Source organism: Humulus lupulus, chromosome 3, assembly GCF_963169125.1.
Source record: "Humulus lupulus chromosome 3, drHumLupu1.1, whole genome shotgun sequence".
Lineage (NCBI taxonomy): Eukaryota > Viridiplantae > Streptophyta > Magnoliopsida > Rosales > Cannabaceae > Humulus > Humulus lupulus.
The window spans coordinates 4,527,802-4,596,028 of record NC_084795.1 but is presented as its reverse complement, the minus strand read 5'-3'; the positions used below and the strand labels follow the sequence as shown (position 1 = coordinate 4,596,028).

Sequence of the window (68,227 nt, the reverse complement as noted above, 5' to 3'; positions counted from 1 at the left end):
TTTTGGATTCCAATGCTTTGACTCTAGGTGAATTAGTTCAATGAAATTTTCGAATTATATAGCTCTATGGTAGTATTTGGTTCTTGTGCTATATATGCATGTGAGATTTAATCCTTAATTTTATTAGCTTGGTGGGTTTGTGTGTGATTTCTTTCCGGGTAAGGGTACTTTTCTTCATCAATATAGCGAATAGCCATGTATAATCCGTTATATTGTATATATAACAGCATGTAGGTGCCTTTTTATAGACTTCTTTTATTTATTGTATGAAGTTTTTTGTAGTGTTTGGGATATATAATTAGAAGAGTTAACTGAGATACTAATTATATTTTCAGGTTGTCATAGTTTATTATAGTTGAAGTAAACATGGCCTTAATTTATAGATGTGTTGGACAGAATAGGAGGCTGTGAAACTTGTCCCAATGATTGTTTCTTGTTAGTGCGCCAGAATTTTATCTTTATGGTCTGGTTTTATATGAGGTGGTTTTAATCGAGGGTGAATTTTAAGGAGAGTTTTCTGGGATTTGTTATTTTTACTTGGAAAAGTATTTTTCGATCATATAAATGCACTTTTTCCAGGTGGAATTTAGTATAGAAGTGGGTTTACTTTATGTAGAAGAGTGTGATAGATGGCACGATGATCGGTATGCTAATATATGTAGAATTGTGGAATTTAGTGTTGAAGTGGTTGTGACTTTATAGAGAATGGTGTTTGATTTTAGCATGGCCCTCAGTACAACTTGTAGGGACTGTACCTACATGTCGGGCAAGCTGGATTTGATTTATGGCCTGACTAATCTCTCATGTTTTCATGGAATATATGTTTCAAACATGTAGGCCTTAGTGGTATTATATTGTAGGCATTAAATGTAACTGTCATAGCGTTCAAAGTAATGAACTGTTATCTACAAATGGGGCCTTGAAAATTGAACAAATTATTACAGCTTTCTCTATGTTTTTTGTTTTCAGATTTTTAGGGTCATCCACTGATTCCACTCTCATTTCATCCCTATCTTTTTCTTTATAGGATAATTCATTTTCAGTTAATGCAAACTTTACCTTTCTCATGCTGTATTTTTATGCTTAATTTGTAGGGAGCTGAACTTCTCTGACGGTCAGCCCATGGAGCCTAATGGTGATAGGAGATTACGGGCAAACCATCATAGTAGTCGAGAAAATGGTGATGTTAATCATTATAGTGCTACTGATGACCTTGATCCATGGACAGCATGGGCATACAAGCCTCGGACCATTTCAATGTTACTTATCGGGGCATGCTTTCTAATGTGAGAGTTCTGCCATTTAAGACGTCCCATGTTGACAGTGATTTTTTTTTATATACCTATTATGCATTTCTTTGCTAATTAAATAGTGCTGCAATACCTTTGTGGAAGATTACACTGATGGTAGATCGTGGCTTAAATGTTCTTCACCTTTACTACTATCTTTCAGGTTGATCACTATATTTTTACCTGAACAAAAGGTTGTGTTTTTAGGAGTTTTATGTCTTCTGCAATCGTTTCTAGTTGCTTCTATCTTTTTTATTACTGGATTTTACTGGTTTCTCTTAGGATGGGGATTTTACTGGGTGGTGGATAACTTATGGCTATCTAGAAGTTGGAAGATTGAACCTCTGAAGTTGCAAAATAATGATACAGTATTTTTGTTTCTTGATCATTCTCATCAAGTACTAAGAGATGCATTTTGCTTTTTTTTTTTCTTTTTTTTTTTTCTTGATGCATTTTCCAGTTGGGTAAGTGGGGTCTTGGATCCAGAAGGCAGTGCATCTGGAGATGTTGTTACATCAGTTAAAAGGTAGGCTCTTATTTGTTATTTTTGTTTACATATTTATGTAGTTTCTGCTTTAATAGTTGGTGTAATTTGTTTTAAAAATCTATGTCTACTCTTTCATATAGGGGCATATGGGCAATGATAGCAGTTTTTCTAGCTTATTGCTTGCTGCAAGCCCCATCATCGTAAGTCCTTTGATATATTTTGTTCTGAACAAACTTGTTGCTTTGTACAACTGCTTAATTGGTTCTGTTATTCTGTTCTTCTAGAATATCATTGCACTCAGCTACCTTGATTTCAAGATAGACTTTTGGTTTTTTGTGAGACTTAAGTTGATATCTTCCTTCAACGTTTATTTTGTTTCCCTTTGATAATTGCCCTTTGATAATTGCCATTTGTAATCTATTGATAAATGTTTGATTGGCATGCTTAATTATTTTAATCATGAAGAGAAGAGTGACTGGTAGCCGTAGTTTAAAAAAAGTCCTTTATTGGGAAGTCTTTAATTTAGTCACCTTTCCTTGTAACTAGTTAAGCTGAACAGAATAATGAAAATATTTTATGGATCTTTAATAATGATTGTTATATAAAATATGAGTTTCATAGTTCACTAGGATTTTGCTTATTTTCAGGGAAGGGCTTTGGGATAAAATGGTCTAGATGGAGTTGGATCTCTAGGATGATTGTACATGTAATGAGAATGAATAGAAGAGAGCTTGAGTGGTTTTTGCTTGGTTCTTTGCAAAAGAATTAGCATAAAACATGTGAACTATTTTATGTCTGGTTTATGCTAGAGTTTCAAGGGGTATTCAGTTGAATCCTGTATGTTGTTTTCTGACATAAATTCGTACAGGATTCTGATTAGACCGCATCCAGCAATTTGGCGCTTAGTTCATGGCATGGCTGTTGTTTACCTTGTTGCTCTCACATTTTTGCTTTTTCAGGTCAGCTCTTCTCTTTCCTATCTGTATAGTGATTCTTTTTTCCAAAAAATAAATTTTTTTGGAGAAGCATTCTTTTGATTCACTCTAGAGTCATCTACTTCAGATTCTTATCATATTTTTTCAGCCTTTTGAAGTTATTCATTTATCTATGATTTTGTTGTGTTATTTATATCCTATGGTAACAACTTTACATTTTCTCTATTTCCAGAAGCGAGATGATGCTCGGCAGTTTATGAAGTTTCTCCATCCGGATCTTGGTGTTGGTAATGCAGTTTAAGCTTGCAAATTTTAACTTTGCATATTATTTATGCAAATTCTATTATTTTTGCATCAGTTGAATGAGAAGCTTATGCTGATTGTTTATACTTTGGAATTCTGCCTTTGTAATTACGTGCAGAACTTCCTGAAAGATCTTATGGAGCTGACTGCCGCATATATCTTCCCGAAAATCCTACAAGCAGGTTTAAGAATGTTTATGTATGATTTCTTCTTCAATAATCTGTTTACTTATGATATTCTCTGATCATATCCTCTTGGTGTACTGTGTACGACTTCTATGTTGCAGTTAAGCAGACTTCTGACTGCTCTATGTTTATAATATTTTAATTTCTATAGGAAACACTTTTTGATGAATTCGTTTTAGCTCATATTATTGGATGGTGGGGTAAAGCTATATTGCTTCGTAATCAGCCTCTTCTTTGGGTGCTATCAATTGGATTTGAGATGATGGAGGTTAGTTCTTTGACAAATATAATATGTTTTATTGTGTGCCTTTCATAGTTTATTTAAATTGGTTCTTCTTTCTCCTTCTTTGAGCGGAGATCAAATCAAATGTCTTTTATGTTTCTGACAAGTGTGTTTTGAATGCTCTGGTGGTTATGGCTGTATATTAAAGCTTATCTTGGCATTTTCAGCTTACCTTCCGTCACATGCTACCAAATTTTAATGAATGCTGGTGGGACAGTATTGTTCTTGATATTTTGATCTGCAACTGGTTTGGTGAGAACTCAATTTATTAACAATTTCTGCTTATAAATAGCTCTATCCGTAGCCATAGTATTCAATTATTTCTTCTACAATACTAAGCAGATTGTGGCAATATTTTTTCATTGTCTGCTTTATGAGCTTTCTGTGCAAATTATGACAAGTTTCTTTTGGTGTGTATGCTGCAGGTATCTGGGCAGGAATGCATACCGTTAGGTACTTTGATGGAAAAACGTACAAGTGGGTTGGGATAAGCCGTCAACCTAATATTATTGGAAAAGTATGCTCTGAGTTTGGTGTTTTAGTTTTGAATATTTAATGGAGAGTTAATATTATTGGAAAAGTATGCTCTGATTGTGGTGTTTTAGTTTTGAATATTTAATGGAGAGTTAATAAGTTGTAGCAAGAAGTTGAAAATTGGATCATATTGTTTGGAGTAGAAATACATGTGTTTTGGAGTTTTCTTTCAAGTAAACAGAAAATCATGGCTTCCCTGTACTTTTAGCTGAAGAAGTTTGTTTGTCACGTCTCATTTTCTGTTTCTTGTGAACCTTTGTTATTGACACCGAGTTAGATGCATTTTTTACTGACTCAGGTAAAAAGAACACTAGAACAATTTACACCAGCTCAGTGGGACAAAGATGAGTGGCATCCCCTGCTTGGTCCATGGCGTTTCATTCAAGTTGTTAGTCTTTGTATCGTCTTCCTCACAGTAGAGCTCAACACCTTCTTTCTGAAGTTCTGTTTGTGGATTCCTCCTCGAAACCCCGTTATTGTGTATAGGTTGATATTGTGGTGGCTAATAGCAATTCCTACAATCCGCGAGTACAATTCATATCTTCAAGACAGGTACGCAACCCTCTTTCTCTATCTGACATAATCAATAGCAGCACAATCTTTTTCCTTTTCTTGAAATAAATTCATATACCCTCTTGGCCTTCCATTTCCAGGGTTTTAACCTTTTCAAAATCACTATGTCCAAATTGCAGAAAACCAGCGAAAAAAGTCGGCTCATTCTGTTGGCTTTCCTTGGCTATTTGCATAGTAGAGCTTCTCATTTGCATCAAGTTTGGACATGGTATGTTACTCTGCAACTATTATCCTAAAAACTAATCTTGCTACTTTGTCATGCTGCTTGTAACTGGCATACTTATCGTTCAACATCGATAACAACTCGTTCTCGCCTATTCTGCCAGGATTATATCCAAAATCTATGCCATTATGGCTGATAACCTTTTGGACATCTGCTGGAGCATTCTTTATACTATTCGTCGTTGCCTGGTCCTGGCAATCTCACAGAAGTTTAATGAGAAAGAGGCAATGATTTTGCAGTTGTTGGTTATTCTTTGATTCCCATCTTTTTTTTCTTTTTCTTGAGGTTGTCATATCACTTTTCATGTAAATACTGATCCTCTTTATAAAATTGTAAATGCTTATTATTCTCTCATTAGAGTAGTGGATCACAGTTTCTTGATCATCATCAACAGAGAATATAGATTCTTTCTTGTTAGGTAGTGAGAAATGCTTTTACTGGGAGGCTCATGAGTTACTGGTTGCCACTATTACTGGCAAAATTTTCTCTGGTCTAAGAATCCCATTTTCACTCTTCCAACATTATGTTCTAATTTTCCAGTTTTTTCTTGTGTGATCTATAAAAAGAATTAAGAAAAAGAAAAAGAAGTAAATTCAGTTCTTTTTGCATTATTTGATCCCCCTATGTTTTTTGCATTTCGGGTCAAAGCAATGTTACGTTACACACATCAGTTTTTTTTTTTTTTTTGAAAATAAAGGAAAGCTTTATTAACTTAACGAGTCCTCCAACAAGATGGACAACAAACTAGAAGGAACATCACTCCTTCTAAAAATACAGTCAGCTTGAGAACAAGACGCTCGAGCAAGATAACGAGCAACTTTGTTGGCAGACCGTTTTACAAAAAATAGATTAACATCACAAAGACTATTAAGCAAGTTTTTACAGTCATTAATTATTAACCCAAAAGCTGAAACCATTTTCACTGAACTATGAATAGCTTGGACTACATTCAAGCAATCCGTCTCCACCACCACTGAACGCCAAGACCGTCTCTTAATCCAACTAAGAGCTTCTTTCAAGCTCAAAGCCTCGGCTTCTAAAGGCTTTACTCTCCCAACCTACAAGGACATTTTATTCGAGACGAACAGAAAAACAACATTATCAATTCACATTATCATTTAGGCCTCTTTCTTTGATTTCTTTAGTGATTGTATTTTTAGGGGTCAGAGTAAAATGGAGTGTCGTTGTCTGAATTGGACAGTGACTGACAATTAGGACGAAGGGCAATCACAAGAAAGAAAAGTCTATAAAGAAAGGATAAAGGAGTGGGAAGACAAAGGCAAAGCAAAGCCAAAGATGTAGTCACTCACTATAATAAAAATATATAAAGCAAAGGGGTGTGTGCATGTGTTAGGTACATTTTTTTTCCTTACATATGGGCTTTTATTGTCTCATCAAAACCTTTAACTGTCGGCTATTTGTTCCATACAAGTCTCTCCACTATTGAATTTTCAGTCCCCTCCATAAAAATGGAGCCTACTTTAGATACATATCTATGGCCTATATACTTAGGACTATCAAGTTTTCCTTTTATTTTTTCAACCAGTTATAAATATCAGTAGGGTATATTCATTCTAATGAAATGTGTTAAAATTTAGAGCCATCGGTAAAAATAAATCATTTTATAATGTCATTTTGTAAAATGGTCTATAGCTCGAATTTTGATAAGTTGTTGAATTTTTTTCGATAAAGTGTATAGAATTTTCAATAGGGCGTCGGAAGTGTCTAGAAAGCTATTTTGAAAGAAAGAAAAAAAGAAATCATAAACCTAAATTTTCGATAACATTACTTTGTAAAATTATCTCTATCTCGAATTTCGATAGGTTGTTAAAAAATTTCGATAAAGTGTCTAAAATTTTCAAAAGGACGTCGAAAGTATCTGGAAATCTATTTTGAAAGAAAGAAAAAAAGAAATCATAAAACTAAATTTTCGATAACGTCACTTTGTAAAATTGTCTCTATCTCGAATTTTGATAGATTGTTGAAAATTATCGATAAAGTGTCTGAAGCCATTGTGCAAAATGAGTATAAAAATAAGCTATTTTGCCAAACACTCCTAAAATTTATACCAAAAAAATTAAGTTTAATGATTTATTTTTATTCAGAAATATTTTCCACACTTTTTTTTTTACTTTCGTTTTGCAACATATCTCCAGTGTTACTCGTATGTAAATTAAGGTGTATAGTATTTATTGCTTTCAACAATATATTATCTTATGACATCTTAAAATTTAATAAACCATGGTTTAAAAACAAACCCTTACACTAACGTAAAAACTAATTAAAACTTAAAAGAGATAATACGAGAGATTAGAGTTAATTAAGATGGGTTTTTTTAGTTATAAAAAGGGTTGTAACTTATTTCAATTTTTGTCCTCAAGAGTACATTTTCTTGTGAAACATTAGTCCAATTTTTCAAGTAACATTGATGATAGTTTCTTAGTCAAAACAACTTTTTACTCTTTATAGTTTCTAACTGTCTTTTAAGTGTGATATAAATGTTTAGTATTCTCTTTTTTCTTTCCTCCCATGTTGAGTTCAGTCAGTTTTCCTCCAGTCAATGAATGAGTCTCAGAAAAATTACTGTCTACTTACACCAAACAATTCTTAATATGACAATAAAGATTCAGATAGGCCATGTCAAGTCAACCTCTTCTTTTAAAGATACCCCATTTTGTTGGTAACCAACCCTAGAGGCTAGAGCTAAATATTTCTTCATCACAATCAACTCACCAACACATATCAGACACTAGTTATTATTCATTCCACTTGGAACAGAACCCAATTTCAGTTATCTGGTTCACACCCTTTTAAGAACTGTTCTTCATCATACCTTTGAAATATTTATTAGAACCTTCACCCAATTCTGTATTAATCAGAGTCAGAATATAGAACCTTCACATCAGGATTTTCTTTTGTTTTTTTCCTTAACTGATTATTTCAAGGCCACCCCAATGTAGGGTGAGTGTGTCATGACAGTGGATGAGCTTGGAAGACCTTCTGAAGTACTTCAATAGGCTTTGTCAGGTAGAAAATGGAAGCTTTTTCTTCCATTTGGTCCTCCCTCTAACAATCTCTTCACTTTTAGAATCACCTTTAGTTTGAAGGAGATGAGTATACCTTAATGGCCCTATCTCAAAAGACCCCATGAGTCCATTGTTTTTGATGAATTCAGTAGCTAAAGTATTGAGTAGATTGATATGATTAATATCTTGGTTCACTCCATTGTTAAGTAAACCTCCATCTTCATCAGGTTGACAAAGTGATTGAACTATATCTGTACTCCCACATTCCTTCCTGTATTCTAGGGTGATTTCAGATAGTTGGTGAGACTCCAAAATAGCATCTGGTATGGCCTGTGGGAAGGGATAAAGATACTAATTACAGCAATGGTAAAAATGAAAAGGCTATTTAGGATTTTTACCCCCGAACTATTACATGTGCATTATCGTGCCCCTGATTTTTTTAGGCCGTTAAAAAATTCCCCCGATCTATTCACAGTCATGTAAATTAAGACTTCCGTCCAATTCCGTTCATTTTTTGTAACAGGAGGATGATGTTCAAGATTGAAAACTTTCTTTGAGGCATGTGTAATGTTAACTAATCATGTAAACTTTGTTATAAGAGTGAAAATAAATAAATAAATAAATATATATATAAATTTATATGTAGAGAGGGATGGTTAATTAATTATTTAATTATTTTTGTACACTTTAGAGTCTCACGTGTCATCCCAAATTATATAAAAAACAGGCCACATCATCCTCCCGTTGCAAAAAATGAACGGAATTGGACGGAAGTCCTAATTTACATGACTGTGAATAGAACGGGGGGATTTTTTAATTGCCTGAAAAATTCAGAGGGCACGATATGCATATGTAATAGTTCGGAAGGTAAAATACCTAAATAGCCAAATGAAAAATGACTCGAAACGAATACTGGTGTAATGGTTTTGTAGTTTACCTCAAGCATCCATCTCACATACTTGACATTGTTTACATGGTGATTCATGTCCAAATCACTTCTCTTGGGCTACAAAAGAAAGACTGGTTGAGTCAGTACATGTCATTACTTAGCTGTTTGGAACAAGAATGTGGTTAAGATATGATGTTTTTATATCACCTTCAAGTTGGTGTTCATGTACTTTGCTTTATCATCCAACTTGACAATTTTCTCAATGACATCTTCTTTGATGGCTTTCTTCTCAATAAACCAAGGTGAAATCTCATCCCTCACCTCTTCTGGCATCTTCGAGAGGCGCCTTGTTTTTCGGTTCATCATCACCCATGTGCTGTTCCATAATTGTAGATTAGTACAACAATGAATGAGTGATAAAATAAAGCAATATTCTGATGGAAAATTGATAATGTTTCATCACAGAAGTTACCTGGTTCCGCGTGCTAAAATATGGCCAGTGGCTTGACTTCGAATCAACCAGTCTCGCTGCATTCCATTCTTCCCTGATGCTCCAACCCATGTGTCGATTTCTACTATCTCTCCCCTGAGGTATACATTAATGTGTTAAGTTCATAACAAATTCATATCATGCTTAAAAAGGTTTTGAAAGTTGGTAAAAAATGTGTGTTTTCTCTTGTTAATATTCAAGAGAAGTTAGAAACTTTTAAGTGAAGAATCAATATATACAAAGTTTATACTACTGACACTTGGATTGCAGATATATATAATAACAATAATTCTGCTTTTACTATGCTTGAAAGATATATATATATATATTGACTTTTTGGTTTATTACAACTACCCTTGTGATGCTACCAGACAAGGATAATCAGCATAGTTCTGCCATTCTTGTAGTTGTCAAATTTTGACATGTTTCATATCTCTACATTTATTTTCCATTCTAGTTTTCTAAGATCATGAAAACCAGGATCAGACTTACCAGATTGGATACTGATCAATCTGAACTTGCATTCTTGAAACAACCCATATGAGATTGTTTCTCATCATTCCATGTGTGGCACCAAAACCATCACTGAGGAGCCCTGATATCCATACATGATTTAATGCTGTTTCCTACACACCAAAAGAAATCTCTTCAGAAAATCTCATAAGAATGTATGTGATCTGTCTGTGCATATCAACAAGACAAGGTTTTTTTCAAGTTATTCAGTCACCTGAAGAAGATTAAGGATGCTCTCCAAGGTTGCAGTTTTATCAGGACCAACTTCATAAGATCTAACAACAACAGTCTGTCTGTACCCTACTCCTCCTTCGATCATGAGCCCTTGACGAAAAGGGTCTACTAATTGCTTCTTTGTTGGGATATTCTGTCGAGTTCTCTCAGCAATGACAGGCTCATTTTTGGTAACAAAAGTCAAAGAAGACGAGCTTGACAAAGCACCAACTTTTTGGTTAAGTATATCAGTCTGAGAGCCTGACCTTCCATTGATTTTGATGTTATTCAACTTTTGAACATTTGGGTCTTGATGATTATCCCTATTAGAAGAGCATCTTATGGTATAGGAAGCTGATAATGAGAAAGCCGCCATTTTTTTTTTTTTATATAATTTTTGATGTGTTGATTTGAGAAGGGTTGGAACAGAGTAATGGGTAGTGAAGTGTTTTTATAGTTAGGCAATGGACGGAGCTGACTAAGAAAATTTAACAAAGAAAAGGATATTAGAAGAGAAGATTATGAAGCTTTGTTATAGAACTGAACAATCAAAGATGGGTTTTTTTGTCTAAAGAAAAGTGGTAATTTTGTGCTACAAGTTTCATGCATGGTATCTTAGAAGTAATCGAAAAGCTAAGTGGTAAAAGACAAGTTTTTTCCTCTTGGGATTTTTTTGTCCGTAAAGAACAAAGAGTTGAGAATGTTTTAGGCTTTTGGCATTGCATTAGATATGGTTTGCTTTCCCATTGAATTTGGGCTCAGCGGTCTGAATAAGCCAATCTTAGGTGTTATAGTTAAGTAGGTAAAGTGGAAGAAACGAGTAACTTAAAACTCTTCTCTCTAAAGTGAGAACATTTAACTGAATATTCTAGGAAAATGAAAGTTTCCCATTTCTGTAACGACGAGATCCTTAGTTTTAAGAAGTAATATTCAGAGTAAGTAACGATATGTGCACCAAAAATATGTACTCAAATATTACACACAGTGACGTGCTACTGTTTTTAAAACAGTGGTCTCAGTTTTAATAAATGTAATTAACCAGACCAAACTGTCACATCACTGTGTGTAATGTTTGGGTACACATATCATTACTCTAATAATAAAACTTATTTAACAATAATCTCTTAAGCCTCTTTTGTCTTTATTTGTATATTCACATATATACATTTATATAAATATATATATATATATATTAGGGAAATTCTCCTAACAGGGGCTTCACTTTAAGCCCTATCGATGGAGCTCTCAGTATTCTCGACCTGTGAACAGTTTTTGGCGCGATTTTTTGTTATGACCGTGTATATTGTATCTATTTAGAGCATCCGCAAATTTTCAGAAAATTACGAATAATTTACAGTACAAAAAACTAAGTTCAAACATGTTGTTGCACGTTTGACTAATTTTTCTTATGCGCATGGAAAATAACATGTTTGAACCTATTTTTCGGTACTGTAAACTATTCGGAATTTTCTAAAAATTTGCATCTACAATATACACAGTCATAAAAAAAAATCACGCCGAAAACTGTTCACGGGTCGAGAAACACTCAGAGCCCCACCGGTAGGGCTGAAAGTGAAGCGCCATTAAAAAAATTGTCCTATATATACATCACATTGACAATGGCAATGCTGTGAACCATGAGAGGTGAAAACTATAATGGTTTTCACTGTAATGTCTCAATGAATCTTATAATTTTAATAATGAGAAATTCACTAGGATTCATCATGAGTTTAAGATAATTCAATGTCAGTGAGTGACTTTTTGTATATGATGAAGTCAAATAAATTGATTGTATATATCTATGCACAAGTGAAAACATGACCTTATTTTGTTCAATTGTGAAATGTAATGTTGACAGCATTGTCATTACATAAGATGATTAATATGAACAAGAGTAGTATATGAATTCTAAGGAGACTTGGTATTGAAAACAAAAAAAAAAACAAGCCAATATAGAGAGCTATGGAAGCCATGGGAAGAATTGATCTTGAAAACATAACAAGACATAAATTAGCATATTGTATTGAAACAGTAAAACCTAGGCAAGTGCTGATCTTAACTAGGTTGGTCTCTGGACAGAAATATTCTTCAATTTGCTTGGAAAGTCCAATATATACCATTAGGTTTATAATGAAGTCAATCAATAAAAATGAAAAATTTATGGATGGTTTCAAATGTCGGTTACCTAAGCTAATATAAAAATGAAACTGAATAGGCTAGGAAAATCAATCACGACAATCTAAGAAATCAAAACCAACAAGAAACACCACCTTTGCTCTTCACCACATGAATGATTTGTGCCTTTTGATTATGTGGAAATGATAATAAATTCATCTACTCATATGTAATGTTTGCAATGAAAAAAGTCACGATTGATACTAAAGAAAATTCATGGTCCACTTTTTTGGACACAAAAACTTAAGCGATGTTACTGAACAACGAGATTCTTATTCTGTATTTTCAATATCAAGATGCTTGTAGACAACTTTGGTCATTTCAATATTAGGATTACAAGAACTAGACTGCATTCTAGCAGAAAAAGGAAGCCCAATTGGGTCGTCAACAAGCCGATGCTCTTACCTGACTAGACGATAACATATTATGGCATCTAACCACTTAGTTGAGCTATGAGTGATACACAGTATGGAATGGCTAGATCAAACAAATGAAAGAATAAGCTCAATCAAACCAAATTATAGGATTGGTTGGCTTGTTGGCACCACTAAATTACTTCAGAGGCTTCATGCCCTGCAAAAATTACAGAAAAAAATCTCTGTTATTGCTTATAAATAGTAATTTTCAGATTCTTTTTTTCAAATGACATGAACATTAAATTAAAACATGTTTTAAGTAACTGAAGAGGGCATTGACTAATGGTAATGCACAGACTTGCAATCTTTTAGGTAGACGGCTTAGAGGAAAAGCAAGTTTCACTGTAGGATTCGTTGCAAATATTGTAGGTTCAACGGGAGGATCTATATTATGTATGTTTAAAGAAAAATCACACTGCAAAGAACAATCAGCTGATGGTGGTGGGAGGAAAGAGTAAATTAGATAGTATATAATTCGAAAGATTATTGATTAAGCGTTCTAACCTTGGATGTCCTTAATTCATTCACTGCCAGTCGAAGAGAATCGTCTGATAGTATCAACCGTGATAGTGCCCCTGTGCTTAAACTGCAATGACAGCACATAACACAGAGAAAATTCCATCAGCCACACCAAGTCTGAGTTTACTAATCAAGTAAGCCACCAAAACCAATTAATTTTTCTGTATCTTTTGGCTTTATTAATATCATTAGCTTCTAGTTGAAGATTTTTTTAACTGATAGATGGTTATAGGAAGGAGAAAAAAGTTTTGCAGTCTGTGATAGCATGCTATCATATCATAATGTTTCACTGTTAGCATAAGTCTTGGAACAAACTCACATCCAACCTAGGTATTTAATCATATTTTTGCAGATATTATATGTCAAACAGAACTTTTGTCCTGTATTTGATTGTTAGCATACGAAATGGACCTAAAGATTACAAGTATAGAATTGCATACCCCAAATACTTAGCTGCATCGGCTATCGAACCATTAACTGCAAAAATTAGATCCAACAGAGCTTGCATTCCCTGAATGCAAAAAGAAGAACATACAAGAAAGATTTTTACGAGTCCTTTATGAGACATTTTAGACATAAATGAAAAACAAAAAACAGAAAAGGGGTAGAATCACATACAAGAACAAATTTAGGATTTTTGGGTCCAATTTGGGAGCCACAATCTGACCCTCTAATGGTGGACTTTGCCGGAAGAATTTGAAGCAGCTCTCGAGGAGGTGAATAAGCTTCAAGATCCACAGTATTCCTCACTAGCTTAACAAAACAACAGTGTTGGTCAGCTATGAACAATTATATCTTTTCCAAAACGCAGAAACACAAACAAAACCTAACAACGAGGAATTGAATAAGAAAAACATAGCATGCCTTTGAGAGCCAAAAGGGTACGAAGGCGTGCCACAGCTGATGCTCGGTTCATGTGTTGTGATCGATCCTCAACAGCCTGGTCGGTATTGGTAGTGACAAAGATTAAAGTTTTCATCTTTTTGCTTAGAAAAGATTAAACAAAAGTGAAATCTAAAACCCTAAACCCTGGAAACTAATAGATGAAACAATGAAGAAAATACCTGAGCAATGATACCAGTGGGAAGGTGCTTGAGCCGGACAGCTGACTCTCGCTTGTTCCGGTGCTGGCCTCCAGGCCCTGACGACTTGAAAGTGCTCATCTCACACTGACCCATAAGTTCTTGATCGGTCAATTCAAGGAATCTCTTTCCAGCTCTACCATCATCAATGTCATTCAAATCAGTACTAGTACTAGTGGTTCCATAATTGGAGCACCGTAGAGTGAAGGAGGAGAAGAAAAAGTTGTCGTTTTCGTATCGCGGTTGTCGTTTTATGATAAACCCTTCACTGCTTAAAACTCTCCCTCTTCTCACTTTGACCAGTAATGGAGGAAAAGACAATGATGAAGATGATGATGAAAGCGACGAAGAAAAGGCTATCAACAACGCCACCCTCCTTGCGCCACCATTACAGCTCGTAAGCCCAAATAATCCAATCAATTTCCGCATGGACAGAAAGTTAGCTGCCGCCGGTGCCGCCATTGATCTTCGTTCGAGAAAAATTGAAATTGAGGGAGTTAGGTTTTGAGTAAATGAAGAACAAAGATCAAAATCAGCTCGATAATTAGGAAGCTGAGGACGATTCAACTGGGAAGGAAGTTGGAAACGATTCCAGATTGATATGAGTGCGCCATTGGAATTGGTTTTTGGCGGGAGAGAAGCTTCAGGTGCTGCTGTTCAAGGCCATGGAAACTACTTGTGATAAATGCTTAACAATAATTTTGTAAGGCTGGTGCTTAAAACGACACAAAATGAGAAACGACGTTAAACTAAAAAAGGACATGAAATGATAAAACGACATTAAGCTTGAAAACCGACAATAATGGAAAAAAAACGACACAATTTGTAAAAAGCGACAGTAAATTTAAAAAAACGACATTATGTTTATAAAACGACAGTAAAATTTTATGAACTATATAGTAACTTTAAAAAACGACACAAATTGAGAAAATCGACATTTTTTCCAAAAGCCATAGGAATTGCAATGATGAGGTGTTTGGTATGGGGTAAAGTGAATGTGAGAATGAGAATCTAAAACACTTCTTATGTTTGATTCAAATTTTTAGGCGATAAAGTTAAAAAAAATTAGTGGGCCCCACATGTATTTTAATGGTAAAGTGAACAATTTTATATACTTGGGTTTAATATTACCTCTATTCTAAGTTTCTCTACACTTTCCAAAGCCACTCAACTACTCAAAACAAACACCCCTAAGAATAAGAGTAATGCTAGACACACTTAAATTACACACATTTTTTTACACACAATTATATGTGTTTAAATTTTAACCATAGATAATTTTCAGTGGAGATCACGTTACTTTTAACTGTGACCATTAAAATGACATTGTGTATAAGTAGTGTGTGCAATTTGAGTATGAATTACTCTAAGAATAATGTAATTAAACTTATTTTACACATTCAGAATAAACACAATGATGTGACATACATCTTAAATCATTCAACTTTTTTTTTAAAGTCGGACTACTATATATTTATATGTAGTTTAAGTTTCATATCACATCAACATGTGCATTTTGAGCATATAAAATAAGTGTGTGCTTATATTAGTCATTGCGAATGAGAATTAAAGACAAAAAAACATAACAATGAAACGAGATAAATTAGAAAAAATAACATAATATAACCAAAACAGATTTGAGATTAGCATAAGGGGCCCCAACCCCAAGAAGAGCTTCAAAACGTTCTTGTGGTTACTCATCTCATCTGTGATGCAATTTCAATTAACTTTCTTTACAATTTCATTTTTTTTCTTATGCTGATTGTTCCACATTGGTTAGCTTCACGATTTGGTTATTTGGTTTCTCCAATTTCTTCTCCAACAACATGAGAAAAACATACACTTAATTTGACCATTCCTAAAAAAAAATTTGAACCAAATTTATTAAAAAGATTTTGAGGCAATTCATGAGCTTTATCTCATTTTGCTCAGAAATTGTGCTCTTCCCATGTAAAGAAATATCTTTCTACTCACTTTTTATGTTGATTAATGAGAAAAATGTATAGAACATATAACATAACAATAATGATAATGATAATACATATTATTATCAATGAACAAATTTTGTTCTTTACTTATTGGTACCACAAATTAAGAGACTGATAATAAACCAACCAAAATCTTACTTCATTTGGACTAATTTATCCATCATATTATATTGTTATTAATATTTATTACATTATTATTTTCATTTGTTTCTCTGGAAAATAATATAGAGAAAAAACAAAATTATGATATAATATATTAACATTTTCTTAATTATGACAAAGTTATTTCCATACATTGTATATTGATTAATTAATAGTACCCCTAGAACTAAGTCCTATTACTCTTCTTTGATGAAATATTACTCAATTTTTTTGGTTGATTATACAAAAGCAAATAATCGTAGAGCTGAACGTCGAAATCTTCTTTTTATTTTTATATTTTCAACAAATTATACATGTATATAATAAAATCCACAAATACTCTAAATAAAATAACTAAGTATACCTTCTCAAAACATAAATACCTAACCAAACTACCTTTTCTATATATATATATATATCTCACTCTGACCTTAACAACTACTTTTCAAAGTCTATTTCTCTCTCTCTCTCTCTCTGATTTCTTCTTCTTGTTCTTGATGATATCAGCAGCAAGCAATGGCAGACAAAAAGTTGGCATTAGAGGAATTAGGAGCAAAAGCATGTGAATTGGGTTCAAAACTAAGACCAAATTCTTTTGAAGACATGGACAACATGATCCCAGATGAAGAGGACTTGAAGCAGAAGCTGACCAATTTGGAGGAAATGAGTATACTTTAATGGCCCTATCTCAAAGGACCTCATGAGTCCATTGTTTTTGATAAATTCAGTAGCCAAAGTATTTAGTAGATTGATATGATCATTATCTTGGTTCATTCCATTGTTAAGTAACCCTCCATCTTCATCTGGTTGATTAAGTGAGTGAACTATATCTGAACTCCCACATTCCCTTCTGTATTCTAGGGTGATTTCAGATAGTTGGTGAGACTCCAAAATAGCATCTGGTATGGCCTGTGGATAGAGATGAAGATACTAATTATAACAAGGGTTCTTTGGCAAAATGGCTTAATTTTTAAAATTATTTTGTACTTTAGCCTAGTTTTGATACTTTTTTGTAAAATGACTTCTGACATTTTAGACAGATGTTATTTTGTAAAAAATTATCAAAAGTAAGTCAGAATACAAAATAAGAATGGTAAAAACAAAGATGACTGGAGACGGAAACTAGTATAATAGTTATGTATTTTACCTCAATCATCCATCTTACATACTTGAAATTGTTTACATGGTTATTCATGTCCAAATCACTTCTCTTGGGCTACAAAAGAATATGACTGATTGAGTAAGCATTTGTCATTACTATACCAGTTTGCAGTTTAGCTGTTAGGAACAAGAATGAGGTTAAGATGTGTTGTTTCTTATATCACCTTCAAGTTGGTATTCATGTACTTTGCTTTATCATCATTTTCGACAATTTTCTCAGTGGCATCTTCTTTGATAGCTTTCTTCTCAATAAACCAAGGTGAAATCTCATCCCTCACCTCTTCTGGCATCTTGGAGAGGCGCCTTGTTTCTCGGTTCATCATCACCCATGTGCTGTTCCATAATTTTAGATTTGTATAACTATGAATTGTTGAACACCATAACACGTGAAAACATAATTACTTTATTATTACAAAAGTAATTACACCAAGACTTGAATACAGTATTTTATCACAACACACTCTAAACACTTACACACTTTGTTTTGGAACACTCAATAATTTCTCTCACACTCTTTTTAGACACACTTATATAATATTTACTTAGACTCGCACTTTTGGGACACTCACTTTGCTACTTACTTGAACACACATTACATTTGTATTTATAGGCTACAAAGGAAACATCCAAATCTTTCTAGAATTTTCTAACTTTATAATTTATTTAACTACTTTCTACATTTTTCTAAATAATTCTAAAACTCTACATATTGTCTAATTAGTTCTAAGTTTCTTCAAGAACTTTCTAGAATGTTCTATGTTCTTTCTAGTATATTCTAGAACACTAGATACGATAATGACTTTTAACATGAATATGATAAAATAATGGAAAATTGATAATCTTTTCTTTAAAGAAATTACCTGGTTCCACGTGCTAAAATATGACCTGTGGCTTGACTTCGAATTAACCAGTCCCGCTGCATTCCATTCTTCCCTGATGCTCCAACCCATGTGTCGATTTCTACTATCTCTCCCCTGAGGAATACATAAATGTTATGTTTAGAATGAATTCATGCTTAAAAAATGTTTTGAAAGTTGCTAAAAAAATTTATACTTTTTTTTCTTTCATTTTCAATATTCAATAGTAGATAGAAACTTTCACGTGAAGAATCAATATAAACAAAGTTTTACTGGTACTTGGATTGCAGATATATAACAGCAATATTTCTGCTTTTAAAATGCTTGAAATATATTTATATTAACTTTTTGGTTTATTACAACTAGCCTTGTGATGCTACAAGATAAGGATAATCAGCATAGTTCTGCCATTCTTGTAGTTGTCAAATATTGAGATGTTTCATATATTTACAATTTTTTTCCTAACACTTTTTTAAGAGCATGAGAACTGGGATTAGATGTTAGACTTTTATTTGGGCTTACATTATTTATTTTAATGTTTTATAAAATATGAGTTAATAAATAGTTCGTTGCTGATCTAGCCCATTTAATTTTAGTAATCTCTTGTTTATGGGCTTAGTATCTATAGTAGTCTAGTTGAGGCAGAAGTGTGAGCTTTCTAGTTTGTTGAAACCTTTGATAAGGAGGCCCAGTCCAACTAGGTTAATATAAGTTAAGTCCCCTCCCTAACTCTATATATATGAATAGTCTCATCGCTATTCTGTAGTCTAATAATCTGGTTTAGAAATAGAGGTCCTAGAGAGGAAGGCTTAGTTGGTTAGTATTGCACTAACAATTCACGTTTTCTCCATAGCTGAATCAAGTATGTTTTCTGTATTCTTTAATTGTTTAGAACTAAATTGTATGCAAAATTATTGATAAGATGTTTTATAAATATCTAACATTAGACTTACCAGGTTGGATATTGATCAACTTGAACTTGCATTCTTGAAACAAACCACATGAGATTGTTCCTCATCATTCCATGTGTGGCACCAAAACCATCACTGAGGAGTCCTGACATCCATACGTGATTTAATGCTGTTTCCTATACACCAAAAAAAAAACTATAAAGAAATTTCGTATGAAAATACATATATTTATATTTATGATGAGAATGTGCGTGATTTTTCTGTGCATATGAACTTTAAAAGTAAATTGTTTCACCTGAAGAAGATTAAGGATGCTCTCCAAGGTTGCAGTTTGATCAGGACCAACTTCATAAGACCTAATTACAATAGTCTGTCTGTACCCTACTCCTCCTTCAATCATGAGCCCTTGACGAAAAGGGTCTACTAATTGCTTCTTTGTTGGGATATTCTGTCTAGTTCTCTCAGCAGTGAAAGACTCATTTTTAGTGACAAAAATCAAAGAAGAAGAGCTCGGCAAAGCATCAGCTTTTTGGCTAAGTATATCAGTCTGAGAGCCTGACCTTCCATTAATTTTGATGTTATTAAACTTTAGAACATCTGGGCCTTGATGATTATCCCAAATAGAAGAGCATCTTATGGCATAGGAAGCTGGATATGTGAACGCAGCCATTTTTTTCCTTCTTTCGTTTTGATGTGCAAATTTGAGAACTGCTAGAACAGAGTAATGGGTAGTGAAGTGCTTTTATATTTAGGTAATGGACGGAGCAATCTAAGGAAAAAGACAAATATATTAGGACAGAAAACTATGAAAGCTTTGTTATCGAGCTGAACAATCAAAGATGGATTTTTCTGTCTGTTGAAAAGTGGAAATTTTGTTGCTACAAGTTTCATACATGATATCTTAGAAATAATCGAAAAGCTAAGTGGGAAAAGACAAGCTTTTTCCTTTCGGATTTTTTTGTCTGTAAAGTACAAAGAGTTGCTATAATGTTTTTGGCTTTTTGGCATTGCATTAGATATTTGTTTATATATACATTTGCATACATCACAGTGACATTGGCAATGCTGTGAACCATGAGAGCTGAAAACTGTGATGGTTTTCACTGTAATGTCTATAGTTTTTCATTGAATCTAATAATTTTAATACTGAGAAATTCACTATGATTCATCATGAGTTTAAGATAATCAAAACTGTGGGTCTAATTCAATGTCAGTGACTTTTTGTATATGATGAAGTCAAATAAATTGATTGTAGATCTCTATGCACAAAATAAAACACGACCTCAAATTTTGTTCAATGGTGGAATGTAATGTTGACAGCATTGTCATTACATAAGATGATTAGAAAGCTATGGAAGCAATGGGAAGAATTGGTCTTGGAGACAAAATAAGAAATAAATTAGTTAGATGCTACTTTCAGTATATTTTATTAACAGACAGTAGAAACCTAGGCTAGGGATGATATTTACTAGGTTGGCCTCTGGACACAAATATTCTTCAATTTGCTTGGAAAGTCCAATATATACCATTAGGTTTATAATGAAGCCAATCAATAAAAAAGAAAATTTTATGGATGGCTTCAAATGTCGGTTACCTAAGCTAATATAAAAATAAAACTGAAGAGGCCAGGCCACACATATCAATCACAACAATCTAAGAAATCAAAACCAGTAAGAAATACCATGCTTGTTTCAACTCAAATGTTCACCAAGGCAATGAAAAAAGTCACAATGATGCTGAAGGAAATCATGGTCCACTTTCTTGGACACAAGTTCTAAGAAACTTTGGTTAAGGTAATACACATAAAAACTTAAGCGAATTTACTGAACAATAGAAATCTTATTCTATATATTTTCCTTATCAAGATGCTTGTAGGCAATTTTGGCCATTTCAATATTAGGATTACAAGAACAAGAATGCATCCCAGCAGACAAAGAAGCTCATTTTGGCTCATCAACAAGCTTATGCTCTTACCTGACTTGACAAAAACATATTAAGAATCTAACCGCTTAGTTGAGCTATGAGTGGCACACAGTATGGAATGGCTAGATCAAACAAACGGAATAATAAGCTCAATCAAACCATATTTAGCATTATAGGATTGGTTGGTTTGTTGGCACAGCTAAGTTACTTCAGAGGTTTCATACCTTGCAAAAAATTACAGAAAAGTTTCTCTGTTCCTGTTTAAATTTTAATTAGTAATTTTCATTTCTTGTCTATAACTTTATTTAAATGGCATGAACTTTAAATTAAAACATGTTCTAAGAAACTGAAGAGGGCACTGACTGGTGGTAATTGACACAATCAGAACTTTTAGATCGAGGGCTTAGAGGAATAACAAGTCTAATTACAATTATTGTAGTGGCAAAGATTAAAGTTTTCATTTTTTGTTCAAGAAAGATGAAAAGAGAAATTGTAAACCCTAAACCCTAAGATCAAATAGATGAATCAATGGAGAAAATACCTGAGGAGCAATGATAAGAGCGGGAAGGTGCTTGAGCCGGGCAGCTGACTCTCGCTTGAAAGTGCTCATCTGACATTGACCCAAAAGCTCTTGATCGGTCAATTCGAGGAATCTCTTTCCTGCTCTACCATCACCGGTGCCATTCGAATCAGTTCAGTAGTAGTGGTTCCATAATTGGAGCACCGTAGAGGAGAAAAAGTTGTCTTTTTCGTATCGCGGTGGTCGTTTTAAGATTATGCCCTGCACTGCTTAAGAGTCTCCCTCTTCTTACTTTTACCAGTAATGGAGGAAAATGAAACGATGAAGAAGATGAAGGCAACGAAGAAGAAGCTATCAACAACCCCACCCTCCCTGCGGAACCATTACTGCTCGTAAGTTCAAATAATCCAAACAACCGCATCGAATGAAAGACAGCTACGCCGGTGCCGCCATTTTTGATATACACGCTCTTGGTTCGAGCAAAGAGAAAGGGAGTTAGATTTTGAGTAAGTGAAGATCGAAATCAACTCGGAAATCAGGAAGCGATTTCGAGATTGGTAAGAGGAGGAGAGAGAGAGAAATGGAGTTCGCCATTGGATTTGGTTTTTGGCGGGAGAGAAGCTTCAGTGCTTTGCTTTGCATTGCCATGGAAACTATGAATCACTCGATGAAAGCCTGAAAACGACATGAAAGATTGAAAACGACAATAATTGTAGAAAACGACATGAAACTCGGAAAACATCAAACTCGAAGAAAACGACATTAAATTTTGAAAACGACACTTCATGGAAGAAAAAAAATGATGGAAATTACAATACACTACCGTATCCTAGAATAAAGAGTAAAAACTAAAATGAATTTGAGTAAATATGACTTGAGAGAAACGACTACAAATAAAAAACGACAACACAATAGTGATATAATTCATTTTTTTAAATCTTGTTAAGAGTAATTTCACCTAAATTTATTGGATTTTTCATTAGACTAACCAATGATATCATTAGACAAACTAATGATCTGCTCACTACAGATCCATTCTTAAAAAAGAAGCCTTTTTCCTGCTTCATAATATTTTTGTGTTTGGTACTATGGTTACTTGGTAATTTGCCCAAGAATCAATATACATTCAATAAGAATTTATGTATAGAGAGAAGCGAAATCGATGGCGAAAATATTGAAGTTATTGGGTTTAAGCACTCGAAAGCCTTAGGTTTTTTTTATGTTGAAAATACATTTTGTCACCATTTTTTTTACAGTACTTATATTATTGCCACTTAAACTGCCACATGTCGAGTTTTGATTGACTCTCAATCAAACAACATAATATATAAAATAGTATGGGTTTTTAAGATATTAAATTGGTACTATGACAAACAACATAATACTTGTAATGCCCCAAAATCTCTAATAAGGTTTAGGACTTTGATTAGGAGGTCGGGAGGGTCATAATTGATTTATTACGATATAAAATGATTATATGCATGTTTATGTGAATTATATTATAATATGATGATAAATGCATGCATATGGGTTTATTTTTAATTATAAGGGCATTTTGGTAATTTGGCCCGTTGAGGGCGTAATTGTGCATTTTCGTGCATGTAGGTGAGTTATGAATGGTACCATATTATATGTGGATTCGTTCGAGCTTTTCGGCATGAGACGATCATGGAATGCAAGTTTTCGGTCTGGTCATAACGGGATTAAATTCGGGGCTCGGGGTGGGTCTCGGGGTGATTTTAATGATTAGAACATTACCGGGAATCAAAGGGTAATGAGATATGATTTATTGGTATTTGAGAATATTGAGAATAACGGGAATTGGATGGTGTTAATTGTGATTAACGAAATAGGTAAAAAATGTCAATTTTGCCCTTGGGAGTCTTTAGAAAACCTTAAATGACCTAGGGGCATTAAGGTCATTTCACCTTATGATATATATATATATATCAGCCATTAAGGCTGTAGAAGCTTACCAAAAACAGAGTCTCACTTCTTCCCTTCTCTCCCGATGGTTTTCTCGTCCATTTCTCTTTGAATTTTCAAGCTCTTTTGAGGAATCAAGCCCAGAAACCAAGCTGTGATAAGCTAGGCTTATGCTTTACCATTGAAGAGGGTGTGTTGCCGAGATTGAGGTAAGTTCTTAGCCATTAAAACTCTTGTTCTTACTCTGTTTTCCTAGTTGAGTTTCAGCTGGTTTTTGAGTTGGAAAGTTGGGAAATGATGGGAGTTTTGGCTAGGGTTCTTGAGGTTGTGATCCCTAGGAAATGTGGGGTTGATATTTGGGTTCATTTGGGACTTAATTTGATGTTTGGAAGCTTTTGGTTTGGGTTAGAAATGATGGAATCAAAGGGAGAAGTTTATGGGCAACTTCAGGCTGGAAGTAGCGCTACAACGCCCACAAGGGGGCGCTACAGCGCTACCTGAAGTGGCTCTGGGGCGGTTTGGTTCTGTCTTGAGCGTTGGGGCACTAGGGGGGGTAGTGCTATAGCGCTACCCTGTTTCTTCAGAACCCCGTTTTGAGTATTTTTAAGGGTTTTTGGCAGGGGTTTCAATTCCTAAGGCCCGGGATCGAATCTACTCACCGTGTGGGTACATTTCAGGGTCCCGAGAGTGGGGTTTAGATTAAGATCCTATTTTTGTTTATCTTCATTGATGGAGGTTATATTTGGTTATGACTAGGTGACCGCTAAAGAATTAAAAGGTCGATCGTTCTCAAGGGTCGTTCTTGTTCTAATTCTCGCTCGAACCAAAGGTAAGAAAACTGCACCTTGTGTGTATGTGACATGCATGGTTATTCTTTATGCATGTTTGATGTTTAAATGTGATGCATGTGATGCACGAGAAACATATGATTAGGACATGCCTTGAATATTGAATATGAGATTGTTCAGAGCTTGAGCCTCTGTGTTTATGCATGATCCTAATTATGCTAGCAATTATTAAGTAAGCATGCTGAATGCCCTGTATTCAGATATTTGACATATGATATATGTTTGGTAGCATTGCTTACTTGTGTATGGTACTAACTAGTCAGGGTCGGCACTGGTTGCGTATTACTAACCTAAGAGCCGGAAACGGCATAAGCGTCATGAACGCAGGGTAGATAAAAGATTAGATCTAATCGACATCTGCATTAGATGACTCAACATGAGCATTAATGCCGGACCGATCTCAAGTTCGATGAAAACTAAACACGCTTGTCTAGTCCCATGACTAGTTATTCAAAGCTAGGGCTAGAAGGCCCAGGTGACCCCATCGTCACATGGCTAAAGGGTACAGAACCCACAGTAGTGACTCCATGGTCACTCCCTTGGTTTACATTGGTGACTCTCTCATCAGTCACATATCATGTTAAACCTAGTGACTCGATCACTCATTTGATAGGGTGTGGATCCCAAGTTAGTGACTTCTGCATCTGTCACTTATCAGATTAGGACTATAAGTCCTAGATGATTATTATGATCATCGGTTGATGTTTTATATTCATCATTACGTGAACTAATTTGCCTACTTGAATAGGGTTGTATTTGCTAGGCGTGTGCCTTATGATTTGATGACATGTTATTACTGTTCATGAGCATATTGAGTTTTCTTGCTGGGCTTCGACTCATGGGTGCTATGTGGTGCAGGTAAAGGAAAAAGAAAGTTGGACCATCCTTGAGTTGGAGAGCTTATGTGACGATGTGTACATATGCAGCTGCTCGACCGCCACGGCCAAGATTTGAAGAGGAACTATGGTTAAACCCTGTTTTGCCGCTTAGATCGGCTGGTTGTAAATATTTTCTTGTAATAGACCTCTAAATTATATTTTTGGGATCCCAATGTATACAGTAAACGTTCTAATGAAACGTTATCTTAACCAAAAAATTTAATCCCTAAACCGCTAATCATACTTAGTTACACGATTTTGGCTAAATGACTCGATTAGCAAGTTTAGTATTGTTTATAAGGCGTACCGTAACAGTCCCTGGAGTTTAGGGCGTTACAATACTAAAATAGTATATTCTCATAGTCTCTAGTATAATTTACATGTATTATGAATATATAATCTAACAATATCACTGTTTTTTTTAAATAATAATAATAAGTGGGTGTGGATCACAATTTTTAAAAAGTAAGAAATTAATTTAGAACTTTCTTTATTAATGTGTATGGAACTATCAATTAAAATGTACACTTACTTGTATAAAATTTAAGCGGACCAAATAGGATTTTTCTTTAAACCTATAGTATTGAAAAGAGGACAAAATGGGTTTAGTTTCGATATTCTGCAAAGAAAAAATATGTCTTGAATCACAAAAGAGTATTGGATAATTTTATGGTATGGTATTCAAAAAGAGTCCTATTGGTGAGGTTTTTTTGTATTTCCAACCCATGAATAATTTTCGGCATGATTTTTTTTATGATCGTACATATTGTTGTTGTTTAGAGCTTTCTGTAAGTTTTCAGAAAATTCTGAATAATTTATAGTGCCGAAAAATAGGTTCAAACATATTATTTTCCACTTGCATAAAAAAATTAGTCATACGTGCAACAATCTATTTTTAAATTGGTTTTTGGCACTATAAATTATTCGGAATTTTTTGAAAATTTGCAGGATGCTCTAAATAACTACAATATACACTATCATAACAAAAATCGCGCCGAAAACTATTCACGGGTTGAGAACACAAAAAAACCCCACTGATAGAGCTCTTTTTGAAATCCCTACCGTAAAAATTTCCAATGGTATTTACTCCTTTTATATATGTGTGTGAACTTATTTATAACAACATCAAGTTTTTTTTTAATATATATTAATTAGTAAGAAAAGATTTTGGGTTCACTATATTATAATTGATGGAAATATTTGAAAGTTCACTCATTAGAAAGGAATATGTTAGATTATCTTTCGCGAAGTTTAATGGTTCACACTACATTAATTTTCCTATAGGCTTTAAAAAAAAATAAACGTCGTACCAAATTAAACATAAGTATTAAAGATTACATTTCTTAGGCAAGAATCACCCCATACCATACTAAATAATCATGAATTAGTACTTAATAAGAACCTTAGCAATATAATTTATCACGGGTAACTAATATAATATATACATACATATATATATCTAGGAGAATTCTCATATATAGGCTTCACTTTAAGTCCTACCGGTGAGACTCTTCAATGTTTTCGACTTGTGAACAATTTTTGGCGTGATATTTTTTTATGACCGTGTATATTGTAGTTGTTTAGAACATCCTGTAAATTTTCAGAAAATTCTGAATAGTTTATAGTGCCGAAAATTAGGTTCAAACATGCTGTTTTCCACACGCATAAAAAAAACTAGTTACGCGTGCAGCAACATATTTGAACCTAATTTTCTGTACTATAAATTATTTAGAATTTTCTAAAAATCGCGCCGATGTCCTAAATAGCTACAATATACACGGTCATAAAAAAATCGCACCAAAATCTGTATAAAGGTCGAGAATACTGAAAATCCTACCAGTAAAACTTAAAGTGAAATCCTTATAGGAGAATTCTCCAATATATTTATATAATATAATATAGACACATATACACATGTATATTATTTTTTTTAAAGGGAACACGTGTATATTATTGATGTTGTATATTTTTAAATCATCCATAGGAATATAATGTAATTCTATGCCAAAAATATGATATGGAAAAGGAGAATTATTATGGATTTAGGTATAATCTAGTGTAACTACACCTTTAATCACACAAAAAAAAAAACGAAATTAAGGAGAACTATCATTAAATTCTATTTTGGACTTTTCAAAAACATACATTGAATACGAGCTACTTATATTGATGGGAACTTAGTCTACGTAGACTAGCATATACTTTTTGATTTCTTTCTTCAATTTACTACACACCAGAATTGCTGAAGGCATTCCTCATGTTCAACGCTTAAGGAAGTACCGTATTATTATTATTGATGTAATTAAATATTATTATTGATGTAATTAAATATTTTATTTTATATATTTAAATTTAATAAGTATTATAAAATGTCATATCATATAATGTTAGGTACCTTAAAATATCAAATAATATAAAATGAATATGTTTCATATTAATTAATAGGATAATCAATATTGCCATGATATCTCTATTTTTTTTTTTGATATCAAACATATTTATGTATGAATGGGAAGAAAAACTTCTAAGGGCAAAAGACAACGTTGTAGTTAGTCCCATTTGGGCAACTATATGAGCTTGTTGAATTATAATCTCGAGGATAAGTAATAACATCAGGGCAATGATCCTTAAAATACTTAGAATAACTTGTTGGCTCACACCTCCCATCCCCAGATCTACAACAAAACTGGTCATTACCAAACACAGTACAAGGATTGTTACACCCTGCGGGGTCTCTCAACTCCATCGGACACAACCCATTGATGTCTGCCGCGCACTTCACACGTCGGTCGCACTGATTAGTTGACCTGGGACTAATTTCCATGGGGATGTTGAAGCCCTCGATGAGTGAGATGTCCAAGTCGATGACTGAGATGTCCCTGAAATCAAGAGCCTTGACCTTGTTTAGCGAGTATTCGGCCAGGGTGTGAGGGGCCCGACCTTTGCTTTGGCATTCGAGGACACCGTCGCAGTCTCCACTGGCGCACCTGCCCTGCCCCGTCGAGTTAAAGACACAGCCTGTCCTGGCCCAGATGCGGCCTTCTGTGCCCGAGATCACATCAAGGCCCCATGTTTTCCCCGGGCTTAGATGCTTGCCGCCACCGGGCATGGCGGCTGCCCAGACATCGAAGGAGCAATTATTTGTGATGTTGAATCCGATTAAGTTTTCTGTGTGGGTTGAGGCAAATGATAAGTACAATACCATATTGTGTGAAAACTAACAAAAGAAAATGGTGGTCTCACTCACCTGATGGGCAGAAGACAACGTTATAGTTAATCCATCCATAGCAGGTAAAGGAGAGGGTGGCATCATCCTTGGGGTAACTATTAGCATCAGGACAACGTTCCTTGAAGAACCTCGAATAACCAGTTGGTCCACAACTACCGGAAGTACAACAATACTCGGCAGTTTTAAACACAGTGCAGGGGTTGTGGCAGCCTCCAGTGGCGGCCCTCAACTCAGCTGGGCATTCTTTGGTTATGTTCGCCACGCACTTGATCCCTGTTGTGCACATCGCCACGATACTGTAGTCCACATGGGCACCGAGCAACGTGGGACTAAACTCCATGGGGACATTGAACCCTTCTACCAGCGAGATGTCGAAGAACTCTAACTTGTTGTCCTGTGTCAGCACGTACTCGGCCAACGTGTTCGGCGGCTGTCCGTAGCTTTGGCAATCGAGAACGCCCCCGCAGTCGCCGGTGTCACATTTGCCTCGTCCATCCTCATCGAATCTACAACCCGTCCGAGCCCATATGCGAGCCCCTTTCGTGCTCTGATTCACGTCAAGGATCCATGTTTCGCCCGAGATCAGCTGCCTGCCGCCGCCGGGAATGGCGGCTGCCCAGACGGTGTGGGGGCAGTTGTTTATGATGTAGAATCTGATTGTGTGTGCTGAGTTAGAAAAGTAAAGCAGGGCTAAGAGAAATGAGAAAATGCTTTGAGACCTCATTTTAGAAAAAAAGACTTCTGAAGACTTTGAGACCTCCATGTTCACAAGTCTACTATTTCACTTGCTGCCTTGATAGCTATATATAACTTCTTTTATTTGATATAACCTATATACGAGTGATCATAGACCATTGACTTAGTAGTACTCATGAATGTGAAAGCAATCGGTGGTGGAAAAATAAGGCTCAAATATGTACAATTCACAAGTCAAGTCTTTCAGTAACATCGATTTTATTAGTTTTTTGGCAACTTAAGTTGTCTAACACCACATGAAGTGGCATTCATGATTGATTAACGATACATTATAATACTTATTAAGTTAAATAAATGGGACCCGATATTAAATTATACCAATAACAATATGTCATGTTAGCAATTCTCCATCGATTCTCAAACAAATTCTACACTTTACCATTATGCAAGCATGCTCCATATGTATCCATCTAATAAAGAAAAAACAACTTTAGACTGAAAAACATGTGAGAAACGACAACATGTAGTTTTTTTTCTAATATGTATTTTGTAAGTACCAATATTTTTAGAATGATAAATTAGGTCCAGTCGTGTCTGTAATAGTTTTATGTTGTGTCTGGAGTTTGTTTGTTTTAGTAAGTGTCCACGTTAGCTATGTACAGCAGGTTTGTTAGTGATGAACAGTTGTTGGTTGTTTCTAATTTATACCTAATTTTAGCTAAGTATATATGTTGGACTGGTTAATCAATTACAACTAATCACTCAGATCGCATAGTCGGATATTGTGTTTTTGCATTACTATTTTCTTCTTTGTTCTATTGATATTTTGCAGGTTCTTGCAAGAAAGGTTTCGGTGCAAGTTCTGAAGTCAAGCTATAACAGCTGAAGGGATTTCAGCTGAAACTTGGCGCCATAGATGTGAAGGTTTTCAGATCTGAAATATTGTTGAAGGGAATTCAACATTGAAGCAAGGGGATCTTGCATTTATAACCAAGAGAATTGGTTATTTAGGGTAAAAAACTACACTGTATGATGAGAAAGATTGTATAGTTTCCAGGTTTAATTTTGAATTGATTATTGTAAAGTTACATATTTGATATAGTGAGAGTTATTACCTTGATTCAAAGAACCCAAACACTAGTCGACTGAAATGTGTTTTCAATACAGACGAAGCTTGTAATTTTGTGTGTTGATTCTTATGATTTAGTTTTTAATGTTCAGGCATAAATCAAGATAAAATATGAATATTGGAAAGATAGAATTTATCATATTTTATTTTATTTTTAATAATGCACACTTTCTTTTGATGATCGTGTTGATTAATTAATATGAAAAATTACTCAGCTTTATTGTTTTTTCTAATCATACAGAGATTCGTTTACCGAAGATTAAAAAGGAAAAAAGGCATGCAAATTAAAGAAGAACAATGCTATATTATTATTAAGACTAAAAAACAAAGACATTCAAAGAAAGAAGACGAAGAACGATGCTATATTATTAAAAAAAGAAAAAAAAGAAACCTTAATTTGCCCAAGAAACCTTTTTCCTGCTTCATAATATTTTTGTGTTTGGTACTATGCTTACTTGGTAATTTGCCCAAGAATCAAAATACATTCAATAAGAATTTACGTATAGAGACAAGAGAAATGGCGAAAATATTAAAATTATTGGTTTAAGCACTCAAAACCCTTAGTTTTTTTTTTTATGTTGAAAATATATTTCGTGACCATTTTTTGAGAAAAAAAATTTGCTCTTCCCAATTTTCTATCTCCTCTATGTCCCACTAATTATTTTAAGATACCTCATTTATTTATAGTTGAGAAAAGAGAAAGTTGTAAATAATTTAAATATATATTAAATAAATAAATAATGTGTCTTTAAATAATTGGTATGGGATATGAAGGAGACAAAAAATTTGAGTGTAACTGTCATATGTCGAGTTTTGATTGGCTCTCGATCAAACACCATAATATATAAAATGGTATGGGTTTAAGATATTAAATTGGTACTTTGACAAACAACATAATACTAAAATAGTATATTCTCATAGTGTCTAGCATAATTCACATGTATTATGAATATATGATCTACCGATACCGCTGCTTTTAAAAAATATATAATAATAATAATAAGTGGGTGTGGATCACAATTTTTAAAAAGTAAGAAATTGATTTAGAACTATCTTTATTAATGTGTATGGAACTATCAATTAAAAATGTACACTTGACTTGTATAAAAATTTAAGCAGACCAAATAGGATTTTTCTTTAAACATATGGTATGAAAAAAGGACAAAATGGGGTTAGTTTCTTAAATGACAAAATGATATTGGATAATTCTACGGTAGGTCTCGAAAAAAATTCCATTAGTAGGATTCTTTTGTATTTTCAACTTATAAATAATTTTCGATGTGATTTTTTTTATATTATATTAATTAGTAAGAAAAAGAACAAAAGATTTTGGGTTCACTATATTATAATTGATGGAAATATTTGAAACTTTGCTCATTAGAAATGATTATGTTAGATTATCTTGCATGAGGTTTACTGCTTCACACTACATTAATTTTCCCATAGGCTTAAAAAAAATAAACCTCGTACCAAATTAAACATAAGTATTAAAGATTACATTTCTTAGGCAAGAATTGCCCCATACCATACTAAATAATCATTAATTAGTACTTAATAAGAACCTTAGCAATATAATTTATCAGGGGTAACTAATATAATATATATATTTTGGAGAATTTTCATATAAGGGCTTCACTTTAAGCCTTATTGGTGGGACTCTTCAGTGTTCTCGACTTGTGAACAATTTTCGGTGCGATTTTTTTTATGACCGTGTATATTGTAGCTGTTTAGAGCATCCTGCAAATTTTTAGAAAATTCAAAATAATTTACAGTACCGAAAACTAGGTTCAAATATGTTGTTTTCTACGTGATAACTCTACAAAATAGAGTTATTTTACCATATTTTATATGTTAATTGTTGCTTAGTTCTTGAGTTTTTAATTAACTTATTAAAGTTTTTATGTAATTTTTAATTTATTAGTCTTATTGTAGTTTTCTAGATTTTTATATGTTTTTATATATATTTTATTATAATATGTTGTAGTTTAAATTATTTAAAATTTGTTTTGTTAGATTATAAGTTAAAAAATTGATTTTATTGAACTTAATTGCCAAAGTAAATTAAATTTCAATTAGTATTTTCATGGAATTAATATGAGTTATTTTATAATTGAAAATATTTGATTCTAATTTAATATTTACTTATTTTGTAGGTTGTACTTTGCAATTTTTATGCTTGAAAAAGAAGAGTAAAGAAAAGAGATAAAAGTGGCAAAAGTCAAAGAATTGCTGAATTATGGCATTTCAGCCCCCTTGGGCCGCCTGCCCAAGGCCCAGTCCAGGCCCGCCAGGCCCACTGCCACCTCCATCAGCTTCTCTCCCTCAAGCTCTTCACCATTCAGCCATCATCACTTCAGCCAACACACTCCCATGCCAAGCATAAATGCCCCAGCTTCCCACGTGACCTTTCCAACTCCTTCAGCCTTCACATGTTCCAGCCTTCATTCCAAGTCAACCTCATCAATTCAGCCCAAGCCTCCCTTCACGCCCAGCTGCAGCTTCATCAACGCATCACCCCAAAGGCCATCTGCCAGGCCCATTCGGCCCAGTCACAGACCAGCCGCCTGTCTAGCCACCTGCATTTATCTTGAGCCCACAATGTCCCTTATGACAAAATTGCCAACTTTTTACTATTTTGTCTACACATTTTCACCACAACATCATCATTACACCCTATATTTTACCTCTACATACTATATTTATTTTACTTAATTAATTTAATCAATTTAATTAATTTAAATTGATTATTTTAACAATCTCATTTTGGCTATAAATATGGTATTTCAAGACCATTTAGGGGGTGCTTAATGTTTTGGTTACCATCTTTTTCTCTCATTTTCTCTCTACCATTCTCTCTTCCATTTGGGTTTTTCAAGAGCATTTTGCAAGTATGTATATCATTTATTTTGTAATTTCTATTCTAGTTATGTGCTTCTAATCTTTTTCATAAGATTATTAAGATCATGATGAAGCAACTTGTAACTAGGTAATATTTATGTTGTATGTTGATTTCCCTTGTAATACAACAAAGTTTATGGATTTTTCTTCTACATATATTTCTTTCATCTTAAATATCTTGTATTTTAGATTGTTAGAACATATTTACACTTTGTTCTTCAATAGTGCATAAACATAATATTCTTTGTGTAAGATGTGTCATTAAATTGTACACATCCATGCTTAGAACAAAAATATTATGTTTTGCCTTATAAATAATGTTCATTGATTTATTTGTTATTTCATTAGATTGATTTACACTAAATGCTTTGAAATTATAATTTTGAAAAGTGAAGAAAAATCTTATATTTTTATAAGAAATTTGTGTTTAAAATTATAAATCTTTTTGAAAAAGGATAGTTTAAATTATTTTAACTATCACTAACACTTGGGAATCAATATACTAATAAATATTATTAAACTTACATTTTGTGGATTCTAGTATCTTAATAATCTTTTCTTTTAACACTTATTTTCAACTCATTTTCAACTCATTATTGGTTTATTTTCATTATCTTAAATAGCTTTATTTTTCAATCTTTTATTTTATGTTCATAACATTAAAACTTATCAATCTTTGGAACTAGGTTAGAATTTATTACTTTCGATTTAAAATAGTTTCATTTTCGATTTTAGACAACTTCTTTGGGTTCGACATCCTTGCTTACGATCACTATTCTATATGGACGATTCGTGCGCTTGCGATATATAAATTTTTAAACATACCCGTTTTGGGTCCATCACTACGCGCATAAAAAAAATTAGTCACACGTGCAACAACATGTTTGAACCTAGTTTTCGGTACTATAAATTATTCAGAATTTTCTAAAAATTGCGTCGATGCTCTAAATAGCTATAATATACACGGCCATAAAAAAAATCACGCCGAAAACTATATAAAAGTCTAAAACACTGGAAGCTCCACCGGTAGAATTTAAAGTAAAATCCCTATACAAAAATACTCCTATATATTTATACAATATAATATAGACACATATACACATGTATATTATTTTTTTATAAGGGAACACGTGTATATTATTGATGTTGTATATTTTTAAATCATCCATAGGAATATAATGTAAAAAAAAACGAAAGGAGAACTATCATTAAATTCTATTTTGGACTTTTCAAAAACATACAGAGTGAATACGAGCTACTTATATTGATGGGAACTTAGTCTACGTAGCCTAGCATATACTTTTTGATTTCTTTCTTCTATCTACTACATACGAGAATTGGGGGCCAACACCACGAATGTATCGTACTCTTATCGTAATTAAATAATCTTTATTTATTTGAATTTAATAAGTATTATATAAAGTGTTATTGTAAGTAGGTTAGATACAAATAATAAAACTCGCCTCATATAGTCTTGGTACTATAAATGCCAAATAGCAAAACTCGCTATTCAATATTTGCATTGATTAAATATAACTACAAATATAAAATGAATATGTTTTGGATTAATGAATACGATAATCAATATTTATGTATGAATGGATTAATGAATACGATATCTCTATTTTTTTTTTTTTTATATCAAACATATTTATGTATGAATGGGAAGAAAAACTTCTAAGGGCAAAAGACAACCTTGTAGTTAGTCCCATTTGGGCAACTGTATGAGCTTGTTGAATCATCGTCTAGAGGATAAGTATAAACATCAGGGCAATGGTCCTTAAAATACTTAGAATAACTTGTTGGCTCACACCGCCCAGATCTACAACAAAACTGGTCATTACCAAACACAGTACAAGGATTGTTACACCCTTCGGGGTCTCTCAACTCCATCGGACACGGCCCATTGATGTCTGCCGCGCACTTCACACGGCGGTCGCACTGCTTAGTTGACGAGGGACTAATCTCCATGGGGATGTTGAAGCCCTCGATGAGTGAGATGTCCAAGAAATCATTACCCTTGACCTTGTTTAGCGAGAATTCGGCCAGGGTGTGAGGGGCCCGACCTTTGCTCTGGCATTCGAGGACACCGTCGCAGTCTCCACTGGCGCACCTGCCCTGCCCCGTCGAGTTAAAGACACAACCTGTCCTGGCCCAGATGCGGCCTTCCGTGCCCGATATTACATCAAGGTCCCATGTTTGCCCCGGGCTTAGATGCTGGCCGCCACCGGGCATGGCGGCTGCCCAGACATCGAAGGAGCAATTGTTTGTGATGTTGAATCTGGTTAAGGTTTCTGTGTGGGTTGAGGCAAATGATAAGTACAATACCATATTGTGTGAAAATTAACAAAAGAAAATGGTGGTCTCACTCACCTGATGGGCAGAAGACAACGTTATAGTTAATCCATGCAGGGCATGTAAAGGTGCTGGTCTGATCATCAAGAGAGTAACTATAAGCATCAGGACATCGTTCCTTGAAAAACCTCGAATAATCAGTTGGTCCACATCTACCGGAAGTACAACAATACTCGGCAGTTTTAAACACAGTGCAGGGATTGTGGCAGCCTCCAGGGGCCCTCAACTCAGCTGGGCAGTCTTTGGTTATGTTCACCACGCACTTGATCCCTTTCGTGCACAGCGCCGTGGGACTGTAGTCCACATGGACATTGAGCGACGTGGGACTAAACTCCATGGGGACATTGAACCCATCTACCAGCGAGATGTCGAAGAAATCTAAGTTGTTGGTCTGTGTCAGTGCGTACTCGGCCATCGTCTTCGGCGGCTGTCCCCCTATTTGGCAATCGAGAACGCCCCCGCAGTCGCCGGTGTCGCATTTGCCTCGTCCGTCCTCATCGAATCTACAACCCGTCCGAGCCCATATGCGACCCAAACTCGTGCTCTGATTCGCGTCAAGGATCCATGATTCGCCCGAGATCAGCTCCTTGCCGCCGCCGGGAGTGGCGGCTGCCCAGACGGTGTGGGGGCAGTTGTTTGTGATGTAGAATCTGATTGTGTGTGCTGAGTTAGAAAAGTAAAGCAGGGCTAAGAGAAATGAGAAAATGCTTTGAGACCTCATTTTAGAAAAAAGAGTCTTGTGAAGACTTTGGCACCTCCATGTTCTATATATATCTTCTTTGATTTGATATAATCTATATAGGAGCCATTAAAGACCATTGACTTAGTAGTACTCATGAATGAAAGCAATTGGTGGTGGAAAAATAAGGCTCAAATATGTACAAATCACAAGAAGTCTTTCAGTACCATCGATTTTGAGACAAATTCTACACTGTTGGAACTTTTTTTTTTTTAAGAAGTTATAAATGAATTGTTAAAAATTGAAAAAATCACACGTGGATTTGAAGTGGATATAAAATGCAAGTTTCATACATCCGAGAAGTAACCAGTTTTGTGCACATGAGTGAGGACTCACACATGCATGCCGTCGTTCGATTGAGCTGGCATGTTGTGAAAAGTTCGTACGGACATAATCCCTTACTGAGCCAGAAACTTTATCGTTAATTTGTTCAAATTTTTATTTCAATCGTACACTTTACCATTATGCAAGCATGCCCCGTATATATCCATCCAATAAAGAAAAAACATGTGAGAAACTACAACGTGTAGTTTTTTTTTTTCTAATATGTATTTTATTTTATTTTTAATAATGCACAAACTTTCTTTTGATGATCATGTTGATTAATTAATATGAAAAATTACTCAGCTTTATTATTGTTTTTTCTAATCGTAGAAAGATTCGTTTCATTGCAGTTCAATCAACCGAAGATTAAAACGGAAAAAAGGCATGCAAATTAAAGAAGAACAATGCTATATTATTATTAATACTAAAAAACAAAGACATTCAAAGAAAGAAGACGAAGAACGATGCTATATTATTATTATTAGTCATGAATATCAACATCAAATGCAAATTAAAATATTAAAATGTGATTATTGTTTTGATGAACGAATTAACATATCAGCCTTTTCCGATTTGATTGAATTTGAATCGTTTTCTGGTATTGTTCTAAGACAAGTTTCACTGATGATGTCTCTCTTAGACTCTGATTTTCACTATCCCCCATTATCTAAATTCTATTCCTAGTTCTCTTTATGTACAAAGATTAATACAATTGGACTCACACAACTAATAATCTTCTCCCAAAAAATGTTGAAAGAATGAATAAATACAACCAAGATTTTTACTCAAAACAGCTTCATACAGCCCTGGTTTCTGTCAGGGAAACCACTTCAGCTTTCAAGTATACCGAACTACAGTTAGCCAGAGCCAGAAAATGAAGAAAAATATTAGTCAGCCATTTCAGGTTGCAGAACTCATCCATTAGCAGCCTGAAGCCTCCCTCTTAAGAACCCATCTGGGAAAAAAGACACCAAGCAAGGCATCATAATCTAGACAAAGAAACATGTGAGAAAATAAGCAAAGAATCAGAACAAATCTTACAGTATCATCCAAAGAATTAACACAGTTATCGACGGAGTGGCTATCAGTTGGAGTTGATAAATACCACTACACATCCTTCTTGTGATTCATCTTAGCACCCTACACATCATATATCAACTCTTTGAATCAACAGTTTCTTCCCTACAAAGAACTTGATTCTCAAGGTATTCGACAGCATGCTGCATATAGTCTTTGTTTAGTTGCTTGAAAAGGGCATTGTGTGTTGCAGAATCAGGTTGAATTTCTCTATCAAGCATCAGCTTGTATAATCTCATGGCCTCCTGCCAATTGCTCATGCCACAGTTTTCATTTATCAACATAGTGAAAGTATACTTATTTGGAAGTATTTGTTTGTCTTCCATCTCAACAAGTAATCTGTAAGCCTCACACATTCTTCTTCCTTTGCAGAGACCATTTATCAGAGCATTGTAAGTGATCACATTTGGCAAGATACCCTTCTTTTGCATCTCTGAGAAATACATAAATGCAAGTCCTAGACTTCCCTCAGCTGCAAGTGTGTGGACCAATACCGTGTAGGTTACAACCGAAGGTGACACTCCTTTCTTTAGCATATCATAGAATATCTGTATGGCCATCCTCCTATGTCCACTTACCAAGAGAGCATGAATGATGCTAGTATATGTCATGTGATCCGGGACAATGCCATCACCTAACATACTCTGCAATGACTCACAAGCTTCTTTCAAATTCCGCAGTTTACAAAGACCGCTCACAAATATATTGTAAGTGACCAAATCAGGACACACACCCCCTACAAGCATTTCTTCTCGGATACCAAATGCTGTCAATGTATCCCCAAGCAACAACTCACCTGCTATTAGTGTATTGTAAGCATAGCCATCTGGTACTATGCGTTCGCGCAACATCTCATCAAAGATTTCCTTCGCCAGCCATAAATATCCGGCCTTGCGACACCCATTCACCAGGATGGTGTACGTAAAGACGTCAGGGTGAATTCCTTGATTGATCATTTCTTTCTTGAGTAGTTGAGCAGCCTCCAAGTGCCCCAGTCTACAAAAACCATCTATAAGAGTATTATAAGTAACAATGGTAGGAACAAGGTTCTTACATCTCAACTCATCAAATACAAGGAGAGCCTCCCTCATTCTTCCCAACTTAAAATACCCATCTATAAGAGTATTGTATGTTACTATATCTGGCATCAAATTACTCCTCAACATATCAGAATGACACTGTCTGGCATCATCCATTCTTGCCCATTTGCAAAGGCCATAAATGATTGTATTGTACGTTGCAACTGTAGGCAGAACACCACTTTTGATCATCTCTTCCACAATGCCTAATGCCTCGTTTAGCAATCCTTTGATGCAACAACCGCGGATTAAAGGATTATAAGTGTGAGCAGAAACTCTTAATCCTGATCTTAACATCTTTCCAATCAGTCCCTTGGCCTGCTCTACCTCCCCTTTGGTCGACAGCCCATTAATCAACACATTGTAAGTTACATCATTAGGAACACAGCCTCTCATTTGCATCTCTAGTAAGAGCTCAAGCGCTTGTTGCACTTTACCTTCCTTACAGAAGGAATCCAACATAGTATTATAAGAAACAACTGTGAGCTTAATCCCTGACTGACCCATTGTTCTATAAACCTCTTTAGTTTTATCTATCATATTCCTATCTCTAAGTATCCTTAAAATCCTATTACAATTCTTAACATCAGGTACTAACCCAATTCGAATCATTTTCTCAGAAACCAACAAACACTGTTCAATCATTGATTTCTTGGTATATAACCACAACAACAAATCAAGAAGCTTCACAGAAACCTCAGCACACACAAACCCATCCATCAAAACATCCACAATCCCAACCATATTCACGCTAACCGCTCTCTCCATAACCGAATAAGCCGAGCTCATCATATCGTTCTCGGCAAGTATCTCAAGAACAGCACAGAAAGCAAACTCAGAGCGGTGAAAGTCCGGTTGGCCCTCGGCCCATCGAAAGAAACGCAAAGCGATTCTGGGTCTTTGCCCAGCAGAACGGACGACCCGTACGAACAACTCAGAGTCGAGAATAACGGGTCGAAACTTATGGGAGACCCAGTTAATGGAGCAAAAAGCCCAGGGCTTTTTCTCAATGGTGCTGAATAAGAGGTCTCTGTAATGGGTTTCTGAGACTGAGGGTAGGATGAGGGTGGTGGTGGATGAATGGTTATAATGAGAGAAAGAAGAGAGGAGGGGAAAGAGAAGGCGTACCTTGAGAGAGAAGGAGTTGTAGTTGGAGGTGGCGGCGGCAGTGGTAGTGGTAGTGAAAGCTAGAGCTTTTGAAACTCTAACGCAGAGGATCATTGAGCAGAGAGTCCACTCAAACGCAGAGGATCATTGGAGAAGAAAGGTGGAGCTGGGCTCATTACTCTGGAATATGGACATGGTTATGGGCGGCCGTAGCCTGACTTGTGTACTACTGTAGAAAGAGAGGGAGAGAAGAGGAGGAGAGCTCTTTCACAGAAAGCAACTTCAAATTTGTGTTCCTCTAAGTTCTACAAGATTGTCGTTTAATCTCTTCTTAGTGTCGTTAATGAAAGCTAACTTAATTTTAAAATGCCTATATTAAGAAGTAAAATTAGTTAAGGGCCATGGTGGTACATAAAATTAGTAAAATTATTTGGTATAAATTGATTTATCGAATTACACATTTAGTACATATTTTAATTTAAAGTCGTACATATTTATAGTAAGCTAAACTAAAATTCAATAAATAAATTTTATTAAAATGAACAAACTTTTTAAATAATCAAACTTGAATTTAAAACTTATATAATTAAAGGCAATTTAGTAATTTTAATAAAATTTTATTAATTAAATTTGAGTGTAAAATACTAAATAAGTATAATTTTAAATTATAGAATACTAAATAAACATTATTAAAAACATAAGATACAAAATATATATTTTGATAAAATATAAAGTAACAAATAAGTATTTATCGTTATTTACTTTTCTTTTATTAAAATATATCGTTTATATTGAGTGAAAGAATTATGAATTATTGTAGTATAAAGTAAAATTTGTTTTCATTCATCATTCAACCTCAAAACAAAAAACTGCGAGATAATGAGTCATTTTATTACAATTGTGGTTGAAATATTCTACCATTACTCTTGAAAGCTAGCACAATAAATTAAAGATGTGTAGCAATATGGAACAAAATATGAACACCTAAAAAAGGTGAGGTAGTAAGAGCATGTTTTGCCCCATAAAAGAGAGAATCAACCCTTTGGTCTAAAATTTTGGTGAAAGATTAGAAATAACTTTCTTTGACACTCTTGCCATAACTTCACCATTTGAATTGGGAATGAATATTCATTTGTTTGACACACGGTGGTGACCATTTTAACACTATGCACAAAACAGAATGAGAGATATTGTAATGTCTAGGAATCTCAAACTTGATTCTAGATAAACCAATATGTATATTTGAAAGAAAATGACTTGAAAAAATTACAAAGAATCACAAGATGCGTTTTAATTAGTATCATACGTGTCGTTTTTCTTATGTATTTATTATAATTTGGACATTTTTGAAGTGGTTTTCAACTGATTGTCCTGGTAGTTCCACAATCTAATTAAGGAAGATAAACATCGATGATGAAACAGTCATTCAGTTAGTCTAAAAAATAGCCTCAAGGAATGTGGTTCTTTCACCATTTTTTTCTTCAATATGAACGAAAAGGGAGATGAGATTACTGTGAAAGACAGCAGAGTTCATATTTCATCACCTGCGTGAGAACAGCTCACCAGCCAGCAATTTGAGAAGAATAGCCTGTCAACACAAAACAAATTGATAACCACATCACATTAAAAATTAGGCATGGCAAAATGGGGCGGGGCGGAACCCCAACCCAACGGAGCAATGCCCCGGTAAAATCGGGGCGGAATTCGCCCCGCCCAATCCCACCCCGCTATGAATTCAATTTCTTCTTTTCTATACTCTAACTCAATTCTTTAATGCAACTTATATACATATATAAAATTGACATTTTACATGTGATTTAGAATATCTTTAATTCTAAATAGGCTAGAATGAATTGTATATATTAAAAAATATGTTTTATATAATTCATATTTATTCTTGTATTTATTTTTAAATTTTAAAATGAAAAAAACAAAATATAATATTTGAGAGTGTAGTTGATAAAAAGTGTAAAAAAAAAAATTAGGCTTAGGGAAAATTCTAAAATTATAATTTAATGTTTCTTTTAAAAGAAAAGTTAAATGAGTCAAATAGGGAGAAACTAATCGGGGAGGGGCAAAGTGTTTGCGGGGCCGCCTCGCCCCATTTACATGCTTGTTAAAAATCATCACAAATTGTAGTTAGACCCCATTTAAAGTAGCAATTAGTCTTTGATACAAGTATCAAATTACAGTGTTATAAGCAAACGTTTTGAGCATAACAATCTTGAGTTGCCAAACTTAATAATCAACTCTGAATAAAGATGATTATATTTGAAGCCACATATGAATATATTCAGATAAGGATAGAGAGAGAGAAACTTACGGGACTGGAACGATTTGACAGCAGTGCCTGTTGTAGTACATGGGATGAGACTAAAAGCTTTACTGGACGAAATTCAATGGACTGATTGTTTCCTCTGTTGTCTGCAAAACTGATGAGTTCACGTCGTAAAAGGTGTTCGAATGCCTGTAGAAAACACAAAAAACAATGTCATAATATAACTTAATTCTGTCTATGAAGGAATATCATTGACAGACTTGCTTAAATTCACAGTTCTGCAAATAGCTATACATACCCTTAAGCAAACGTTTTGAGCATAATAATCTGATGTCTGACATGAATCGTGCACGTTTTTGTACTCTGCCACACACCGTACGTATTAGCAGTTGTAAAATCAGTAGTAGTTACAGGTCCAAAACTCGTAAGAATCAAGTTTACCTTTCATTATGGAATTGAAGTTGTATGAATTTTGTTCTTTAATTTCCATCCTCCTCATGCATACCAGAATATAGAGTTCCAATATAGAACAATCTGTTTCCACAAGTCGAAAATGCAATCAATTACATTAATTTTGATTACAGTAAAGTACGGGTATTAGACTATTGTATCCCACATGGAATAAGTGTAAGAATATTGAACCATTAATAAGAATATGTGCAACTCCACTAATTACTAATTGGTTTTTAGATGGAGTCTCATAATTCTTGTCAACGGGGTTCGGGGTGGGGTTCAGGGTTAGTAAGGGAGTATGATGAGGTGGAAGAATAAAACCAAAGCAAAGATAGATCACTTTTCTGAACATCTGAAGATAGAGAAAGATTGTGAAATGTGAACGGGTATAACCTTTCCTTTCTTTCACTTAAATATTTACTTTCATAAGTGTATCATCTCCAAAAAAATTTCAAACCTTCTGTGAATGAAGCATTAAATAGTGAAAAGGTAACCAACCATACCTGTCTTTCACTAAAATATATACTTTCATAAGCTTCATATTGTCTCCAAAAATTTGTTTAAAACCTTTACTGATCCTTGAACATATCGGTTCATATTTAGCTTAAAAGTTGTGTTCACAAAATTGAAGGAAAAAAGAAATCTATGTAGTAAAAAAAAATTCAAGGGGTCTATTAAAAAAATAAAAAGGAAAACACAGATTAGTTTAATAATCAATGAAATAAAGTTCACTAGGAAGATTTATTTATTTTTTAAAAAAAAATATTATGGGAGAGATCTGTTTTAAGGGAGAGATAGAGAGAAATTCAATAGGAAGATTAAAAAAAAGAGTACAATTTCTGTTTTCAAAGAGAGAGAGAGGGGGAGGGTGAGGGAGAGGGAGAGAGAGAATTCTATTTTTCGATTTTTTTTTTCAAATGCATATTGCATCAAGTGTCTATAACTTGTTATGATACCACTTATACTAACCAAGAACATGAAGATAAAGAAAAATCACATCCATACAGGCACGTTATAAGTAATGCATGAGAAGTTTAGCATCTCTACCTTTTATGCATTCTAGCTTAGGCTGCCTTTGGATAGTCGAAAATGCGGTTTTGAAATTCTCCAGAGATAGAAAACCAGTTGCCAAATCCATATTGGAAACAGCACGAAAACTAGAATCATGATCTATGAAGGGTAAGTTTAGTATGAACAAAATATATAAGGTAGATACACAATGAAACATTTAAGCTTCCAAATGAAAGAGAGGAACTTACAGAAATTTTAACAAGTGGTTGACAGTGGAATCTGTATTCATGCATGTATTAATAATCTCATTAAATCGATCATCTGTTAAAATATTCTATAACATGTCAAGGATCTCAAGATATGAACAGATATTCATTTTTATTTTTTAAGGAAAGAATTTTTTTTTTTCATTTATACTAGGCAATCAATTAAACAATCCTATATAAAAACAATATCAGTAATTAATTAAAATGCCAGTACTAATGAGACTCGTAAAGTCATTATTTCAAAACGTAGAATTAACTCCAGGCTCTAAAACATCAAAAGTCATAATTTAAGATTGCAAGATAAAACAGGTGAAATTATAAAATCTTTCTGTTTTTAATTTTGAAAGTCCTAAAAGCTACCTAATGACTAACTCAAACATATTATGGTGCTTACAAATTTAATTAAAAGTGATAAACTCTTCAATTTACTACTTTCAATAGATTTTCATCTACAGATATGATTGAGATAAGGATACTTGTAATTTTTCGTTGAATTCAGCAATATAGTTCTGAGGGAGGGTTGACTCTGTTGGCAATAATAAAATATGCTCCAATAATCTGTAGCAAACAAATTGAACAAAATTAAACCAGAAGCACTTTATATCAGAGCAATTTTATAAGAAAAATCTGCCATAGTATCCAAGAGCCAGACAATAAAACATTACCTATGCCATTCCTCCTTACTAGAAGGAAGGAATAATAGCTTTCTATGCGAAAAGCGAGATCTTACTCTCTTTTCCAAAAGCTGATCAGCATCCTGCATGGTTTTCAAATTCTTTAGTAACAGAAACTTAATGAAACCTTATTCTGAAATCTAATGTATATACATTTTCTCATATTCAACCAAAATATGAGTGGTTGATCTTTATTTATTTACAAAAAGATTGCAAAAGTAGCTTGCAAAGAGACCAAAGACCACTATTCGAAAAAATAGGACAAATCACTTTGACAACTTCAAAAATCATCATCTATAATAATTTGTACATGATAATACTGGGAAAAAAAGCAACATACCAGTCGGCAACTGATACCAATAACAACAGCTTGTGATGATACTGACTGCATTGCATCCAGCAAACTGTAAAGTAATCTCTGTTTTCCCTGCAAAGGCTCAAAATAGAAAGTAATGTCTCATCTGAAAATGCAAAACAAAAATGTATAACACAAGGCTTCAGAAATGAGAAATGATGATGAGCCTTACCTGAGCAAACAGGTCGAATTCATCCAATATGAAAATAATTGTTTTATGAGCTAATCCACACTCTCTAACAACAAAAAACCATACAGTTATCAAAATTCAATTAATATTTGACAAAACACCACCAAAAGCTAAAATTTTTGCTCACCGAAGCATGGCTAACATGAACTGGGAATTATCATCAAACGAAGCCTACAAAATTAATATCAAAATCAAGATTTCACTCATTGTTTACTGAAAAAAGCCTCATAGAGAACCCAAACAAAATACGCATGTTACCATTTTTGAGAACATTAGCTGATTCTCCACGCATAACTGTCTAGCTATTTCCTGTATGATCGAAAGGCAGATAAAGCAACAACAAAACACAATACTATCAGAAAATTTTCCTTGACGCCACCTCGAGTCTTTTAAGTATAAATGTGAACAAAGTGAAATAACTTCTTTAAATAAATCTTTTGAAAATTCAACATGAATTATTATCAAGTTAAGGAGAAAGAAACTAGGTTAAAACCTTGAATGCGCAATTATCATCACTGTGCAAGAGTCCACTTAGCTTGATCTGAAACACATGTCAATAGCAAATTAGATTATATTTTCGTGTTCCATTTTCAATATAGAAGATTGAACAATCGGACACATTTGACTTAGTGTATTGTATTTCTTAAAAATTTCATTGCCCCACTACCCAAGAGAGGAGAGTTGGGTAAGAGCAAAAGATTTAAAAGAAAAAACAAGTCGTACAAGCATACCACTGTAATCATATCAGGGAATTCTAGCAACAAATCCTTGATAACAAGCTCCAGCACCTAAAACACATGTGAAAATAACTTCATGAATAACAATAATAACAATGAAATTTCAAAAGCCTAATAAAATTTTAGCCCAAGATTAGCTTACTGCAACTTTTCCGGAGCCACGGGGACCAAGAAGCAGAATGGAGTTGTTACAAGCCTCAGTGACCGAACTTGACACTATGAATTTCAATTTACTGAAAAATTAAGAAACTAACAAACCCATTTAGCGAATAGGATTAATTAAAAACAAGGGAGAATCGTTTAGTTGCTAAGAAAACTCGGATAAGAAAAAAATACAAAAGCATGATTTCAAAAATGAAACACCAGAGAGTTTAGGGAGACTCATGCATACTCGATTATTAACTTTTAGTACACTTATCCATTTTGGAAAGAATAGTAATTTTTCTTGGGAAACAAACGGAGAAGGAGAAATTGACCTGTAATTGGAATCAGTAGAGTTGGAGAATGAACTGAAGATAAAAGAAGGGTCACAAAGCCTGCCCCGCAGAAAACTCAGAGCTCTCTCTGCAAAATTATCTCGTCCCATCGAAATCGATCTTAGTTTGAAAAAAATTCTCCAGAAAAAAATGGAAAAATCCAAACACCCAACTCTGTTGATTTTCTTTTCTAAAGAAAGAAAAAATGGCGGGAAAGAAGTTTGGAGGAGGAGGGAAGTGTTTATATAGGTCTCTCCTTGCTCTACTGTGGGCCTGGGCCTGCAAAACCCAATAGAAGCCCATTAAAAAGCTAACAGTACGCCGACAGCGTTCGATAGTAAACCACCGCACGTCTTGCTACTATACGATTGAGCTAACTAAACATTGGCGATCGGCCCAAGCCCATTTGAAGCCCAAGTAAAAATTCCGCAATAGGTCTCTCCTTCCGGGCCGGAGCCCACGAAACCCTACAAAAGTCCACTAATAATCTAACAGTACGCCTACCGCGTTCAATAGTAAACCACAGCACGTTTTGCTAGTGTACGCTTGGGCTCACGAAACATTGGCGATCGGCCCAGGCCCATTATAAGCCCAAATAAAAATTCCGTAATAAGATTATGAACCAATCATTTCCTATTTAGATTTTTGTGCTCGCCAATGTTGAAAGAACAGAAGGAAACAACTACCAACGAACCAAAGCTCTGAAATTTGAAGCAAAACTCAGAGAGAGAGAGAGAGAGATGGGAAGCACTAGCGGTGCTCTCATTCCCCAGTTACAGCTCAACCTCAAGCTCAACAATAAGAAGAGCTGCTTCGATCGTCTTGGGTCTAACTCTGTCAGAACCCAGCTCAGCTCGGTTCAAGCCCAAAATCCCAGGACCCCAAATCCAATACTGAGGCTGCGGACCCGGAGGAGCAATTCTGGGACCGGAGTTTGCTTTGCCGTTGATGACGATTTGAGAGAGAAGCAGATTGAGTTGGGTAGTGGAAACCTGTCTGGGATTGGCTCCGCCGTTGAAGATAGGCCTGGTGAGATTTGAACATAGCCTCTTATTGGAAAATTTTGGATTTGAGTTCTGTTTTCTTGTTTATAGTCCATTTTTGTGTTCAAAATTTGTGGGTTTTTTTCTATTTTTGCTTATTATTAGTGAAATCATGAGGTTTGGTTACTGTAGTTGGAAGTGAAGCCTTTTCTTTTTTGAATTGGAGGTTTGAAGTTTTGCTTTTTATATTCCAATTTGATTCAAGGTAGGTGCTTTTAGGACCAGTAAATAAGTTTAGATTGGGAGATAGTCAAGTATGCTTGCTTTATTTAGTTATTATTAGTAAAGTCTTAAATCATGTGCATATTACTCTGAAAGAAGTAGCTTTATAAACTCAATGTGAAGCATAATGATTATCCAAATTCCCTGGAATCTCTAACGTCCTTTGTAGATTTTGTTCTATTTTTCTTTTGTATTTTTTGATTTGACTACGTTACTAACCATATTTTGATCCAAGTGAAAATTTGCCAATCATATTGTCTTATGTTATAAACTTTGATATCTGGTCTAGTTCTTTTTCATTTCTTAATAGAAACTACTATCATATACCATTGTTGGACCAATACTGCTGTTGCATTTTAAAGTTTGGAAGCTAAAGTTATGTTATGATCCACGTTGTAGATGTTGCTGACATTACAAGAGAAGAAACATTAGAAAATCTTGACCGAAAAAATGGGGGAAGTCCAATTTATGATTTTCTATATCCCGAGAAAGAGCTTCTTCCGGATGATAAAGAAATGAGCTTATTTGATCATCTCGAAGAGCTGCGTGAGAGACTTTTTATATCAGTTTTGGCAGTTGGAGGAGCCATTGTGGGTTGCTTTGCATATTCTAAAGATTTGATAATGATTCTTGAAGCTCCAGTTAAAACACAGGGTGTAAGGTTCCTGCAGCTTGCTCCTGGCGAGTTTTTCTTCACATCTCTAAAGGTTAGAATGGAAGATATATCTCTGCTCTCTCTGCATATTATGTTCCTATACCAATGGTTAATTCTGAGCCAATTTTGACACCAACTGAATAGCTTAGGATATGTGTGAATTATAGTGGGAAAATAAAAAAGTTACATTTTAAACTTAATTGCCTCTCCCTTTTTCTTTCTTTAAAATAAAAATAATAATTATAATCCTTGCCTCTATATGGGCTGTTCAATGAAAAAAATTCCTCATTTCTTGAGCAAGTTTTCATTTGTGGGCAGGTGACTGATTCAGTTATGTATAAATAATACCACCATTTCCAATATGTATACAATGCTTTGTGGCCTTACCTGTTATGATCATTTATCAATATACTTTTCTGTCCAATTGTGTGGTTTGCTTGAAACTTAGAAGCAATAGACAAGAGGTGCTGGTAAAATTCACTAGTTGTTTAGAAATCTTAGTATGGCACTGGTGTCTTGATTAATGATTCACTTCAGCTAGGGTTTAGTAAATCAGACAGGTTTGCTCTACATTGTTTACATTCAACTAATCAGCCTGCTTGACTCCACAATATAACTTAGAACTCCTGCAGACTCATCCATACCTTCTAGCATGACCAGATATAGTAAAAAGCTGTAAATAACAACATTCTTCTGCTTTTACTGCAGGTATCAGGATACTGTGGCCTTCTCATAGGAAGCCCTATCATCTTGTATGAGATTATAGCATTTGTTCTTCCAGGGTTAACAAAATCAGAAAGAAGATTTCTGGGGCCAATTGTTTTAGGCTCCTCGGTACTTTTCTATGCTGGAGTTGTCTTCTCCTACTTGGTTCTGGCACCAGCAGCATTGACTTTTTTCGTTACTTATGCGGAAGGGGTTGTGGAATCCCTATGGTCCATTGATCAGTACTTTGAGTTTATCCTTATTCTCATGTTCAGCACAGGCTTGTCTTTCCAGGTATTCGCTGTCCTTCAAGCTCCTTATTTTTCGATACAATTTACTGTCTGAAATGAATTGTTAACCATCTTAAAATCCCTTTTTATGTACGTCAAACCTAGAAATCATGAAAACCCAAATCATTTTGACAATTCATACAGTTACCCTTTTATACTCTTGTGTAAGATTTTTTATTTGAACCATGGTCTTTACCAGGAGAAATGAAATTGAATATTAATGACTAAACATCACCTCTGGTCTAAATTTTTTACAGGTTCCAGTTATACAGTTCCTATTGGGACAAGTAGGCCTTTTCACAGGAGACCAAATGTTGTCGATATGGAGATACGTCGTCGTTGGGGCGGTTGTGGTGGCCGCTGTGCTGACACCATCAACTGATCCCCTTACTCAGTGTCTTTTAGCAGCACCATTACTTGGTCTCTACTTGGGTGGTGCTTGGATGGTTAAGGTTACAGGGCGTTAAACATTTGAATGCATGATTGTTCCGAAGAGCCTTTGCCAGATGGAGAGTCCAGAAAAAAAATCATGTATATTCATATCATCATGTAACATAAATATCAGTTTTTCATAGGGCAGAAGCTAAGCCACTCGTATAAATTTTCTGAATTTATTGATTATTGTAGACGTTTTCCAGTGAAATATACAGTTGTAGCGGTTCTCTATCAGTACAAAATCTCAGAATGGATTCATTTTAAACAACATTATAAGTCTTAATCAAAATCTGCCAAAGGGTATCTAATTTCACATGACCAAAAGAATAATAATAATTCTCTAATTGTTCAAATCAACTTTCTGCATTTTGGTCTCTATATCCAAAGGACTGGAGCAATCTAGATCAGATTTTAACTGTGCTAGTGAGCCCCTCAGTCCATTACATGCCTGAAGAAAAGCTTCTGAGGTTCCCTTAAGGCTTTCCACTTCTTTCTGCATGTCATCGACTATGCCGGAGATGTTTTCCACTGCTGCCTTTATAACAGGAACTTCCTGTGGTGGATAAAGACAGGCCCCCACCTCATCAATCTGTTCTCCAATTTTTTGACTCTGTTTTGACAGTTTCTCCAGAGAATCCACGAGACTAGTGTTGTCATGCGGGTTCGCAATCTTGAGCAAACTCGTGATGGAGCGGATAAGTTCTTTTAGCACTACAAGTGTCTCAGACACTACAGCAATGGTTGACTGTGCAACTTTCATCTCTTCAGGCGACAAATCATTTCCAAGATCACCTTCACCTAAATCATCATCATCATCATCGTCGTCGTCTTCTTGGGGCTTGCTTTCTACTTTAGTAGGAGTCTGATCAGAGAAGTCATCTGCTGGGTCTGTGGATCCTGGCTTGAGCTCCTTCATCTCACGGAGAACATCCTTCATTGTAACTGCAACCTGAGTCATTGCTCGCCCAATTGCCGTAATGTTATTGCCCGGAGTTTTCTGAAGAGCAGAACATGCTTCCCACACTGCACCAACCAGCTGAGGGATTGATTGTTTCTCGTCTGTTCCTGTCAATGTTTACTCAAAGAATATAAGGTTCTATTGTAATTAAACACTAAAAACTTAAAGAATCATCAGAATGTCACTACTGAGACCAAATTTTATATGTGAGAAACAAGATTCAGCGAGGCTATTTCTGCCAATAGCAGCCTTCTAGAGAGTTTTACATTTTACTTAACATGTGATCAGTGAAACCGTCTGTCTTATGATCTACAAATGTACAGAAAAATACTATGGAAAATTAACATGTACTACAGACAGATGATATAAAAAAGCAAACAATATAAAGAGAAATGGTAAGAGAAATAAATTCTTAATCAACTAAAGAAATGCAACAGAACTTTGCGCAGATATACATATGAAAGAAGGCCACATTGTCTAGGATCATCATGCACATGAGCGTCTTTATGCATGCGCTGAGAGAGACGGAGAAAGATTACCATATAATGAGACAGACTCCTTCCATAAGTGAAAGCTGGAATCGACAACTCGCTTCACAGCTGCATAGACACAAGATGACAATGTAGGCCCTGCACCTACTGTACTCCCATGGGAAAGTAGAATAAAACCCAGCAGCGTGTTGAAGTATGCTTCCATGATCTCCTGGAGTTCTTTAGCTTTTGGGGTTTGTTCAACCCAAAGCATTCCAACTGCAAATATAAAGACAGTGAGAGTTAATTACTAAAGGTTTCTTCCCTTTTCTAAACAACATACAGTAAAGAAAATAAATTATATCTCAAGAATCTACTGGGATGCCTTTCTTCCCTTCTTCATCATCTTATATGTATATTTACCTTTTGGATTTCACAGATATGGATACATTGTTTCAATGAGAATTGAGAACTTTTAAGTGTCCAACTGAATGAATTGTGGTTGCAGCAAACTCCAGACTCCCATAAAACTAACCACTAAGAAAATACCAAAGAACTACATACTAATACTATGATGGAATAAAAAAGACCAGGTTACCATTTTCCATAGAGGAACATTAAATATTTCTTTACAAGAATCGATTTCGAATGTGTCAAGTAAATAATTTAAGCTGATTCAGAAGAAATTAAGCTTAAGATGAGTTTTCATACAGATTTTCCTATGAGCTAAAAAACAACTATTACTTATGTCACATATGTATATATGAAACGTTATAGAAAATAAAAAGTTCACAATCAAATAACAAATACGAAAGTGCCAAACTATGAATACCCAAAAAAGGAAAATCAACAGTAGAAGATTCAATAGACGTGAAGCCCTAGTCAACATATTAAAAAGAAAATATATTCTACTATCTTCAATTCCATAACTTGACCCTTCACACAAATATTCACATTCAAATGATAAATCAACCAAATTTTACAAATCAATATATTGGCTAATAAAAAAGCTCAAGAACTCAGAATTTTCGAGCCGAATCCTCGTTCTTGGAACCAAAATATTCAAAAATACAAATAAAGATAAAGAAGTTGTGATAATGGAGGAGAAAGAGAATTACAAATGGTAGCTTGTCTAGAGACTCCATCGGCCATCTTTATAACCTCATCCCAGCTAGCTTTTGCGATGGAAGAAACTGGAGCTTGATCGAAAAGCTACTTTCATTGCCCCCAAGAAAAAGAAAAAGAAAATCACACTGTTAACTCACAACTATATAAACACAAATACAAACATAATATATACATAAACATATACATATACATATATAAGAAGTGTACCTGAAAAGTTTCATGGATGTTATTGAGATGAACACTGAGAATCTGAAAAAGGCGGTCTCTGTCAGTTCTTCCCATCTCTCTTTCTTCGGCGAGCTTCAGAACTGGGTTTTGGGAGAGAGAAAGTGTGGAGATTTTGAGAGCGAAACTCTGCTAGGTATTTTATTTGCATATTAGTCCTCGATATTTATTTTATTAGCATGAAAGTCCTACTTTGTAGGTTAATAACACGTACAAAATTATAAAAATAGGTCAAATATATATATATATATATATAGTTATAAAACTATTAAGATTACATAAATATAAAGTATAAATAAATAGAATACCATAGAGATGTAGAGAGAGAGTGAAACTTTTGTATATGTTATTTTAATGGAGGAATGACTCATATTTATAGAGATAAATAAGCTCTAAAGAAATCGGGTAATTACTCTATAAAGGAAATCGGGTAACTACTCTGAATACAATCAATAATTAATGCTGATATTTTTTTTGGGTAATCTAGTGACTCTTTCTTATTATGGACATCCATATATATATTATTTATAACACTTTCCCTTGGATGTCTATGAAAATTGTTTCGTTAAAAATCTTGCTAGAAAAACCCAATAGGACAAAAATTCGACCAATGGGAAAAGAGTGCAGTGTATATTTACTCCCCCTCATTTCGACGCTCTTGAAGATCCTTTAATCGACGCATTATGATCTTATGTACCATCTTTTCGAACATTGATATTGGTAATGACTTTGTAAATAAGTTTGTAATGTTGTCGCTTTATCGAATTTGATGAATATCAAATCACCACTCTTTGGAAGATCATTTGTGAAGAAGAACTGCAATGAAATGTATTTAAATCTATCTCATTTAAGATATTATTCTTTTAGTTGAGCAGTACATGCATCATTATCTTTATAAATAATTATTGGCATTTCTTTATCGGGTGATAATCAACATGTTCATCAAATATGTTGTTATTTCAATAGTTTTATTTAATTCTTATAATTTATTGTTAACCAAATAGAATATTAGGATTAATGATTGGTACTTGGTAACAGCCCTTGTGGGTTCGACCTTTCGTACATTATATTACTTGTTAAACGAACGCATATACTTGCAAGTAGAAAATTTGTAACACTAAACCAGCAATGTACTATTACATTGGGCGACCCTATGGTCGTTGAAACATTAAAGGGCTAGGTACGTTGGACTAGCTCTACGGCTGGTTACTCAAAGCTAAGGGCAAAGGTCACAGGTGACTCTATGGTCACGTAGCTAGGGCATAGGGCCCGGGGTTGACTCTATGATCAACTATTCAGGGCGCGCGGGCCCCAAAATGATCCAATGACCATTTATTTGTAATTGAATGATTGTATGAGTAGATCATTACTGCTGGACAAGCTAGTTAAGTATATGGGAATATGTATTTTCTGTTTATGCACATGCTTAAGTTTTCTTGCTGAACCTTGGCTCACGGGTGCTCTGTGGTACAGGTAAGGGTAAAGGAAAGCTTGACTAGCCATGAGTTGGAGAGCTTCGGTGGCATCATGTTCATATGCGGCTGCTCGACCACCACAGTTGAGGATATCTCAGAGGAACTTGGGTTGTAGCCCTAATTTTGTCGCTTAGGTCAACCGAATGTAACTTTTTATGTATATATATACCCTTTTAAAAGTTTGGTTGTAATATTTTGGGATCCCATGAATATATAAACTTTTAAAATAAAAGTCAACGGCTCCTTTGACCAAAATTTTAACCTTAACCCTTGATATTAACCATAGTTACACATTTTAAGCCAAACAACTTGATTATCAAGTCTGACACAATTTAAAGTACACAGTGTAACGGTCCTGGATTAGGAGGATGTTACCATATTTCTTGTTGTTGCATTTTATATATTAGATTAAATTGAGTGATTTATGCATTTTGTAGTATTGGGTTGGCTTTATTATTTTTAAATAAATATTATTTAAATTATCATAAAATATTATATTTTAATGATTTTTTTTTAAGTTTATGTTTGTTATAGTTTTTGAACTTGGTTGTGACAACAAGAGATTATATATTATATATTTAATATAATATTAATATTATAAGTGGATTTTAAATTTAAGATATTTGCTAGTTTTTAAAAAAAAAAAGTTTATTGCTAGTTGATAATAGATTTAGATTATATACAATATATGTTTAATATGATACTATTCTAATAAGTGAAGTTTAATTTTAATTAAATTTTATTTAAGTTATAAATCATATAGTTTTATTATTTTTAAATAATTATTATTGTATAATATTTCAAAAATATCTTATTTTAATTTGTTAATTTATTTAAGTTTAAGTCATGTTTATTTATTTATAAGAATATTCAGTTAAATATAAAAATATTCCGTTAAAATTAACAAAAAAAATAAAAAACGGTTAAAACAAAAAATTCATTTTATCTATACTATTTTTATTCAAATATCTAACAATCAATAATAAGAGAAGAGAATTGTTCACTTAGAAAAAGTAATAAGCGAGCTTTTTATAAAGGCAAACAATAATAAAATAACCATAAATAGGAAAAGACTAAAATACCCTTATAATAATAATTTTAACACCAGTTGTTCAGTGAAACAAAAACGAATAGGAAGATAAATAAGTAATGTTAACACTCCATTGATTAAGGAGTTAACACTTACTATTACTGAATACTGATTTGAGTAATTAACCATTTTCAAAACCATTTCAGTACAAAGAGTTTGCCAAAAAAATATAAATGGCAAGCTTAGTAGAGACTACTATGCTCACTTAATCCATTATTATCTTCTACAGATTTTTCCTCAAAAATCCTTTTTCTTGCCATTATTGCCTGCAATATTAAGAAGAAAAAAAATCATTAGAAAGACTAAAATCTGATATAAAATTCTACAAAATCTCAAAGAGGTTTGTTAGAGTTCAAACTATTATACATCCAATTAGAGTTAATACATATTTGAAGATAAGTTTGGATATTTGTGTTAGACTTTTATTTGAGCTTACATTATTTATTTTTCTTGTGTTTATAAAATATGCGTTGATAAATAATTCTTTGCTAATCCAACCCATTTAATTTAGTGATCTCTTATTTATGGGCTTAGTATCTATAGTAGTCTAGTTGAGTGGAAATTAGATTCTATACCCATTTTTTAGATTTCAAGATGAAGAATAACTCCTGTCCAAAAATAGCTATTTTTTTGTTTAACATCCCTATTATGCCCTCTACGTAATTTATTATTATATTTTATTTTTTTGTATTTATGAGAAAATGATGAATTATGAAAAATGTAGAAAGGGTAATTTAGTCAGTTTCATACTAAAAATGGGTAGAAACTTAAAAAAATTATTTATATGGGTATAAATGATTAATTTAAATATCAACCAGCTATTTATTAAGTCTTCACTCTAGTTGAAGCAGAAGTGTAGGCTTTCTAACTAACTGAAAACTTTGATGAGGAGGGCCAGTCCAACTAGGTTTATATAAACTAAGTCCCCTCCCTAACTCTGTATGTATGAATAGTCTCATCGCTATTCAGTAGTCTGATAATAGAGCTATTTTTGGCAATGAAAAAACTAAGTTATAGGCAATTTTAGTATAAAAGAGTGAACCTGTTTCTCCCAGTTGATACAAATTGTTATGACAGAAAGCAGACATGTTTGTAACAAGCAACCAGAGAAAATTCCAATCCAAAGGCCCTTTCCTCTCATGTTCAACCAAAATCCCAAAGCAGCCGCCACCGGAATCCCAAAGAGATAGTAAGAGCCAAGGTTGACAAAGGCTCCCAAGTCCTGCCACCCACATCCTCTGGCAATGCCTGGTTGAGGCACAAAAAGAGAGTCAAACCAGAGATTTTAATGGCTGCAATGAAAGAATCTTGTCAAGTTTAGAAAACAAGAGAAAAAACCTGAAAGGACACCATGCAAACAGTTTAGTATGACTGTTGCACAAACTAGTGGAGCCATGTTTGTCACATAATGCACAACTTCCTTCTCATTGCTGAAAACATAACCAAAAGCGTTTCGACCTAGAAAGAGAGCTGAACTTACAATAAGTGCCTCTAGCACTGCAAGAGACATGACTACGTGGACAGCAAACCGAGCTGCTCTAGGCTTACCAGCGCCTAATTCGTTTGAAACTCGAGTGCTATATCCCCCAATTACCCCAAATGGAGAAAAAGTATTAAAATTTATCGCTTGGCAAAATAGTATTTTTTTTGCTATTTTTTTTTGCATAATAGACTTGTTTTGATAATTTAGGGTTTATACCCTTTTGGACCCTGTGTTTTTTTCCATTACCTGTTTGGACCTTGTATTTTGACAAATTACTTTTTGGATCCTATGTTTTGTAAAATAGTTAAAATAGAACCATAAACTCGATTTTGGTCAATGTTTTTTCAATTAAAATCACAAATAATTTATCAAACTAACAATTTAGAACAAAAATAAAATCATTCTGCTTAAAAACTGTGTTGTTATATTCAATTTTTTCTTCATCAAAATTGAGTTTAGGGTTCTATTTTAACTATTTTACAAAACATAGGGTCCAAAAAGTACTTTGTCAAAACACAGAGTCCAAAAAAGTATAAACCCTTTTTCGTAAAATAGTAGGGTATCATTATGAGCTAACCTTGCAGCTGCACCAAGTCCTTCTGGTATTGTAAAGAGTGTTATGAGAGTGGACAAACTGTTATGGAAAGCACACAATTCACTGATTTAGAAGATTGGACAAGTGTCATGTGATGAATTTAGATCTAAATCCAATTTCAATGAGTTATGACAGAAATTTTTTTATACCATACAGATAACACTGAAGTTTCAAGCTGAGGATTTGGTAGAAAACCAGACAGCAAAGTAAGAAGCTCAAATGACCACCACTCAAGGCTACAATAACAACATGAAAAAGCAAAGAATCAATAGGTTTAGTTTAGAGTCTAAAATAAAGTCAACTTTTTGGAACTCTCCAAAGTTAAGTGTTGCTGTACCAAATCATAAAAGAAGAAGGTATAGCAAACCACAAGAACTCTCCAAAGCCTTGAAATAGGTTTGAAAAAATCGAAACCCGGGTGCTTTCACAGGCAGGAGAAAACTTCATGTACAAAACTAGCAAACTCACATTCAACCAATATGAAATGCCAATAGACAATGCAGCTCCAAAATGTCCTAGTCTTGACTTGAAAACTAAAGCCCAACAGAGTGGTATATGGCAACAAATAGAAGCACATGAGCTCAGAAGCAAGGGATAAATAATGCTTTGTGTCTGAAAATATCTAATCAGTGGCTGAAGAATTGCATAGGCAAATAGTGCAGGGATTAACCATAATGAAAATTTACCAGCTTCTCTTGAAATTAAAGGGTTTTGGCCCATGAATACCAAGATTTTTTCCAAGTAAGACCACATTAGAGACAATGGAATGCAGACTAAGGTTAGGGTGAGTATAGCAGTGTTGGTCTGAATTCCAAGTCTTCTATATTGCTTTGCTCCATAGGCTTGTCCAGAGAGAGTTTCTAATGCACTAGCCATTCCATACTGGTTGCCATGAAATGAAGGTGAGAACAAGTAAGTTAATGACTTGATTTTCTTTCTTCTTTAGTTACATATTCAATTATGTTTTGTTTTTAAATACCAGTTTAGATCATCGATTTCGAATTTTCAAATCGTTTTTGAGTTTATTGTTCGACCAAATTTGAGCTAAGGTACCATTTTTTTCAATTTATAAAACAAAAGCTTTTGATTATAATTGCTTAAAACTGATGATCCAAACTGACATAAAAAAGACTAAACATGGTAGAAATCCTAAATTATAACATTGATCATAGTCTGTCTATTCCTGCTTCTAATCTGAATTGTCCTAATCATAAAACAATAAGACTTAATATAACATGACTTTACATCAAGATCTCACCCCATAGACTAATATATTTATATATAGAGAGGATAATTTTCTGGCTAATGAACAATTTTTGGCATGATTGTTTTTTTACTGTGTATATTATAGTTATTTAGAGCAAGTTGTAAATTTTCAGAAAATTCCGAACAATTTACAGTGTCAAAAACTAGATTCAAACATATTGTTTTTCACTTGCATATTGAACTTAATTTTCGGTACTGTAAATTATTCAGAATTTCTTAAAAATTTGCAGGACACTCTAAATAACTATAATAAACACCGAAAACTGTTCACGAGCCGGAAAACATAAAAGGTATAGTGTTATCAGACTCATAAGAAAATATATAAGAAGAAGAGAAAGGATTTACTAAATAATAACATTGATCATAGTCTGTCTATTCCTGCTGCTAATCTGAATTGAGTTGATTATTCTAATCAATTTCTGCTTGTCCTAATCACAAAACAAGAAGACTTAACATAACATATCATAACATGGCTTTACATCAAGATCTCACCTCATAGACTAATATATATATATATATATAAATAGTCATTGGTATCAGATTTTGAAGAGAAAATATATGAGAAGAAGAGAAAGGATTGACTTACAATAACACTGAAGCCAGTGACAGCACAGAAGGAGATGGTAATAGCTGTACTAGAGAGAACAAGCTCACCCAGATGACCAACCATCATTATAGAAATCACTTGAAGAAAATACTGAGACAAAGTCACTGTCACCATAGGTCCTGCAATGTAACCCAATAGCTTCACTTCATCAAATATTTCACCAAAAAAACCATTTCTTTCTTTTCCTAAGAGCCCCTTTTCCATGCTTTCTTCTTCTCCAACTGAGCTCTCTGCCATGGCTTCTTTTTCTCACTTCAAAAACTCCCAAAAATTGTGTCTATTTTGGCATGATTAGATTAATGTAGTAGGAATTGGATTTTGTCCAACTGACAAAATAAACTGTATTAAATTGGTCGTGGGTGGGGTTGGTTTGATACGAGGGAGAGAATAGGATCTTAGACATGACATGTCTAGCCGATAAATTTGAAAGAGTTGAACGACCACAACAAACAAGAAAACGATAATAAATAAAGAAAAAGACAAAAAGGAAAAACAACGACAAATTGAGAGAACGTCAGCAAAACGAGTAACAATGATTAAACGCAAAAAACGACGTAAAATGAATTAAACGACAACAAAACGGGAAACGACGTGTAGTTATGAAAACGACAATAAATGAAAAGAAAGAAAACTAAAATTAGAAACGACGGTAAACAATGAAAACGATAAGCATCCATAAAAGGACAATAAATCGGAAAACACATCAAAGAGAGACAAAAATAAATCGAAAAAATGACAGTAAATTGAAAACTACAATAAATTTAGAAAACGACGTGAATTATATATTAAAGCTATAGGAAAAGGGAAAACATTTCATAAAAATTATAAATAAAGTACCTAAAGATGTTGGCTAATTTTTCTCACTAATCTTGATTCATTGGATCATGTGTTCTTTTTCAGCTTAATTTTTTATGCGGATCTCGTGCGATTTAGCTTGCTATTTAGATAGCAAGTGTCTTGTTACACTATGCGAATCTCATGCGGCTCATTATTTGGATCGGTGTGGATCGAATGTCCGCTAGAGATATGATTCGTGATACCATAACAAAAATCATGGGGTTAGGAAAAATAATTGTATTTTTGTTCTAAGTTGTTAGTTTGGTAAATTATTTGTGATTTTAGCTCAATAAGTTTGATCAAAATCGGGTTTAGGGACCTATTTGAATCGTTTTACAAATACAAAATTCAAAAAGTAATTTATCAAAACACAAAATTCAAATAGTTAAGAGCATATCCAATGCAGGCAACGATCAAAGTTGCTTCTCATGACCACATATTAATTTTTTATTAAAGCAACCAATCACATTTTTTTTCTTTTTTTAAAACAAGGAGTTACGTTGCACTTTGGTAGACAACACTTGTTAAAAAGTCAACAAAGGACCATGTAGGGACCCACTTGTCAATAAACGCTATGTAAAACAACTCTCATTCGAGATGATCTAATGAGACAAAACACAAATTACTAAAAAATATAATTAAATTTTGAAATGCATATTTTTCAAAATTAAATAAATAAAAATAGGAGGGAGGAAAAAAAATTAAATTTGTAAATTAAAAAAATTAGTACACTAATGCTCACAGTGTGGACTTTTTCTTGAACTTTTTCTCTTTCTCATCCCACTAAGTCAATCCATCATATAAGAGACTAGCAAAGGAAATTCAAATCTTTTTTAAGTTTATTGTTCGACCAAATTTGAGTTAAGGTACTATTTTTTCAATTTATAAAACAAAAACTTCCGATTATAATTGCTTAAAACTGATGATCCAAACTGACATAGAAAAGACTAAACATGGTATAAATCCTAATCTGAATTGAGTTGATTATTCTAAGTAATTACTGCTTGTCCTAATCACAAAACAATAAATTTTAGGACAAATTGTCTTTTTCCCCCCCGAATTATGGCAGATGTAGAGTTTTGCCCCCTAAACTTTTTTGGTTGGTTGAAATACCCCCTGAATTACTGTAAATGTTGAAAAATAGTCCTTTCGTTTATAATTTAACAGATTAGAAATTTACCGTTTTAAAAAAGGGCATAAGTGTATAAAATTATGACAGGAGGATATTTTTGTAAAATTTTGATAAGTAATTTTTTCATAACAAAAATAAATAAATAAGAAAAGAATAAAAGTAAAAAAAAAACATTACCGTTAATAGGGTGGACTGGAAACGTGAGCCCTTATTCTTCATCTTCAAATTTCATACTTTCAATTCATTAAAGAGGAAAAATATTGGGTAATGTGAGAGAGTTTTCTTGTATCTTCTTTAAAAAAAAATTGAGATTCTACTTCCAAGGAAGACCATGGCTGGTGAAGCTCCCTCTCACGGTAAGTTTACAGTACTATTTCTATTTTTTTTTTTTGTTAGATGTTGTTTATTTGTTGAAGTTTGCATTTTTCATAGTGGAGATCATGTCTTCATTGACATCTTCAAGCAAATCATTTCGTAGTAGAAGAAGGTATGAAGATGAAGAAGGGAATAATATACCTAGTTGTGATTGTGGGTGGGAGGCTGTCATACGCACTGCTCGAACTGAAGGTAATCCAGGTAGAAGGTTTTATGGCTGCCCCAAATATAAGGTAAATTGTTTTTCTTTATTTTTTAAATGAGTTTTATGGGTTTTGTAGTACCTGATTTGTTATTTTTTTGCCTTTTTTTTCAGAGAAATATTAACAATGGTTGTGAGTTTCTCATTTGGATAGACCATGTCCCTAAACAAAGATTCAAGCAAGATTTCAGCGAGTTATTTAGAAAGATAGAACATATTGAAGATGAAGTTCAAGCATTGCAGAAGCTTGTTGACAAAAAAGATGAAGAAATTGAAAGAATTTTGATTTTCATAAAACTTGTAAAATGTGGGATCTGTATTGTTGTTCTATTATATTTTGTTGTATTATTTTGGTGATTTTGAAGCAATGAAAAAGTTGGTTTATGTTTGTGTTATGAAACTAGTAGAAAAGTGTTGTATGTATTACTGTTCTGCTACATTTTATTGTACTATTTTGGTGATTTTGAAGCAATGAAAAAGTTGTTGGTGTTTGTGGTATGTTTCTGGTTTGTGGCTGAATTCGTTATAGTATTTAGGCAGTTTTCAGAGATTATAGTTTACAGTAGGTGTCTTTTAATATGCAGATCAAGGCAAGTCAAATATTCAGGTGCCTTTTAGGCAAACTTCATTGGCAAACCACTAATGTCTTTGAATACTTATATTTATAAAAGATAACAATTTGAAAATTGAAACTTGTAACTAGATTAGTACAAGCTGATTTTAAAATGGTATACCAATAATGTCTTGAACTTATAGCTTGCACAAACTAAAAACTTGTTTAAAGAAGAGGTGCTTTACAGTTTCTATTTACTGTAACAAACTGATTTTGATTATATCATTGTCAACATTAATTATATCATTGCAAGTATGAGAATATTTTTAGGAGGATACTGTAATTTCACAAGCTCAAGCTACACTTGGTTCTCTTGTCATGCAATGATCAATTTTTGGCTGCATCAATTCAAAGCTCAACAATAATAGCAGCCATGAGTTAATATAGTTTGCAGCACTAGCAAGAAGAGAAGAATATCTTGTTAATTATATGCTAAACATATCTTGATTGTTGTAGGTAAACAGAAACCAACAAGAAATTACTTCCAATTAACATTGATATCCAAAATTATACTATGAAAAAGTTCCAAAAATCTTGAACATATAGCTTGCATATGAGTAAAAAATTTATACCAGTCATTCTATACCTGCTAGCCTATATATCCAAGCACTAAATATGTTAAAATATCCTGCTTCAAAATAATTTATAAAAGTTACAACCATCCAAGCAAAAGGATAAATGTTACAAAAGGAGTTCTAAAAGACAATCATAATGCTAAAATCTGTCAGTTTGGGATGCAATCCTCCTGCTTTTCTTTGCTAAATCTGTTGATAAAAATAGACATATAAATGGTTAAGTAGGAAATATTCAGGCACTACATCAAAATCAATTTCACATACACACACGTATATATATATATATACACACATATATCTATTTAAATAAAAAGAGAGGAACAAAATATATGTTAGAAACCATAATACAAACCTGGTTGGTGTTTGTAAATGGTATGGTTGAATCAGTAGAAGTATGCTGAGCAACATCAGGATTGATGTCCTGCAAATTAAGTTATAATAATGGCTAAGATTTATATTTATATAAAACATTCTCAAGTACTTTCAGTTTATAAAATGAAAAACTTACTGAATTTTTCTCTTTATTTCTAGCACACGTTCTAAAATTATGACCTGTTACACCACATCCTGAACATTTGATTGTGATGTACCTCCTCTTCATTTTACTTCCTGTTCGAGGAAACATTTCATCAAGCTCTAATTTTCTACTTCTCTTTGGTCTACCCGGTTGAATCTTGGATATAGGCTTGATCAATCCAACGTTACCAGTTATTGGCCACTCATCTTGATTCCTAATTGGGAATATCTGTTGTGAATAGGCTTTCAAATAATACTCCTTCGTGTACCATTTACTTACATAAGTTTCTGGATCTTCCCTTCTTTGCCAGATTGCAGCCACTGCATGACTACATGGAATGCCAGTGAGTTCCCATTTTCTACAACTACATTTCATTTGCTTCAAGTCAACATAGTACAAGCTACCATACATAGTGGTAATTTGGTAGATGAAATCCGAAGACTTGATAGGGAGATGGCTTCCAGCTATATCCTTGTTCTTCTCAATAATGTCTTGTATCCTTGGAGCAATGCTAGAGTTCCACATCAATACTGCATGCCTATTCTTGGTAAGCCTCTGTAGTAAATACATTCTAATTCTTTCTAGCATGGATAATATTGGTCTATCTCTTGCAGCCAATATTGCCCTTGTCCCATTAAATGTCTCACACAAGTTATTCAACAAAATGTCACACTTTGGATGAGTCCTAAAGTGTGATCTGCTCCAATGTTGGGGCCCTGCTTCCATTAACCAATCAAAAGCAGACTCGTCAATTTTCTTAATCTCTTCCATCACACCTTCAAACCTACGAACACTAACCTCTCTTGCAGCCTTCCATAAGATCTCCTTGAGTTTTTTATCTTTGTAAACTTTGATAAAATTCTTCTCCAAATGCCTTGCACAATGCCTATGCTCTGCCTCAGGTACACCTTCCTCCCATAGATCTTTTAATGATTGTTTCAAGCCTTTTTGCTTGTCCGTGATGAATGTCCAATGGTTGGAGTTCTCAATTTTTAAGTCATCCCTCAAACAATTTAAAAACCAACTCCAAGAATCTTTACTTTCAATCTCTACCACAGCATATGCAACAGGATACATGCCATTGTTTGCATCGATCCCAATAGCAGTCAATAGTTGTCCAGGATGCAGTCCTTTAATATGACAGCCATCTAACCCAATTACTGGCCTACATCCAGCACTGAATCCTTCTTTTAAACTAGAAAAGCAAATGTACATTCGCTTAAAACGTGGCCTCCCATTGTCTCCTGATTCAGTTAAAAACTCAACTGTGGAACCCTTATTTGTGTACTTAATCTCCTCAGCATAGTCCCATAGAGCAGCATATTGCTCTTCATAAGTGCCTTCAATAGATTTTGTTGCAAGTTTTCGAGCTTTATAGGCCTTATCTTTGGAAATTTCAATGACATGGTCTTTGCTCACTTTTTCCATAAATGAAGAAATACTCCATTTATCATTGCTCTTGAATTCATTTAAGTACTTCTTACTTAACCATTTTGAAGTAGCAAATCTATTATGGGGCTTCCTAGAGCATCTATGCTCACCAACATAAGTTTTGATGACAAATGTTGAACTATCATCAATCTTTGAGGCAAAACACACCCAAGGACATTCAATACCTCTACATTGTGCTCGAACCCTATGAGAATCATTCTTTTTGAACCATATGTCTCTTCCATTCTGTATAGCATATTCCCTGACTGCTTGTTTGAATAGTTTTCCAGAAGAAAATACTAAGCCAAGCTTTAGTAGCGGTCTCTCCATTTCAGCATCAACATCAAACTCAAGCAAATCAGGTAGCTTTCTTTTTTTTGATTGCCTTTTAGGTTTGTGTAACTTGCTGAGTTCATCTTCATTTGAAACATCCCCATCATCAGAACTATCCTCTCGTGTATACTCTTTGTCAGAGCTATCCAATGGCACATCTTCTACATCAATCTCTACTACCCTTTTCCCTAGTCCTTTTAGATGTATTTCTGCATTGTCTTCAACAACCAATTCATCATCACTTTGTTCATACTCAGGATCACCTTGATATTCATTGTTGGGATCACTTTCACTAGAACTATCACCTTCTAAGTCTACCCTCCTCCCATGAACACCCTCACCCACAATAGGCGTAGAGGAGTGAAGATCTATACAGAAAGAAAAAAAAAAAACCAAAGAATGAGAAAAGTATGGTCTCAAATACCTATGATATACTTTCTCAATTCTTTAATATATATTCAATAGGTCAACAACCACACAATAAGACACACACACACACTATCCAACAACTAAATCTGACCCCACAAACATATTTTCCAAATTTCTCTGGCCTAGAAGAATATAATCTATGTCACTAACCCAAAATGACAAAAATGCACTTACAACCCCCTGACCCTTTTTTGAAACTTTATCAAACAACAAAACAAACCAACTATTCACAAAAAAGAGAAGAATATATTCACATTCATTGAAAAAGAAAATATTCTCTTCAAAGTCATAATTACTACAACCAACCAAACTTACTTACCCATCTATTCACGTTTATAAATATATGTATGTGTATATATTCATAATATATATATATATATATATTCTCTTCAAATCATATTTACTACAACTCACCAAACTAATACTTACCCACTTTTCACATAACTAACAAATCCTAGAACATTAAACTAAATAACAAATCAAAAACAAATTTTGAAAACTTACTGTGAGAAGATGCTTCACCACCAGCCATGGTCTTCAAATTTTTCTTGAAGGAAAATACACAAAAAAAAAAAACTATCTCAGATTACCCAATTTTTTTCCCTTTAATCAATTGAAAATAAAAATAATATTGAGATTTGAAGATGAAGAATGAGGGCTCACGTTTCCCAGTCCACCCAAAATGGTTATGTTCTTTTTTTTTTTGTGAAAAAATTACTTATAATACTTTTACAAAAACGTCATTCTGTCATAATTTTATACACTTATGCCCTTTTTAAAAACACAAAATTTCTAATCTGTTAAATTATAAACGGAAGGACTGTTTTTCAACATGTACAGTAATTCGGGGGGTATTTCAGCCAACCAAAAAAGTTTAGGGGGCAAAACTCTACATCTGCGATAATTCAGGGGGAAAAAAGACAATTTATCCTAAATTTTAACATAACATGACTTTACATCAAGATCTCACCTCGTAGACTAATATATATATATATGACAATTCTCTTACAAGGGCTTCATTATTTTTTTTATGACCGTGTATATTGTTGTTGTTTAGAGCATACTGCAAATTTTTAAAAAATTCATAATAATTTATAGTACTGAAAACTAGGTTCAAACATGTTGATTTACACGCGCATAAAAAAAATTAGTCACGCGTGTAACAACATGTTTGAACCTAGTTTTCGGTACTGTAAACTATCCAGAATTTTCTAAAAATCGCGCCGATACTCTAAATAGCTACAATATACACGGTCATAAAAAAAAAATCACGCCGAAAATTGTTCAAAGGTCAAGAACACTAAGAGCCCCAACGATAGAGCTTAAAGTGAAACTCCTATAGGAGAATTGTCATATATATATAGTGATTGGTATATATTGAGATATTCTCTTAATGTTTTGTATATATGGATTACCGTGAGTTTAGGAATTAGATTAGAATTATAGCTCTAGTTTCCTTTTATCTAGTTTCCTGTTTTCTATTCTTTTGTATATATACGACTAAAATATATCAATAAGATCAAGCTATTCACGATTTCTTCATGGTACCAGAGCCACACGGCTAAGATACACGATCAGCAATGGCTGACGGTAACGATACCACTATGGTTGGATCTTCGGTCAATGGGCAAAGAAACTCTTCCAATGATGCAGCCACCACGTCAAACAATGCTGCCTTGATTAGTGGTGAAAAATGCACATTTGTTGATTTTAATTGTCAAAATAAATTAAGTTTTGATTAATATTTTCATAGAATTAATATGATTTATTTTATAAATGAAAATATTTGATTAGAATTTAATTTATTGTTGTTTTGTAGGAATTAAAATGCATTTTGGCATATAGAAAAAGAAAGAAGAAATAAATAAATAAAACTGAAGAAATGATGAAAAGTTAGTATTTTTGTAACTTGAAGCCCAAACTAGGCCCAGGCCCGCTAGCCTCTTTCTCCACCTTCAGCGCCATGTGGTGCCCTCCCCTCGCGCCACGTGTCCCAGGCTATTCTCAATTCCATTCAGCCGCCCAAGCTTCAATTATGCAATGTGACCATGAGCCATATCATATGCCATACGCCCCAGCATATTTCCTCACGCCCAAGTACACATGGAAGCCCAACTTGGCCCAGCAAAGCAGCAAGCCCAAGTGACCATCAGCCAAACCTTCCCAGCAGCCTGCCTACGTGGCACTCCCTCATTGGCTGAAAATGGGTCAAAACCCTCTTGTGTCACCAGCCATATTTTGTGGGTATTGGGCTATGTAAATTGCTATTTTGAGCTTTAAAGATCATGTTTTTGTGGTATTTTAGAAAAAGAGCATTTTGACTATACACAAAAATAGCTAGGGTAATATTAATAATAAGATTTGATTTTTCAAAATCATATTTTATTATTAATATTTCAGATTTATTTTATAAATCCCATTTTGTTGTTTAATTTCTTTTTAGTCATTTTCTCCATCTATAAATAGGGACACTTTCTTTACATTTGGTATGTAATTTTTAGGTAGCAAAACTCTACCAAATTTTAGTCTCATCTCTCATATTTTCTCTCTAGAATTTTATGAGAATGTCTAGCATAATAGGCTAACCTTGTTGGGAAGGTTAGGATGATCCTATATGCACTATGACTTTATTTGGTATTTTTGATTCACCATGTGCTTAAAGTTTATATATTTGAGTGATTTATTTTCTTTCATCCCTATTTCTTCATCTTGTTATCTATATTTATGTTTACTAATAGTATATAGATTTTGTCAAGCACTTTCTATGTATTATCA

At 34.0% G+C, this 68,227-nt stretch overlaps 12 protein-coding genes across 16 annotated transcripts in view; 2 read left to right on the top strand and 10 right to left on the bottom strand.

Annotated features, from left to right (window-relative positions):
- The window catches only part of LOC133821857 (CDP-diacylglycerol--serine O-phosphatidyltransferase 1), a 6,354-nt gene extending 942 nt beyond the window's left edge, over positions 1–5,412 (top strand). For 2 of the 3 annotated variants that reach the window (XM_062254019.1, XM_062254017.1), the window contains exons 2-13: positions 1,095–1,286; positions 1,750–1,815; positions 1,917–1,976; positions 2,645–2,735; positions 2,944–2,998; positions 3,133–3,212; positions 3,351–3,467; positions 3,650–3,734; positions 3,908–3,999; positions 4,294–4,568; positions 4,709–4,797; positions 4,916–5,412. In XM_062254019.1, coding sequence (XP_062110003.1) covers positions 1,123–1,286; positions 1,750–1,815; positions 1,917–1,976; positions 2,645–2,735; positions 2,944–2,998; positions 3,133–3,212; positions 3,351–3,467; positions 3,650–3,734; positions 3,908–3,999; positions 4,294–4,568; positions 4,709–4,797; positions 4,916–5,043 — 1,302 coding nt within the window. In that variant the 5' untranslated portion in view covers positions 1,095–1,122 and the 3' untranslated portion in view covers positions 5,044–5,412. The remainder of the gene's footprint in view (positions 1–1,094; positions 1,287–1,749; positions 1,816–1,916; positions 1,977–2,644; positions 2,736–2,943; positions 2,999–3,132; positions 3,213–3,350; positions 3,468–3,649; positions 3,735–3,907; positions 4,000–4,293; positions 4,569–4,708; positions 4,798–4,915) is intronic. The other variant, XM_062254018.1, reaches the window with a different exon arrangement.
- A 1,996-nt stretch (positions 5,413–7,408) lies between these two features.
- On the bottom strand, positions 7,409–10,653 carry LOC133820900 (palmitoyl-acyl carrier protein thioesterase, chloroplastic-like). The gene is made up of 6 exons (XM_062253466.1): positions 9,945–10,653; positions 9,710–9,843; positions 9,200–9,313; positions 8,935–9,103; positions 8,776–8,844; positions 7,409–8,168 (listed from the first exon to the last, which is right to left on the bottom strand). Exons 1-6 carry the CDS (start codon positions 10,317–10,319, stop codon positions 7,836–7,838), a joined length of 1,194 nt encoding a protein of 397 aa, XP_062109450.1. The 5' UTR covers positions 10,320–10,653; the 3' UTR covers positions 7,409–7,835.
- Positions 10,654–12,371: 1,718 nt separating this feature from the next.
- LOC133821856 (uncharacterized) lies at positions 12,372–14,825 on the bottom strand. The gene is made up of 6 exons (XM_062254016.1): positions 14,118–14,825; positions 13,918–13,993; positions 13,672–13,802; positions 13,494–13,564; positions 13,039–13,120; positions 12,372–12,691 (listed from the first exon to the last, which is right to left on the bottom strand). Exons 1-6 carry the CDS (start codon positions 14,595–14,597, stop codon positions 12,671–12,673), a joined length of 861 nt encoding a protein of 286 aa, XP_062110000.1. The 5' UTR covers positions 14,598–14,825; the 3' UTR covers positions 12,372–12,670.
- Positions 14,826–16,524: 1,699 nt separating this feature from the next.
- Positions 16,525–22,265, bottom strand: LOC133821855 (palmitoyl-acyl carrier protein thioesterase, chloroplastic-like). Of its 3 annotated transcripts, none has more exons than XM_062254015.1 (7): positions 21,658–22,265; positions 19,489–19,962; positions 19,236–19,369; positions 18,286–18,399; positions 17,590–17,758; positions 17,412–17,480; positions 16,525–17,173 (listed from the first exon to the last, which is right to left on the bottom strand). In XM_062254015.1, exons 2-7 carry the CDS (start codon positions 19,861–19,863, stop codon positions 16,844–16,846), a joined length of 1,191 nt encoding a protein of 396 aa, XP_062109999.1. In that variant the 5' UTR covers positions 19,864–19,962; positions 21,658–22,265; the 3' UTR covers positions 16,525–16,843. The 3 variants fall into 3 exon arrangements, with proteins under 3 accessions (XP_062109999.1, XP_062109997.1, XP_062109998.1); XM_062254013.1 differs by having other exon boundaries at positions 19,489–19,904; XM_062254014.1 differs by having other exon boundaries at positions 19,489–19,901.
- Positions 22,266–27,717: 5,452 nt separating this feature from the next.
- LOC133821854 (uncharacterized) lies at positions 27,718–29,433 on the bottom strand. Its single transcript, XM_062254012.1, has 2 exons — positions 28,536–29,433; positions 27,718–28,456 (listed from the first exon to the last, which is right to left on the bottom strand). Exons 1-2 carry the CDS (start codon positions 29,278–29,280, stop codon positions 27,813–27,815), a joined length of 1,389 nt encoding a protein of 462 aa, XP_062109996.1. The 5' UTR covers positions 29,281–29,433; the 3' UTR covers positions 27,718–27,812.
- A 5,310-nt stretch (positions 29,434–34,743) lies between these two features.
- On the bottom strand, positions 34,744–36,354 carry LOC133821853 (uncharacterized). Its single transcript, XM_062254011.1, has 2 exons — positions 35,614–36,354; positions 34,744–35,534 (listed from the first exon to the last, which is right to left on the bottom strand). Exons 1-2 carry the CDS (start codon positions 36,314–36,316, stop codon positions 34,918–34,920), a joined length of 1,320 nt encoding a protein of 439 aa, XP_062109995.1. The 5' UTR covers positions 36,317–36,354; the 3' UTR covers positions 34,744–34,917.
- Positions 36,355–37,119: 765 nt separating this feature from the next.
- Positions 37,120–40,164, bottom strand: LOC133821852 (pentatricopeptide repeat-containing protein At1g22960, mitochondrial). Its single transcript, XM_062254010.1, has 2 exons — positions 37,700–40,164; positions 37,120–37,613 (listed from the first exon to the last, which is right to left on the bottom strand). Exon 1 carries the CDS (start codon positions 40,033–40,035, stop codon positions 37,813–37,815), a length of 2,223 nt encoding a protein of 740 aa, XP_062109994.1. The 5' UTR covers positions 40,036–40,164; the 3' UTR covers positions 37,120–37,613; positions 37,700–37,812.
- A 1,039-nt stretch (positions 40,165–41,203) lies between these two features.
- Positions 41,204–46,562, bottom strand: LOC133820898 (origin of replication complex subunit 4). Its single transcript, XM_062253465.1, has 16 exons — positions 46,362–46,562; positions 46,028–46,118; positions 45,880–45,936; positions 45,642–45,689; positions 45,407–45,457; positions 45,276–45,319; positions 45,131–45,194; positions 44,944–45,030; positions 44,595–44,686; positions 44,406–44,487; positions 43,912–43,997; positions 43,700–43,809; positions 42,641–42,733; positions 42,498–42,562; positions 42,245–42,388; positions 41,204–41,509 (listed from the first exon to the last, which is right to left on the bottom strand). Exons 1-16 carry the CDS (start codon positions 46,469–46,471, stop codon positions 41,462–41,464), a joined length of 1,272 nt encoding a protein of 423 aa, XP_062109449.1. The 5' UTR covers positions 46,472–46,562; the 3' UTR covers positions 41,204–41,461.
- Positions 46,563–47,006: 444 nt separating this feature from the next.
- Positions 47,007–49,979, top strand: LOC133821851 (sec-independent protein translocase protein TATC, chloroplastic). The gene is made up of 4 exons (XM_062254009.1): positions 47,007–47,390; positions 48,026–48,333; positions 48,990–49,280; positions 49,534–49,979. The coding sequence occupies exons 1-4, from the start codon at positions 47,102–47,104 to the stop codon at positions 49,741–49,743; spliced, it is 1,098 nt and encodes a 365-aa protein (XP_062109993.1). The 5' UTR covers positions 47,007–47,101; the 3' UTR covers positions 49,744–49,979.
- Positions 49,869–52,630, bottom strand: LOC133821850 (uncharacterized). The gene is made up of 4 exons (XM_062254008.1): positions 52,475–52,630; positions 52,258–52,351; positions 51,209–51,418; positions 49,869–50,776 (listed from the first exon to the last, which is right to left on the bottom strand). The coding sequence occupies exons 1-4, from the start codon at positions 52,547–52,549 to the stop codon at positions 50,052–50,054; spliced, it is 1,104 nt and encodes a 367-aa protein (XP_062109992.1). The 5' UTR covers positions 52,550–52,630; the 3' UTR covers positions 49,869–50,051.
- Positions 52,631–55,036: 2,406 nt separating this feature from the next.
- Positions 55,037–59,315, bottom strand: LOC133820897 (protein DETOXIFICATION 14-like). The gene is made up of 7 exons (XM_062253464.1): positions 58,988–59,315; positions 57,473–58,017; positions 57,285–57,371; positions 57,118–57,174; positions 56,396–56,634; positions 56,100–56,305; positions 55,037–55,323 (listed from the first exon to the last, which is right to left on the bottom strand). The coding sequence occupies exons 1-7, from the start codon at positions 59,243–59,245 to the stop codon at positions 55,240–55,242; spliced, it is 1,476 nt and encodes a 491-aa protein (XP_062109448.1). The 5' UTR covers positions 59,246–59,315; the 3' UTR covers positions 55,037–55,239.
- A 3,610-nt stretch (positions 59,316–62,925) lies between these two features.
- Positions 62,926–65,984, bottom strand: LOC133821733 (uncharacterized). The gene is made up of 4 exons (XM_062253881.1): positions 65,957–65,984; positions 63,251–65,391; positions 63,095–63,163; positions 62,926–62,931 (listed from the first exon to the last, which is right to left on the bottom strand). The coding sequence occupies exons 1-4, from the start codon at positions 65,982–65,984 to the stop codon at positions 62,926–62,928; spliced, it is 2,244 nt and encodes a 747-aa protein (XP_062109865.1).
- Between the last annotated feature and the right edge of the window lie 2,243 nt (positions 65,985–68,227).

Coding starts and splice junctions, on each gene's coding strand:
- LOC133821855 (XM_062254013.1), bottom strand. CDS start 21,733: ATGTCAGATGAGCACTTTCAAGCGAGAGTCAGCTGCCCGGCTCAAGCA. Junction 18,400..19,235: donor GTTGATCAATATCCAACCTG/GTAAGTCTAATG, acceptor TGTATTCCTCAG/GGGAGAGATAGTAGAAATCG. Junction 17,481..17,589: donor ACATGAATACCAACTTGAAG/GTGATATAAGAA, acceptor ATTCTTTTGTAG/CCCAAGAGAAGTGATTTGGA.
- LOC133821854 (XM_062254012.1), bottom strand. CDS start 29,280: ATGGAGGTCTCAAAGTCTTCAGAAGTCTTTTTTTCTAAAATGAGGTCT. Junction 28,457..28,535: donor CGTTGTCTTCTGCCCATCAG/GTGAGTGAGACC, acceptor CAACCCACACAG/AAAACTTAATCGGATTCAAC.
- LOC133820897 (XM_062253464.1), bottom strand. CDS start 59,245: ATGGCAGAGAGCTCAGTTGGAGAAGAAGAAAGCATGGAAAAGGGGCTC. Junction 57,372..57,472: donor CCTTCTTCTTTTATGATTTG/GTACAGCAACAC, acceptor TTGTTATTGTAG/CCTTGAGTGGTGGTCATTTG. Junction 57,175..57,284: donor ACTTCAGTGTTATCTGTATG/GTATAAAAAAAT, acceptor TTTCCATAACAG/TTTGTCCACTCTCATAACAC.
- LOC133821851 (XM_062254009.1), top strand. CDS start 47,102: ATGGGAAGCACTAGCGGTGCTCTCATTCCCCAGTTACAGCTCAACCTC. Junction 47,391..48,025: donor CGCCGTTGAAGATAGGCCTG/GTGAGATTTGAA, acceptor TCCACGTTGTAG/ATGTTGCTGACATTACAAGA. Junction 48,334..48,989: donor TTTTCTTCACATCTCTAAAG/GTTAGAATGGAA, acceptor CTTTTACTGCAG/GTATCAGGATACTGTGGCCT.
- LOC133820900 (XM_062253466.1), bottom strand. CDS start 10,319: ATGGCGGCTTTCTCATTATCAGCTTCCTATACCATAAGATGCTCTTCT. Junction 8,845..8,934: donor ACATGAACACCAACTTGAAG/GTGATATAAAAA, acceptor TTTCTTTTGTAG/CCCAAGAGAAGTGATTTGGA. Junction 8,169..8,775: donor ATGTGAGATGGATGCTTGAG/GTAAACTACAAA, acceptor CCCTTCCCACAG/GCCATACCAGATGCTATTTT.
- LOC133821856 (XM_062254016.1), bottom strand. CDS start 14,597: ATGGCGGCACCGGCGGCAGCTAACTTTCTGTCCATGCGGAAATTGATT. Junction 13,994..14,117: donor CCACTGGTATCATTGCTCAG/GTATTTTCTTCA, acceptor AATACCGACCAG/GCTGTTGAGGATCGATCACA. Junction 13,565..13,671: donor AAAATCCTAAATTTGTTCTT/GTATGTGATTCT, acceptor TTTTGCATTCAG/GGAATGCAAGCTCTGTTGGA.
- LOC133821850 (XM_062254008.1), bottom strand. CDS start 52,549: ATGGGAAGAACTGACAGAGACCGCCTTTTTCAGATTCTCAGTGTTCAT. Junction 52,352..52,474: donor ACATCCATGAAACTTTTCAG/GTACACTTCTTA, acceptor CAATGAAAGTAG/CTTTTCGATCAAGCTCCAGT. Junction 51,419..52,257: donor CTCTAGACAAGCTACCATTT/GTAATTCTCTTT, acceptor TTATATTTGCAG/TTGGAATGCTTTGGGTTGAA.
- LOC133820898 (XM_062253465.1), bottom strand. CDS start 46,471: ATGGGACGAGATAATTTTGCAGAGAGAGCTCTGAGTTTTCTGCGGGGC. Junction 45,320..45,406: donor AGCTAATGTTCTCAAAAATG/GTAACATGCGTA, acceptor TTAATTTTGTAG/GCTTCGTTTGATGATAATTC. Junction 45,195..45,275: donor TTCATGTTAGCCATGCTTCG/GTGAGCAAAAAT, acceptor TTTTGTTGTTAG/AGAGTGTGGATTAGCTCATA.
- LOC133821853 (XM_062254011.1), bottom strand. CDS start 36,316: ATGAGGTCTCAAAGCATTTTCTCATTTCTCTTAGCCCTGCTTTACTTT. Junction 35,535..35,613: donor CGTTGTCTTCTGCCCATCAG/GTGAGTGAGACC, acceptor CAACCCACACAG/AAACCTTAACCAGATTCAAC.
- LOC133821852 (XM_062254010.1), bottom strand. CDS start 40,035: ATGATCCTCTGCGTTAGAGTTTCAAAAGCTCTAGCTTTCACTACCACT.
- LOC133821733 (XM_062253881.1), bottom strand. CDS start 65,984: ATGGCTGGTGGTGAAGCATCTTCTCACA. Junction 65,392..65,956: donor TGGTGAAGCATCTTCTCACA/GTAAGTTTTCAA, acceptor CTTTCTGTATAG/ATCTTCACTCCTCTACGCCT. Junction 63,164..63,250: donor GAAATAAAGAGAAAAATTCA/GTAAGTTTTTCA, acceptor CTTAATTTGCAG/GACATCAATCCTGATGTTGC.